This window comes from Sylvia atricapilla, chromosome 1 (genome assembly GCF_009819655.1).
Source record: "Sylvia atricapilla isolate bSylAtr1 chromosome 1, bSylAtr1.pri, whole genome shotgun sequence".
NCBI classification, from domain to species: domain Eukaryota; kingdom Metazoa; phylum Chordata; class Aves; order Passeriformes; family Sylviidae; genus Sylvia; species Sylvia atricapilla.
Genome location: NC_089140.1, coordinates 138,824,108 through 138,896,196, shown reverse-complemented (window position 1 = coordinate 138,896,196; position 72,089 = coordinate 138,824,108). Strand labels below are relative to the sequence as shown.

Here is a 72,089-nt window from a genome sequence, read left to right as displayed (position 1 = left end):
CAAAATACAGTAATTTCACTTAGCAGCAGGTTTTAAGAAGATTAAACGTGCTAGGAAAATTGTTTTAGAATAACAGTGTAACAGGATATTGTAAATTATTTTGCAGTAGGCTGTCATGCTATGTCACCATAATTCTTCAATATTTAATTAAAACCCACAGCAAATTAATATTCAAGTCCTGTCAAGAAAACTAATTGGATACAGCGACCAGCTGCTGGAGAAGTTGGGATGTCAGCTTCAGATGGTAATGTGAATGGTTCACACTGACTTGTGGGTACAAGTTTAAAACATTCATCATAGAATCATAGAATTATAGAAACATGGTTACAATGGTTTGGGTTTGGAGGGACATCAAAATCACGTAGTTGTAATCCTCTTGCCATGAGCAGGAGCACCTTCCACTAGACCAGGTTACTCAAAGCTCCATCCAGCTTGGCTTGTACGCTTAAAGGGATGGAGCATCCACAGATTCTCTGGACAACCTGTGCCAGTACCTCATAGTGAAGATCACCGTGGACTTATGGACAAGACTGGTTTTTGTTTATAACAAAGTCTTAGCTTTTTAGGAAGAAATATTTATCTTTAATGATAAAATACAGTCCAAATATGATAAAATATAAACTAAATCCTATTTAGTTTAGAGATTTGAGGGTTTTTTTAAAGCAATTCTTCGATGATGCTCTGTGATAGAAAGTTCTCTTCTGGAAAAGGCGACAGCCACTAGTGTCCATGGTTTTAGGCACCTCTGCTTCTGCACTCCCAATAGACCTTCAGTTTCTTCCTCTATCTCTGAGATTAAACTCTTTCAAGGCAAGGATGGATACTTCAAATCATTCTTCCCCTTTTCAGCATTGTAATCCTTGCACTGGTCTGAGCCACCATTCAATCAGGCTACAGAATTATGCTGGAGTGACTATGGGAACTGTAGTACCCATTGGAATGGGGTCAGCCACACTGACCAGGTTTCATGCTAAATAATGAAAGCCTTGATATTAAATACATCACAATGAATCACACTCCAATTCAAGGTGATATTTTTTAGCTCTGCAGTCTCAGAACTGTGTATTTTTTTAAAAAATAAGTTTTAAATTACTAGGGCTTTCTACAGCTCATGTGTACATTCACAAGTACAGAGTATTGCAATGTATCTGTATTTCAGTGTTTATCACCTAGAGCAGTGTTTGCAAATTGCTCAGGAATAGGGGAAAAAAACCTATGAAAACTGGCATAAATGGAATTTGTAAATATTGTGTTAGCATGGGCTATGTAATTCTTCTACTCTTGCAGCACTGTACAATACCCACAAAACTCTTTTCTAGTAAATTGTTGTGATTTCTTTACGTCATTGATTTATGCTGAAGTGCTGAACTCCAACACTTTTGTTGCTGTCTAGCAATTAAGATGAAAGCACTGTCCTTTCTGAGTATGTCATTCATTCATGTAATACAGAGACCTGACACAGTTTTGTTCTTTTACTCAGCAGTTGTTTGCAAAACAATAGAAAGGAACTCTATTTCATTGCCTTAAAAATAAAGAGAAAAAAAAGAAAAAAAAACAAAGAAAGAAAAAAGGCAGTAAAAATTTAGCTTACAAAGAGATGAGAAACGGGGTTTGCAGGGAGCCAATGTCATGCTGTGTGGAAGCTAATATAACAAATTCAGAGTAAATGGAAATGTATTATGTTAGGCAAATTAGAGATGGTTGAATTAATCTTGAGTAAGTGACCAACATCGTGCTGCTTCTGTCTGGGTTCTCCACTTGATGCTGATTTCTGGTTATGCTCTTGTTGCTATTTAAGCAGATTCTTCTATGGGTTAATCCTGTGAGTACCTGAACTCACCAGACATCAAGAATTCTCTTAACATAGTGATGAAATGCCAGTCCCAAGTGGGTCAGTGCTGAACTCCAGCAGAAGTCCTTGCCCTGGGACTTGCTCCCAGCTCCTCTGAGACTGTCAAGGACCTCAGCCTAAGCCTTGATGGCCTGAATCTGGCCCCAGGGAGCTCTGCATGCCCTGCTGAGCCTTGTGCTCAAGTTTCAAGGTGCTGGTCTCATGGCCATCAACCAGTGGCTGGGACACAAAAACACCCATGCAATGGAAGAATTCCAGATGGGCAGAAACAATGTCACTTGCCTGGCTGAGAGCTCTTTATTACCCTCATCTAGAGACTGATGCTGGGTGAGCTGCAACACCAAGTGAGTGACACACTCAGTCCTGCTTCTTTCCTTTTTTCTGTCTTGGTAGTGCTTGGTAAGGGTCTCTGTGCAGTGGCACAACTGCTGTGGAGGCAGACAGAGCAGCTGCCCTTGTACCCTGTGATGCACAATAAGCATCCATGAGACAGACAGTAAGTGTCCTCTGAGCTTCTGTCCCATACTAAATTCATCAGAGGAAGACCAACTTCTTTCTAGGCTTTGGTACAACATCAAGTAGTAAACATCTCCTCTTGTAAAGCTTGTTCTGCCATAGAGAGCAGTGTTACTCTGCATTGTATTAGTGTATGCCTTCCACATGCAATTCCTGCTAATTTAATTAATTATTTAGCCCTGCCATGCTCACAGGCTCATGCCAACCCGGTAATGGAATTCTGTACCGGCTACGGGTATAGCCAGATGTTCACAATTTTTCTCCCTCTTTCTGCACAGATTTTATGTAAATTGCAGGAAGAACAGCACTGCCATCACCACCTTCTCCATTAATAAATCCTGTAACAGGCTCCATGCCTGTACAACTCAACCCACGAGGAACAAGCTGCTGGGTGTGATCCCTACCCTTTGTAGGGAAGTGTTGTCAGGAGAGAACCAGGCCCGGCAAACTCAGGAGGAATTAGATAAGCAAAAAGTTAAAGAGTGATCAGAAGGTGATGACAGAAGCACAGTAGGAAATCCAGAGCTTTAGGGTGTGATGGTTTTGCAGAAACCTTTTTCCTTTTTTTGCCTAGGGACTGTTTTTCCAGTGTTGGCATAATTTTACTGAGTACCTACAGAGAGAAGAGTTGGCCTCACTCTCTCCCTGTTTTCCACTATTCAGTCCCCTCTTCAGAGGATTTACTTGTGATTTACACTTGCAGAAGTGAGAAGAGATTCAAGCTGTGCTCACGCAATTATACCAAATGGGGGAGAGAGGCCAGCAGAACTGAATTTGGTGGATTTTGGGGCTGGGGCTATTTTTGCACAGCTGTGCTCCCTGCTCAGTCATTCGAACCACTCCATAGTGAGACAAAGCAGATGCAGCCATTCTGAAGTCCAAGCAGTTTCAGTCCAGGGCTGCTTTTCAGCTCATAATAACATCCATGTTGCAAAAGTATTTAAATATGAGCTTTACTTTTATCAACTTCATTGCAGTAGTTAAGCTTCAGCGTGTGTTTAAATGTTTTTCTGAAGTGGGTCCTCAGTTTGATAGCATTTTATTCATGACATCAAAGTTAATAAGCATCAGGCCCACTACTCAAGAGTCTGAGAGTTACCCATTTACAGAGATCTAGAAATGTCATTTATAATTCAAGTCTTTCAAGGGAAGGACAATTGTCTGATTTTGCACTGCTGCATGGGAGAAAACAAAAGTGGGCTTCATGTTCGTGTGCATTTTGTGCATTGTGCTTTTTGGGTTTATTTTGCTTTATAAGTTGCTTCATATTTTGGGGCATTGAAATCTACCTGATGCAGTAAAATGCTTCCTATAAAGCAAAATCTTGCACCTTGCCACAGCTGTGGGATTTTATGGGAGTGTTACACTTGTTCCAGACTCTGTCTGTGGTCTTGCTCACCCCAAGTGCCCAATAATTACATGTTAACTTCACACCCTGACACAGGGATGATGATGGATGATCTCTGGCCAGAGTGATCCCTGCTCTCTGGTCACTTGAGTTGCCTTGCCAATGAGGCTGCATTTCTGTTTACTCAGTTAATAAGTATCAGCATTACAAAATGCATGGCAGGGATTCAGTATACATTACCAGTTAATAGACATAATTGAGTGGAAGGAAAACTAGTTTCTGATGTCACAAAATGTCTCTTGTGATAAAGCATTTAGAATATAATGGCTAACATTTCATTTAGCACTGACGAAGATTTGTGTACTGGTTAATATGTATTGTTTGTGAAATCATAATGACATAATAATTGCTAGCAGATACATTCCAATCATACTTGGTAAAGACTTCCTCTCCATTTTTCTTGTCTTTCCAGTCTTACTAATTCTGCAAACATGCCATCAGACATCTGGTGCCAGGATTTGAGTATCTGTTTTTCTGTCTCCACATCTAGACTCCTGAAAAGATAGCCAAATCTTTCTTGTTTTGTTTTGTGGTTGGTTTTCTTTTTCACAGAAACCTAAACACTGAGATCAGCGGGAGTTGAAGACTGACTAATATTTCAAATTGGGCAACTTAACTATGCTATAGCACATATGTTTGTAGCAGATCAATAGACAAGTGCCAGGAAAGGACACTCAGAGCATGTAGGATAATTTTTAGGCTTGGTAGGACCACTAAAACTTTGGGTTATTCATGGTACAGACTTTTTTGGCACTTAGTGACACTTCTCTTTGGCGCCATTAAGAATCTTTGCTATGAACTAGGAAAACAGCTAGCAAACACTCTTTACCTGGTTGTTGATCATCCATCTTCTGATTTGACAAGTATTTATTAATATGTATTTAATTTTGAAAAAAATAAGACTCAACTGAGACAGTATTTTACCTTTTTTTTTTTTTTTTCAGTAAGTCTTCATATCAGTTTCAACTAAAAAGATATGTTTAACTCACAGATATATTTGCTTTTCCAGCAGGAAAAACCTTGAGAATAAAAAGAAAACAGGAATACATTGGGGGACATAAACAGTAGTTTTCTCTCTGTATAGAAATAAATAACATCTAAAAATCTTTTTGCCTCCTACTTTAGTAGACTAAAATCCTAAAAGCTTCTTGTATGTGATGGCTGACTAAAAATAAAGAGCGTTTATCACATTATCATTCATACAAAAACTGCCTGCACAGGCTATGTAGTCCCCAAGCTGTTGGAAGCAGGAAGGATATTTCATGTCAGTACCAGTTTATGTGGTGGAGTTCTTCCCTTTCTTTTTCTCCGAAATAGGATATTAGACAACACAGGTTTTCAGGATGATGTGTTACAACCAACATTAGCTTCTTAAGCTTGAAAATGCAAGTTGCTAGTCAAAATACTGGCAATTGTTTTAGTACTGGTAGTGGTTTTATAAATATTAATCAGAATAAACAAGAAAGGAGATACCAGAAAATAGAGCAGTTAAACCTGAGGCTTTGCAAGCTGCATGGGCTGAACTTTGCCTCATCCTCTGCAGTGGCAGGTTACTGCTCTCCATGGACTTGTCTTAGAAGCCAAGCACTGTGTTACTGAAAGCACCTCTGTGAGTCTCCAGGCTGCTGACGTGCACTAATTTGGCTAAGGAGGGACTACAGGGGCCTCTGGATGCAAAGAAGAAGGTGATTTGTACTGCCATATAGAAAAATTATCAGGAAGTAGTTTTCTGGTGAGGAAGGATCCAGGGTATGGGCTTGGGAACTCTTTGGAAGCCACCCTTTGTACAGCCCAAGCCAAGACATCCTGTGAGCTGGACTTTCTGAGATCACATCTGATTTCTTGAGGTATGGCTGGAAGATGTGAGGAGTTCTTGAGGTGATGCAAGTGAGGCTTTGCCTCAGATGTTCCCGCTACCACTCTGAGGAAGCTGACTTCTCCAAAATCACTTGGACAGAAAGGTGACTGGGAACAGGAACAATTTACAGTAAAGGAGTAAGAGATCCACCATGCTCTGCTCTTTGTGCTGGTACTGTGTCCTTTTTCAGGGCAAAGTGGCACCACCACAAACCAGAGCAACACCCAGTTGCATCCAGCACATTAGCAATAGGTCTCAGACCACAGATGACAGTCAGGTAGAATAACCTGAGAAGCATCTGGAGGGAGATGCCAGGGGTGGTCAGGACTGCAGCACCACCCTGAAGCATCCAGCATGGCTATCTGTAAGTTGTCCAGCCTTTGCTGACACTACCTGCTTATGAGGAACTTGCAGAAATGTAAGAGATGAAAACAAGCCCACCATGAAAAGATAACTGTGTAAAACCTCTGTTCTAATATTCACATGAATTTTAAAGCATTGGATCTCCATTCATTTGAGAAGACTTCTCTGAGTCTCTCTGGTAACTTAGTGCATCATCACTCCTCTTAATATTTTAGTCTGAGTGCAGATGGTTAATACCAGAAAAAATAGATGGACATATAATTAGTTTTCTCTGCCTAAAATCCTCAAAGGCTTCCTTCTCACTTGACATATGAAAATTACCCTGTAAGACCAGCCCATGCTGTCATGGTCAGGCTTGCCATACCTTGGGGAACATTAACCTAAATATACTTCTTGAAATATGTGAGAGTGGCTCAGGGGAAATCTCCATCTCAGACAAATTTCCAGACAGGGTTAATGCCTTTATTTCCCTTTGTTCCAACTTGTAAGTTTTGTCAAACCTGGAGACTACTAACAGTCCAGGGATGAGGAAGGCGATCAGAGTGCAAAGCTGAAAAGTGAAAAGAAAAAACTAGGGTAAAAACCCCAAGAAGTAGGAAGGAAGCTACTGGTTGTGAGATCCAACCCATGCTGTGGCTCATTATTATTACTTGCAACAGCAAATGTTGATGAAGTGCTGCAGAGTGCCAGTAATTAGTAGGCATGGCTCTCCAACTGCTGCAGCATGTGGTCAATGAGTTCCTGCCTCCAAGAGATGTACTGCACTGTAAGAAGAGAGATTTATGTTACTGATAAACATAAAGAGAGACTGAAATACAGCCTATATGCCACATTAGGAATGAGATTTCTCCTACATTACACATCCGCAGAAACTATCTTAGACTGGAGAGCTGGTGGAAGGTGAGGCTCAGCAACTAGGGTGCAAATCAGAATATAAATCTTTCTGTTTTCTTCTCTTCAGACTCCCACCAATCTGTTCAGCAGTATCTAGGAAAAAGAAATCAAACCCACACAGCATGGAATACTGTTGGGTGGCTTAGTGACAATCAGTTATGCATATCCAACAGCATTGGCATTATGGCTGATGCCTTCCACAGTTTCCATGTCTGTGCTGTATAAAATTCTCTTAATTATATTTCTAGTCAAACTCTTTCTGCTACTTGTAGGCTATACATATTTTACAGGCCTGGTAAATCGGGTAGGAGCAAAGAAACCAGTTAAGTTCAAGAAAGAGGACAGAACACTGTGCTCACTAATGGCAATTAACAGGAGTTGATATGGTGCCAGGTTAAGTGGGAGCAGTGATGGGCCTACAATCACCACTTTCAAGTAGTGTGTGCATTGTGTGCCACTTGGTGTGGTGTGTAGGGACAGGGGCCTAAATTCCCCTTTGTTCTTGGGTAGATCCTAATCCTCCTTCAGTGCTGAATGTGGCTTTGCATTGCAGACCTATCCTTTGGCACATTGTTTGTTCAATATAGTGTACAGCTCAGCCTCAGGTTTCAAGCCTCTGAACTGCTGAATGAAGCCCTTTAAACCTCATGAGGATGAAGAACATCTTGGGTGGCAAAGTCTAAGTTCTTCTAGTCATATACTGCTGTGTCAAACTTTCCTGGCAATCTTTCATTAAGCTAGATCTTAACATGAGTTTGTCATTTACTCCCACTTGTGCTAAAATGCAGATCTAGGAATTAGCTCCTCTGTTCACTAGGTAGCTTCTTTCAACTTCTGTTCTAATTTTAGAAGATTGACTTACAACTGTGAGCTTTCAGGCTGTCAATATTCTCTACATTTAAACAGTTCTTCTGCCTTGCTCAACCTTGCCCGGATATTTTTATAGATAATGACCATATTCTCTCCCAGCCTTCACTTTGATAAGCTAAAAAAGACAACCTTTTCTAGTGTCCTCTCAAAAAATAAATGTTAAAATTCCAGAACATCCTACAAGGCCTGCTCTACCCCATTCCAGGTTGAATTCTTCTTTGTTACCACATGGGAGGAGAACTGAGTTTGAGACTTCAGGTACAGTCTTAACAAAGTCTTTCTCAGCTTAAGGCACTAAGCGTGCTTTGTGCGTGCAGGAACTACCTTGCCTGTACACTGTCTGGGGAGGATGTGGAACTACATGAATTTAATTGTCCTCCAGCTTTCAAATCCATAAATAGTTCCACATTTGCCTCTAGTTCTGCTCTTAGGAGGGGCACCTCTTTTTTCTCCTATAGAAAGAACCAGAATCTGGATTAAGAACAGACTGGCAAATATTTTAATAAAATACATTCTGCTGTTTTGTTTGACACTGGGAATGAGCAGCTTATAGATCAGAGAGCTTTTTACATATTTGTCTGGGCTTGGCTTCCTATGAGCCCATGCTTCTCCAAGCACGCGCTGCACGTGTGTGCATGTATGGATGTGTATGTGTTACTAATAAGTTTTCAACTCCTTGACTAATTTCAAACATATTTGACAATCTTGGTGGAACTGTATCCCAGTATTAAAGATTTAATGAAAATCAGCAGCCAAGTGGAGGAAAGGGTTGTGCTGTCATCTCCACTGAAGGAAAGGTTGCAGACAAGCTTTGCCTAACCCTTTCTTAGGTGCTAGGAAATCCTGTCAGGTTCCCAGACACGGGAAACAGTAACTTGGAGCTCACAGGTTGTAATATATTCTATAGTCAAGACAGGACACAAATCCATAGGAAACCAGATTGCATTAGTTCTGCTGCTCTTAGCTATTTGCTGTATTTGCGTATTTTCCCTTGCTTAAAGAATTGGATATCTCTGAAAATGCATATCCACCCTTGCTTTTTTTATGGTCTTGTAATATGTATGGAAACTGTGTATCTGCAGACATATATTTGAATGCATCTAATGAATGAATTTGTCTTTCATTCACACCCACTCCCTGCTGTATCTCTACTTCTGTGTATATTCCAGCTGTTTGGAAGGCCCATATTTATTTCTTAATCTATAGATTTTATTGACAATCATACATTGCCACCATCCATATCTTCTCTCTGCTCACCCCTAGATGTTGGACCTATAGGTAGAATGGCTGTGGCTGTTTACAGGATGAAAAAACAATAACATGAATTAAAGATAATAAGATTTCTGTGGAAGGGGGTACAGCCGTGGCACTGCACAGTTTATAGCTACCCCAGAGGTTTTGACTAGAATCCAGATTTGGCCCCAACTCAAGCAATAGATCAATAGTTATGCTGTTAGCAATATATATCTCTTAACAAAGCATTGGTCCAAGTTACTTAGTCCAGTACTGCATGTGGTGCTAGGAAACTGTTCCAAGGGCTTTTAAAGAGAAAATAACAGTCCTTCTTGGGTGCTCTGTGTTTTCACAATAAACAACCATAAATAAGATGCTGCTAGTAGACTCCATTTTCTCTGATTACACAGCTACCTGCCTTTCTGTCTATCAGCCACACAGTAAATATCTCTCCCTCTATGAAGTATCTTACATTGTGCAAAATCAATATGCTGTCAGAGTACTTTGCTACCTGACTGGCGACACCTGCATGGCTTGTCCCCTGGGGAGCCTAACTTTGTGTGGGAGAAAAAAAATTCACCCTGTCATAGGGCTGGATTTAGAAGGGGTCTGAGAAGTCAGATGCCATGGGGGACTTTGGCATTTTTTTGGTTCCAGCTTTTTTTGGCTTCATTTAGTGTTTTGGATCTCTGCACCTGGCCCCTTTGGCTTACAACCCCTGGGGGCCTCCAACATCCCATGCCTCAGCAAACTTGGCCGGACCGCAGCCACAGCAGCAGCACAGTGAGCTTCTGCCAGCTCCCAGCTCAGCATTATCAGTGTTAAAATATTTACTGCATGTGCAATTCTCAACAGCTCTTAACTCTGGCAAATGAAAACCAATTTTAACCGGAACACTCCAAAACACTTCTCTGCAATGAGGGCTATCTATCTGTCTGACAAATTCGGGATTGCTTCCCCCAGCTGTTTTGGCATTAGAGCTGTTTAAAAAAAAATAAAAAATGAGTTGCAACAATTTTCTGCTTTATAGATGTTGAAAAAAAAAAATCATTCTCTTTATATTAAAAGCTGGCGATATCTTCATGCCAACAAATCAAATGAGATTACAATTGCAGGAGCAAATAGAAAAAATTCTGCCTGATCGATAGACATTCAAAGTGTTATCAGGAATTAGCCAGAGGGAGGTGGGATGGAAATGCCTAGTGATGTCAGCTGCTATATGTAATGTCCTGTCTCAGGGCAGTCTGAACCCCTCAGGGCTGTGGATTGATCTAGATTTTAGGGCACAGAACCATGTATTCCTGTGATCTGCCAAGTCACTTGCGTGTGACGCCAGGCATGTGGCTGAACCCTACTCCTTCCTACTGAGCACACAGGCACTCACTCAACCCACAGCTGGGACATCTGATGGGCTCTTTGAGGGCCCCAGTCAGCCTAACATCTGTAAAATTCAGCTTTGGTTTTGCTTCCCACTTAGTTAACTTCACTGCTGCATTTGCAGGTTCAATGTGAGTATGACCAAGCTATGAAAACAGCAACCAAACAAAATGATACCCTAAGGTCTGATCAGCAGCTCTCTGAGATTTACTTCTTTCAGGCTATCAGCCTCAATTTTAAATTGAAGCAGGGAGCACAGCATGGTCATTTTATTGATTGGATTAGAGAAAAATTGAGCTGGCTGATCTGTATGATGACATTATTGAGTTGTGTTTGCAGCTATGACAGAAACAAAGAGTTTTTATTGGATTACTGGAGCACAGGGAGGAAAGGGGAGAGAAAAGGCAATGTAGAGGTGAGCAGGTATTATGCTTGGTGCCTTTGTGCTCAGTCTCTCCAGAAAGGGCTCTCTTCTTTTTTCCTACCCTGTTTACCCAGCTCATTGCTTGGCTGGCTGCTGCTGCCTTTCCAAACGTAACCAACAATGTATCCAAAGAGACAGGAATTAGCTGCAGTCCCTCATTAGTGGATGCTCACATTACACTTGCTCATCACCCAGATAGGAATATTTGTGACTTAAAAAAAAAAACTAACAAAAGCCATTTGGAGATGATATCCCTCTTTAACGGATATTTTTGTGCAAGCCAGGTGTTTAAAAACTGTGGTGTTGCATGACACCTACTGACAAGCAAGGCATACCACAGTTCAATGTGTAGGCAGCTGAGTTGTTTAGTTTATTTTTACTGGTGATTTATTTTTACATTTGTTAAAAGTATATGATTGGAAAGGAAGAAATTGGTATTTTATACCATGTGAATATGTGGCAGTGAGTGACTGACATATATACGTGCGTGTGTGTGTGTGTGTGTATAAATGTACCCTGCCCTATATTTTATGTACCTCTTTTGCATGTTTAGTTTATAGACTGGTGTTAAAACTACCATGCTCAACAGCTTTGTTGATTCATTTTATTGGTGGCTGAGAAAGAATGTCAGTGCAAATGTTGTACTCAGCACAAGAGAGCAACCTACAGGTTATGTTTTTGAAATGATCATATATTTTATTTATATGGTGCCTGTCAGTCACAGAAGCCTCCTGTGAAATATTACTGAAATGAAACGCAGCTAAGACAGCATATTAAAATGACACAGTCTTATTCTCCACTGCCTTGCATGCTGTGCCCTTAAACTGCTGAAATTAAACCACGTGGAGAAGAAAACTATACAGGTATGAAGTGGTCTTACAAAATAAGAACATTTTTCAATTGCTTTGCTCTGGTATGTTTTGTCCTACTAAATGATCAAGAAGAATTCAGAGCCATGACTTTGCTGAGTTCCTATCGGGGTTTTATTCCCAGACCAAAACATTCATTATCTTGTCAGTTCTCCTATGGCACAGATAAGAGGTCTGAGGGACAGATGACCAGGTGTCAGATCAGAGCCCCACCAAAGGCCACCAGCCTCCTGCCTTGCCACAGCCTGAGCCAGGATTTCACCCACAGCTGTTCAAACAGAAGAGTTCCTGCATCACAGCCCAGCCCAATTCAGCACTGATATGCCGACTGAAGACACAGAAGGAAATGGATCTTGTGAGGCTCATCAGCACAATTCAAACCTTAAATGAAACCAACAAGCAAACAAATGAGCTGTAATTTTATCAGGTAGAAATAGAAATCAGAGGAGCTATAAGTTTGCAGCAGCTGAAACTCCACTCTTTAAATAAGTTGCACAAAGCCACTGCTGCGACTGGAGTGTTTGTCACCTCAGAAGGCAGCAAGTGGGCCTCATGCCCAAGGAAAAGATATTGACAATGTACATTTTTGGAGACAACTTTTCCATGCTGAGAAATTGCCCACGTGCTAGACTTTTATAGATTTCAATGGGAAAGCTCACCATGAAACTACATGGCATCCAGCCCATGCAGAGCTTTGAAGAAGATACTAGAGATAATGCCAAAATTGCCATGAAAATGGGACCAATGGCTAACAGTAAAGCCAAAATTGGCCCCATAATTTGTTTAAAATGCTGTCAAAATAAGTCTAGGGCTGAAACAATTTCAACAAGCATCATTATCAGCTGCACTTTTCCTCTAAGAATCAAATACAACGGGAAAAATTTGTCTTTGTGGATAATCCAGTGCTTCAAGGTAAAAGGACTGCAAAAAAATTGCTCCATTAGGATTTAGAAGTTGACACATCAGGCTACAAAATTCCATACAAACCACACAAGTCTCATTTAAAAAGCACCAAATTTTACACAGGGATGTCATATTCTGTGACGCTCCCCAAACAGCTCTGTTTTCCCTAGTGCTTGACACATGTATGTATATCCCTACCCCTGTCTGATTTTCACAGAAATAGGTGCACTGAACACATTTGCTTCCTCAGCCTTGCTGAAAAACAGGCCCTCACTGCTGCCCAGGAAGACCCTAAATCAGAAGTTCTTGGAAATAGGCACACCAGCTTCCTGCTGGAGGATGAGACCTCATACCTACCTAAGATGAGAGAACAGGAGCAGGATGCCCAGAGCAGTAACCAGGCTGTAGTAACTGGGAGTAAACCCACAGCTCCAGTGGGCACCTGACCCACCTTTGAGGACACTGAAATGATGTGAGCAGTTCCTTACTTAAAGGATGCCAGTGGTGGAACCTGTGAGCAGCAGTAGCATAAAATTTAACAAGAAAAATGAAAAGGCCAGTAAAGCTTTGGCATTGGTGAGGTCTAATTGAACATGGCACAATCCTGTCAGATATTTCTTTTCAGTCCCTGGAAGAGGTCAGAAAAAAAACACCAAAAAAGACTTCTACAAAGAAGAGTTCTGCATTGGCAAGGCATCCTGCTCTGCTGTGCTTCTTCCTTACACTGGTAAGATCAGTTTCCTCAGGAGATGTTTACCTACTTAATTTTAAGTTTAAAAAAAAAGTTTTAAAGCTCAGGGAAGGCTTAACAGCTTAAATATTAATTTTTAAAATTCAGTGGTTATGTTTTTAAACATATTGAACTGATTCTTTAAAGTTATTTGAATGCCCATGGGGAAATATGGTAGTGTTATGTTTACACCAGAGACACTGAGAACACAGCTCCCCTGTAATTTACTCAGTAGGACTCCACAGGCTTCAAACAGGTCATAGAGGAAACAAAGGAGAGCAGAAGTTAACCCTGCAGATGTCTGTCTTGCTGGACTCGATTAGTTTATCTGCTGGTGCTCAGCTGGCGCATGGTTTGGATTAGGAGGAGCATTCCTCTGGGCAGGGACAGTTGCAGCAGTGGCAAGGGATGTGTTTGCTGGAGACACTTGTCTTAGGACACAGGCCTAAACAGTATTTCAGTATGCGGTGGTGGCTCTCCCCGCCCCCCCCCCCGAGGTAGTTTCACATATACATGGAGTTTGTGTGTGACAGTTAATTTAACTAACATGTTTATTTACAGGCTCTCTGTCCTTTTGTGTTTGGAAAAGATGACTCATCTGCTACTTGATCCTGCCAATGTTTATTCTGCTGGTGGGCTCTCTCTTTACTGAGCAATGAGAGTGATCCCACTCATATCAGGCCTATTAGCGAGCATTCCTTCAGGAGACCAGGTCACAGCCTGGCTGTAAATAAAAATATCCACCTCCTCACCCCCAGCTTGGGTAGAATTTCAGGGATGCTCATGTTATCATGGCCTGTTATAAGGTCTCAAAAGCGCCACCTTAGCTATGCCCAGTTTTTCTAGGGATAACATTTTAAAGAGCTCAACATGCAAGGAGGGATTTTGATGTTGCTCAGCTGAGCACACAACAGTGAATCTCTCACAGGAGTTTGTGCCTCATGCTTGTTGGTGTTCAGGTTCATCCAGAGCCTGGAAGCAAATAAATGTCTAAGACTGGCTGGCCAGTAAAGCAGGGAGTTGTCTGTGGTTCAGAGAAATAGAGAGAAAGCAGCTGCATGCACAAAACATTCAAGGTTCCTGGGGCCAGGATGAGGGTGCAACAGCAAACCCACCACACCCCAGCCTTGCAGCTGGGGCACCTGATGAAGGCAGATTAAAGGCCTCTTATTCCAGCACTGCTGCTCCCTGCCAAGGGCTGTATAGACAGCCCATCACTCTCTCTGTGCTGAGCAGCTACAGAATGCCAGGGGACATCAAGGGAAACTGTAATTCTGTCATAGGTGCTTTTTATTCTTGGAAACCTTTTGGGCTTGCGGCACCTCTGCATCACAGAATGGTTTGACTTGGAAGGGATCTCAAAGGTCATCTAGCTCCAACCCCTCTGCTGTGGGCAGGGATGTTAACCACTAGATCAGGTTGCTCAGGGCCTCATCCAACCTGGCCTTGAACAATTCTTAGGCTGCCCAAGAACATATAGCCACAACCTGGGAGCAGGAATGGTCAGGGTCTCCCAGAGGAGGCAGTTTACATGCGCTTCCCTGCCTTTGCAAGCTTTCATGCTGGCTGGCCTTTGTGACAGCATGCCTCTGTTTATGTTTAATATACTGGACAGCTGCAATCTCTGACCACTCTTATTGTGGGTTCCACACCAGGGAGAACTAAAAAGTAGGTGTTCTGGTTGTTGCAGTGTCTCACCTGTAATCACAGGAGTCTGGCTCTTAATTGCCAATTACATGAACATCTCTGGAAACTTGCTGCCCTTGAGGATCCATCTGGGCCTTGGCTTTTTGATTACACAGATATCAAGCATCAAAGAACCAAAATAGATATTTAATACTTGCAGATAACATCATAGATTTTGTTGAAAAAAAGCTGATAAAGATTTAGTAAACACCAGTGTTGTGCACTTTGGTGCTTTTTGAACTTGAACTTGGCATCATGCATTTACCAAGGTATCCTTGCAAACGTTAGCTTTCCAGTGGAGTCAGATTTGGAATGAGTTTTGGTGTCTACAAAGATATCTAAGTCCACCCTGAGACCCTACGTCCACCCAAGATCCCCCAGCTCATGTACTAGGTAACCTCCATTCTCCACAAGTCAGACTACTTGTGAGCCATGGGGTGGCTGGAAGGACTGGCAAAGTCCAAAGACCAGCCATGCTCTTTGTAGCTGGAGCACCAATCACCTGAGCACCATGGAGGAGAGGAGAGAAAAGGATGCAGAGCACCAAAACAAGCAAGAACTCAGAATAAGTTTCCAAGTTGTTCTGAGTGCAGCAGAGCAATGTCTCTCCTATTTCATAGGTTCATAGATTTGTAGATTCACAGAATGGTTTGTGTTGGAAAGGAGATTAAATATCTTCTTGATCCAACCTCCCTTCCATGGGCATGGACAACTTACACTAGATTAGGTCACATGGACAGTATTTTTTGCTCCTTTGTAGAACCAGGTTTCAAAAGATGTTCTTCAGCTGTAGATGGTGCTGGTCTCCAACCCTCAGTCTGCTCAGGCAGTCCCAGCTCTTGCCTCACTTTACCCACTGTACCCCCCCCTTCAGTTTTTTAATCACATTCTACTTGCCCCAGAGAAGCCAGCTTTAACTGTGTGGCCCTTGTGCACAAAGCTACATGTTTTCCTTTCTTTCCTTACACCAGGATAGTACAGCACACAATATAATGGGATAATGTGCTAAAATGAGATGCCAGGGCTGTCTCTTCAGAGTGCTAGGCTGCCAAACATTACACCCACTGGATGTTAAATGAAGGCGATGACTAAGTGTTCACACAGTGGCTTGCTTTTGCTGAAGAGTTTGGCAGACTGACGTAAATTGAAAGCCTGCTGCGGGCAGATTTCCTCCTACTATTTTTGATATCATGCAAATAAGAGTTGCAGGACGCCAGGCAATTTCTACCTGTGACTGACATATTTAGTGTTGACAGTCCCACACTGTTTTTATATCTAGAAGTGTGGATTTAATGATGCATGCAGGGCAGTTGCACTTTGCAATATCTCATCACAGACCCATCTCCAGTTCCTCTCCCTGCCCTGTTCCCAGCAGGCTGAATCCAGCCCCATGGCAAGGCTTCCTTGGACACATGAATGTCTATAAAGTGTTGCAGTCTGCTGCCAAAGTGCCAAAGAAAACACAACAGTGCAATATTTTCTGCTAACAAGCCTTTGTCCTGTGTTTTTCACTCCCTGGTTCTGCTAGATAAAAGCTTCCTGTTAAAGGATTAAGGGGTAGCTCAGTCAAACAAAAATTCTCCATCTTCCAACTGATCCATGCAAGGAAGCATCTACTACTCAAAAGCATTTAAGCTAAACTGAAAAAGTCTAGGAGGGAGGCTCAGCAGGTGCAGGGCTTCTGGGAAAGGAACAGAGACATCTGCTTTTGGGGTGATGGGGAGACAGTAGGAAGCAGCTGCACAGGGGAGCAGCAAGCCCCACAAGAGTGGAAACTGAAATGTGTTGCTAGAGTCTGAAGCACCAGGTGCAAGTGCAGCTTTGCTTTCTCAGCTCTGGGTTGCTCCTGTGTGCCACAAAAGCTGCTGGGTAGGGATGGCAGTAACACCCTGGGTATGAAGATCCCAGACACCTGAAAGCAGCACTGCTGCTTCCCAAGGCCAGGGGCCGTGCCTGGAGACAGGGGCTGGCTGCAGATACATTTGGAAAAGCTCACTAAGCTCACTTCTGGATAAATAATCTGTGAGCTCTTTTATGCTTGTCCCTCCCAGCCCAGAAATTTTCCTCTATATTTTAGTGTACTATCCACCCACCATGAAATGTGGAGGTTTCACAGCATGTTTTCCCCACAGTGTCCAGTCATAAATAAAATCTCAAGGAGGAAAGGAGACTAGGGAGTCAAGATGGTGACTGTCACTAAACAAGTGACAGAGGTTATGTTTTAATTTCCATCACTCTCTCATTCAGACCAGGACCTTCCACTGCAGCAACTGCCCCTTTGAAAGCATGTACCCTCTCCTTGCAGGGATTCTGAAACAGATGCTTGTCTTTCCCTACCATGTTTTAAACAAGGCTTAGGCTGTGCCTCCCTGCCTACAGGCATTTGCAACAAGCTATACACACAACTTGGCCAGTGGCACAGTGCAGCCCAAAATTCATGGGTTGTCCTGGAGGCAACTGGAAATTCATGTATCTAGAATACAGCCTCAGTCTCCACCAGGAGAGGACTTAATACATAATAATTTTTGGTGGGTTTCCTCCTTGAGTGTTTGAACTGATGTGAGACTGTTTCCCACAGTGACATTTTGCCTTGAAGTGGAGAAGGGAAGCTTCAGGATTTTCTGGGATAGTGACAACTAATGGACAGATCCAAACTTGGGGAGTCTTGTCCATAATACCTGTGGAAAAGTGTCTGTGAATGAACTATCCTTAGACAGTTATTTAGTAGTGCACAAATGTCTGTGGGAACCTTGAAAGGGATCTGAGGGCCATAGTTCCTAGCAGTATGAGGCATCCTGGGTACCTCAACTCTTACTCCATAATTCACACAGGCTCCTGAGACATCTCATCCTTACAGGAGCAGAAAAGCAAGTGCCAAATCAGGCTGAAGGTGTCTTTATCAATGTGCCTCAGAAATTGCCTCAGCTCTAACTTTGTGGCTGGCACAATGTCCCATGATGCTGTATTCACATCAATATGTTCACAAGACCACCTTTTTCCTTGAGCATTCAAGCTCTACTGAGAGAGAACAAGTGGAACAAAAATGAGAAAACTCAGGAGTTGAGATTAAGATAGTTTCATAGGTGAGGGAAAGAGAAAAAAAACCAAGTGAGATTACTCACCCTGTCTCACAGGCAGACCAGCTGAGCAATGACCACCCTGGAAGACAAAATTCCATTGGTCAGTTCCTCTACCCATTTTTATTCCTGAGCACATCAATCACTATACAGTATGGAATATCCCTTTGGCCAGTTTGGGTCAGCTGTGGCTCCCAGCTCCAATGGAAAGCTGAATCTGACAAGTGCCAGCTGGTTCTAAGTACTGGAATTCAGATAATGAACACAGGATTTTCAGTGCTCACACTCAATGTGCAAAAGAGACACACAAAACAGCTAATGGTCAAACTACCTACATCTGGAGGGGGCTAAAATGTCTTATGGTTACATATTTCATAGGAGAGTTCTTTCCTGTATGTTTGAGTTGTTAAACCTAAAACAATGAGTCAGGGCTACAATACTGGGACCAAAGACCTCAGTAAATGTTTGTGTTTACAGTCCAACTTCTATTTACATTTTTCCCGTCAGCAGCTGGCATCAAAGTGGGAAAAAAAAAGTGGGTGGCCTGTCTCAGGGCTGGTACTAATAAAATTGCAATTAGGAAGCTTCATAAGAATACACCCAACATTCAAACAGAGCATCCAGTGTTTTGTAACTTTGCTACACTACTTAAGTGTGAGTGTTAATTTAACACTTAAAAAAAGTTGAACTGCTTTTTTGTCACAAATGTCCAGTTTGTTTAAAACTGTATGGATTTCCAAGAGCTGATTAACCAAAAAACCCTGCACTGAATCCATCATCTTCATTATTTCTTCTGATCTACCAAGTTAAAGTTTATTTGAGAAAACAGAACATCATTTGAGCCCATTGCATGCACCCCACCAGTGAGAAAACAGCTGCATCCTACCACTATGTCTCTGCCTATCTGTGCAGACTGTCTCTCTATTGACATTCAAAGCATTGACAGGAATCAGCCCACCTTGCCTCAGCTATGCCCACTAGCTCATAAACTCCATTGTTTTGTATCTCTCCTAAAGCCTGCTGCTTATTTTCCATGCTCCTTGCATCCACACACATATACACAGTGCATTAATATTCTTCATTTTCTCTTGTTGAGCTACTCCAGCTCCAGTGTTATCTGTAGGCTGGAAGTACATGTCAGATTATTTGAGTAAGGTGAAAATTTCTCCTCTTTTCTTCACACTGAGTTTTATAGCTATCCAATAAACTTGCAAGGTTTTGAAACTGGGCGTTTGGTACCCTTTTCTGGCAAAGTAACATTAACTACAAATTGGTTGTATCTAAAAATAATGCATGATAATTTTGTCCTCTCTCAGAAACTGGAACACTGCATTCTCTAAACAGAGATGAATGAAAAAGTGAAAACATTTGCAGAACAGTTGCTTGTCTATAACAAGTCAATATAAAATCAAAATACTTTATCTCTTCATAAACACTTATGGAGCTATGTTTCAAATATCATTCAGCATGAACCTTCTGGAGGCTCAAGAATGAAGTACTTGATCTTTCTAGAGCTTTCTATTCAGAAGGAAATAACACACTTGAATGTTCATCTTCTGGGCAGCAAGCACAGATTCTAAACTCTTGCAGAATTTCTTTGTGGAGTGAGGAAATTGTGATCGTCTTTCATTTTGCTCTCAATTTCCTGAGAAACAACTGGCCATAGCAACACTTAGCAATTTCCTACAAAGAGTCCTAAACGTTAATTAAATCTCCTAGGAGTCATCTCTCCCAGTCTGAAACAAGAGACACACATTTGCCAAATTACATCATTTCACCATGAGCAACTTCTCTAAGTCTCACCTGTGTCAGCCATGTGACAAAAGTTGTGGTCATGCCCTGATCATTTCTCTTCAAGACTACTAGAGCCTCCTCTTAATTTTCACCTTTTTCCTTTGCAACCTATTTCAAATGTCCCAGTAAATCATCTGCCTCAACAGCGGCACCTCTGTATTCTTCCATCATCTTCCTTTGGCCTCCTGCATTAAATTTCAGCTACTTGTGCTTCCCTTCAAGGATCCCCAGAACACTGCCCTGACTTATAGCACCAACTTCAATATTTCCTGACCTCATTTCCACTCAGCCAGTACATCACACCTTGGTGATGCCTTTATCGTCTCCTCCATGACGCCGTCCTCAAAAACTGAATTCTTCTTTTATATATTTTAGAAAGGAATGCATGTCTGTTTTCATTCATCCTTTCTCAAAGCACATCTTCCTCTGTGGATATGTGCTCCTCCAGCCCTTCCTACTCCCTTAAGATAGTCAGACAAGGCCAAATATTGCCCAAACTATCACACTCTGGCCACTAATGAGCACTAGGCTTGTGTTTACAATTCATTGGGTAAAAGCCTCCAGTGGCAGCAGCATTTTTCAAGCCCTGTACAGTATCCACCTACTTCTAGACATCAATAACTGTTAAAACTAAGAGGTCTGGAATAAAGTTCTAGTTTTCTTCTTGTTCTACAGATGGAGTCCTGTTACATTTTTAAAATAAAGTCCCTTCCAAGGTACAAAAAGAGTCAAAGTGAAGATCAGGGTTTCCTGAGAAATCCTCTATCCTTAACTGGCTGGCTGAGGCTATGCCCTGGACACTTTTGTTCTCCTGCCATAAGATGTCTTTCATATTTGGTCCTAGTTGAATCCTTATTTAGAGAACTAGAAGACAAGAGACACTGCAGGCTCATGGTTCCAGCAAGTGGTGGAGGATGTCACCTGAGTATTGGAGTCCCATCAAACCTAGTGGCTTAGCCATTGGAAAAGGATGTTTTTTCTAGCCATAAAAAATATGAGTAACATGAGGCTGGGTTTGTGATTATATATGTCCACCTGCGCTTAAAATCATGACACTGTGTTTGTAGTGAGAAGAGTTATAGGACTCTTTTTTTTCTTACGCACCATTAAGAAGTGTGTGAAGAGAGCATAAGAAATAGGATGTGTTGTATATTCTCTACAGTGGAGTATCATCTGGTAATTTTGCAAGGATTCACTGAGAAAGTGTTGCAATTGTATCTCACACTTAAGCCAATAACTGCAAATTCACTGGCATCACAGTGTTGGACTGATGCAAATACTACCTCTTTTTCCTTCGGCCTTAGCTACTGTAGCTAAAGGGAGTACTTGCTTGTTCTCTTTCTGAAATTTTGGGTTGACCCTGCCTGGATGCCAGGTACCCTCCAAAGCCACTCACTCTATCACTCCTCTCCTCAGCTGGACAGGAGAGAGAAAATATAACAAAAGGCTCATGGGTTGAGATAAGGATGGGGAGAGATCACTCACCAGTTCTTGTCATGGGCAAAACAGACTCAACTTGGGAAAATCAGTTTATCAGAGTAAATTATCAGAGTAAAAATCAGAGTAAAGTAATGATTAAAAAAAATCTTGAATCACTTTCCCCCCACTCCTCCCTTGTTCCCAGGCTCTACTTTACATTTAAATTCTCTCAATCTTCCCCCCAGCAGTAGAGGGGACAAGGAATGGGGGCTGTTGTCAGTTCATCACACCTTGTCTCAGCTACTCCTTCCTCCTCATTGGGAGAACTCCTCACATTCCTGCCCTGCTCCAGGGTGGGCCTCTTCCATAGGGTGCAGTCAGGAATGGACTGCTCCAATGGGAGTCCCTTGCAGGGTCACAGGTCCTGCCAGGAAACCTGCTCCAGCCTGGGCTTCTCTCTCCAGGAATCCACAGGTCCCTGCCAGGACCCTGATCCAGAACAGGCTTCCCACAGAGTCATTGTGTCCTTTGGACACTCACCTGGTCCAGGCATCAGGTCCTGCAGGGGCTGGAGATGGATCTCTGGACCTCCGTGGACCTCCATGGGCTCAGGGGCACAGCTGCCTCACCATATTCTGCTCCACAGCTTGCAGTGAAATCTCTGCTACAGCACCTAGAGCACCTCCTGCCCCTCCTTCCTCACTGACCCTGGGGACTACAGCACCGGTTCTCTCACATTTTCTCGCTCCTCCAAGCAGTTTTTTCTCCTTCTTGAATACATTTTCCCAAAGGTGCTACCACAGGCTGTCTCAGCCTTGGTCAGCAGCAGGTCTGTCTTGGAGCCAGCAGGCGTGGTCCTGTCAGACATGAGGGAAGATTCCAGCAGCTTCTCACAGAAGCCACCCCAGTTGCCACCCACTACTGAAACTCTGCCACAAACCCCCAACACAGCAGTATTTTCTACTTTTCTTTTTTCTAGATCAGCTATTTGATTTGCACTCAGAAGCTGTATCTTCCAACAAATATAAATTGTGCACATAGTCTGTGTTCTCTGTTTTCATGAAATACATGTTTGCATTCTCTCTCTGCAGTGAGGCTCCTATGTATGCAAAAAAAAGAGACTTGCATATGGAGAACACCTTCCAGGCACCAAGCTGGCTCCTTTCAAGCATGACTCACTCTGCTGCACCCCTCTTCACCTCAGTCTGAGCCTGATGTGCTCCTAAAGATCGAAGACCTGAGTTTGGGTCTTTTGAGGAAGTGCTTTAAATGCCAGTGGGATGGGTGTTGCATCTCATTGTGTAGTCTCTTGTGCCTCACTTACAAAACGCCTACTAGCGCCAGTTCCCGAGAGTGAGAGGCGATGAAAGGGTCAGTATGGGACTTCTGCCAACACTTAGATCCTATCTAGGGATCACAGCAGCTCAGTTACATCAAGGCTTAGCAAGCTTGTGAGTTCCTGTAAGCAAAACCTAGGCTTCAGTGTTATAGTGACATAGACATCTACAGGTTGAAATGGGATTTGATCACAAGATTTGCAACAAGTATTACTGTCACTAATGGACACCACACTCGAAGCAGCCATATAGCTTTTGAAGCACTCAAGTCCCAAGCATCCAACACTTAAAAAACAAAGTAATTGAACACATAAATGGCCAGAATTAGGTAGGTTTCATTACTTGCTGTGTTATGTACTGATGCAATACATCACAGTTACTGTATTTTACAAATTGGTCTCTTCACAGTTGCTCCAGAGATGTAGGCTAATGAAGCAACGTTCTGTCATGGACTCAAGAGGCAGAAACTTCTCTGTAGATATTTTAAAAAGACCCTTGTTTGAAGAATTAATGTTGATAGAATAGAATGAAGCTCGGAATAGGCTCTCTAGTCAAGCAATTCTTCCTGTTAGAGCTATCCTTTACAAATAACATGTATGTTCCTAAAGCTGTGCTTTCTGGAAATTTTGAGGAAATTTATGGGCCTTAAAAGTCAATGTTCTTAGACATCATTGCACACAGAAAAGAGGCAAAATACAGAACAGAATACTCTCTCAATTAAATGCTTAAAGTGTTCCAGTAACAAACTCCCCCACATTAAACTAGATGACAGCTAACTGAGGCATTTCTGATGTGCTCAGCTGCTTTGGTGCTACACAAGCAGAGATCGTCTCTAAAATGTAAAAGACCCAGCCTACAAAGGCCACTTTGTGCACTGTTTCTCTGCAACAATTTTTATAGCAATTACTTGGAAATTACGTTCTACTGCATTTGCCATTAGCTTCAGTGGAACCAGGCTTTCATCCATTCCATATCAGCTTTAGGGTTGGTTTTTTTCTGTTTTCCTATTTCTGGCATGATCCAGTTCAAAGAGTAGCTGCAATCTGTCATCTGTTGGTGGATACTGAATGTATGTTGAGGGGAGGCAGGGGAATTAAAAAAACTCAACCTGCCAAGTCTCTCAGCTTTCAACCTTTGGTGCAGTATAAGGTTTACAAGATGATTTAAAATCTGCATGTGTAGGAAATAAGGAAGACGGGCTAACTCTACCCAGAAAATGGGTTTGGGACAGACACAGATTGATGGCTTTGTGACAATGACACTAAAGTTAATAGCTGATACAGGCAGACAACAGAGTCTATTTTAAATTTCAAATTGAACTCTGTGTCGCACACAGCATCATACTGACCATTCATTGCTAGTCCTAATTTTTTTCTGGTAATGACTACAAGAAGCAGAATGGATAATGATGTGCCTGCAGAACACTTGGGAAATGGCATTAACGTATTTCCTTCCCCCACACACACACCCCGGCCTTGTTTTAAAAACAACTATTTAATTATTACTAGGGGTGGCTATCCTTGAACACTCCTGAAGGGTAAAAATTAGTCACTCCTCTGGGAACATCTCTGTTGCCTTTCCTTTCGTCTTTGGAGACAGAAGGGGTGTAAATTGTGCTTGCAACAGACTGGGAAGGCTGACACTGCTAAAATATAAGACCTTGACAAAAACCCTGGAGATGATATATCACCAGTCTCCTGGGCAGTTACACTCCACATGCACATTTGCACACTGCAGATAATTCCTGCCTCTCAAAAGCCTGAACTCAAACTTTAAATGCAAATTGTCTTGGAGCTGTAAATGGAAACCTGCATGCACTGAAACAGTTATTCACGTATTTAAATAAAAAGCTGACAAACAAAAACCAAACCCTTCAGTCCTGGGGGACTGATTTGCTGTCTGTTTCTGTCATTGCCTCTGAAATCCAGGTTAGATAAACAGGAGGGATTAGAGATACCCACTGTTTTTGTACATCTCCACCTGTACAGAGATCTTCATTGGTATATGGTTGATCACCAGAGACGACTTTATTACATGTCAGTGAAAGGCCTTTAAAAAAGCACACAAACCATGATAAATACAAGGGGCTTCTGAAATTTTATATGCATGGCACACGGATGCAACTGACTTTGGGAATAAATATTTGTGCCTCAGACCTGAATGCAGCCAGCACACTTGTGTTGATGGCCTTATGTTGCAAGTCTGGGCTCTGCCAGTTAAACCACTTTTCTTGGTAGGTGCTGTGTTAACATGTGGCAAAGTGGTAGTAGTACATTGCATAATTTGCTTGAGAACTATATTTCAGAGTATCAGCAGGCTGCAATTTCCACCTGTTTTCTTTACTCCTGTCTGTGACATGTTTGCACATCTGAAGGATTTGCTGTTTCTCTGCCTAACCTTTTATTCAACAGGAAAAGTAGCCGAATTGTTCACATCAAGTTCAAAAGCTCTAATATGAAAGCCACTTACTTTTTGCTTGAATTAATTCCAACTCCACTCTGGCTTTGTAAAACTAATTTAAATTATAGCTGTCTCTGCAACTTCTGGTATAATAAATAACTTCATGCTAAAATAAATAAATCTAATTGTATGTGGCTTTACTACTATGGATCTGCTTATTACTTTCCAAATGGTATGGTGGGTCACGTAGTTTTGAAAAAATCTAACCTAGCAAATGATTTTGATGAGAAATTTGGACAATGGCAATCATAAATACATATGTAAAAACCCATTTTCTTTCCTGTGAGGAAAAGCAATGCCTATGTTCTATTTCCATCCCTTACTTGTCTTCTGTGAGTGCTGGAGGGTATTTTAGATGCGATTGCTCAGACTATTCAAGATCTTTAAAAAAATTTCTTGTCCTTATAAAGTAATTGAAAACTCCCACATCAAACAAAAATATGTGTAATGCGTGTAAATGCTATAAAAGTAACATGTGGTTTACATAACAATTTTATAATGCTACTTCATATCTGAGGCAAAATATGATCAGGTATTTTACATGCTTAGATCACCCCTCTGTGTCTGTGCTCCCTTGGTGCAGACTGTCACACCAGCTCACACTGCAAGGCATGCAAGCACTACAGCTGGTTTTGTTATAAGATGGAGATGGGTGGATAAATAGCAACATGTCCCATTGGTAAAAGGCTTTCTAAGTTTTTTATTGAGTCAACAGACAGGAATCAGGTATCAGCAACTTCACTAAGAAATGCATCAAAACTAGGAGTGGGAGGCTTGGGATATGAGGTGGGGAAGCAAAGGAGTGAGAAACAAGGTTAATTTCTTTGTTCCAATTTGATTCCTCTAATAGAAATTCCATGGGGGTGTGTTAACCTAAAGAGGAATTTCAGCAGCAAATCATCACAAAGAAGATACGAAGGTCTATTTAATACTTGCAGGTGGCATCCAGACCAGGTGCTCTCAAGAGCTGACAGTCATCTGATAAACATGCTTTACAACTGTGCAGTCTAAAGGTGGAAAAACCAGTCAGGTCAGCTCAGTCCAGCTCTTGCTCTGCCAATCCAAGACAGGATTTTTTTTCCCCTTTCCAACACATTTGTTTAGCCTTTTTGTGCTGTTTAGTTTTAAAATTTCCTGGTAAGCCAAGAGATATCTTCTAAACTGCTAGAGAAATTAGTATTTCATATCTTGATGCTGAGAGTTTTCCCTCTACACTGTTGTTTGGTGAAATAAGTTCTTGTTTACCTTCATTCACAGTTCTATAGTACAACCACCCCAAGTCACTCTAATTACCTCCCCTTTGCATCTACCGAAAGATTTCTATATTTAAGCCTTGTCTTTGCTTTCACAAGTTATTCTAATGATTATTCATATGGGACCACATCAGTATTCTTCTCTTCTACTGTGTTAGTATCATGCTGACCCCAAAACTAATTCAGTATTTCATGCAGAATTACAGTATCAGAATCATTGGTTTCAGAGCAAGAGCTCTCACACTCCCTGCTATGCAATATTTGGATATGCATCCCAAAACTGCAGTGGCTTTTTTTCTCTCCTGTATCCAAATGTATCTCTTTAATGCAGGTTTAAAATGTGCTTTCCCAAATCCCTTTTCATTGCATCTATTTTATGGCCAGGGTGTACTCACCCAAGTTTTGATTGTTGCTGTTGTATTTCTTTGTATTTTGCCCTTATTGTTTGAAATGCTTCCCACTCCCAACAATGTATTTCAGTAACAGACTGTCTTAATGAACTTCCTCCCCCTCTCTGGGATTGTAAATACCACTAAACCCTCTATATGGCTATCAAAACAACTGCATTACTATCCATTGCTACTCAGACAACTTTAAAATCACGAATCTTCCTTCCTATTTAGGCAAATCTGAATTAATTTTTCAAGCAAGATTTCATGATAAGCACAAAGAGGCGTAGGAGAAAATTTTAGCACAGACATGTATGTAGTTCATTCCATTCATCCACTCAATTTCAACTCCATTCTGGAACATTGCTCTGTAGCTTTGTAGTAGGTCCAGTCAGCTGAAAGTGAGAGCCCAAGGGGCCAAGGAGGGCCTAAGCCCATCAGGTCTCTTAGAGGATTAGGCAGAAAAATCATAGTTTCTACAACTTCAGCAGTGATTATCAGATATCATCAGCTGCTAGGAACATGTGCAGAAGCAGAACTCCAAGCAACAAGAAGACAGCTTGCAAGTTGAACAAGGAGGCATTCAATGAGATGTGATGCTCCCAGAGTTAAGGAAACACATGGAAACTTACCTCTGCTTATTTACCTCAAACACATTGATGGCCTATACTGGGCCTAGTCTGGTGAGAAGTGCTAGAAAACACAGATTCTCCTTCTGACTAAATTCAATCAATACAAACACTGTTGCAAATGATTCTTCATAGTGTTATTTATTCTGTAGGGTTGCAACAGATGCCAGAATGTGTCCCTTATACAATATGAGAAAAAAAAAATCCTTAACATTTACACAGAAGTTAGACTTTACAAAAGTTTCACTATATTGTATTTATTTAGCTCTTACATTCCACTTATCCATTACATTTTGTTAAATAAAAACTGGCATTGGTACATATTTTCAGTCACTTTAATTAATATCCTGCAATACGTATCTGTCAGCTTGTTCTTTTTATGTATGGAATAACCTTCCAAGTCAGGAAAGCCCCCTTTCCTTTTAAAACTCTGATGCTCTACCACATCAGTCTTCATTACTGTAACATAAGGGGAATGAGAAAACTACTGACTTCCTTCCCCAAATATTTTTGCCCTGATGTATTTGTAAGTTTCTTTATAATCCATTTCCTCTGCTAGCATGAAGCAATTAAACTAATCCATCCTCTGTCAATCCCAGCTGACTCATAGTGTCTTTGGGCGTCATTGCACTTTTTTTTTTTTTAAGGTTTTTTCCAGTTTCAGGTCTTCAAACCTACATCTGGAGCTTACTGTTTTCCACAGGAGTAGACAGCTACCTTTCAGCTGAAGTGTTTTTGGCTTGCGTAGCCATCCTGCACACTGGTGAAATCTTGATTCCTATGACCAGAATCCTTATTCTCCTCCCTCTAAATCCATTCATTAGTGGTTAATTTGAGTAGCATTTGTGCACAAGTTCCAGCTTCTCCATCACTAAGAAGTACTACAATCAGAGCAGTTTTACTTCGTGGGACAGGAACAGTCATGGATTTGCTGCCTTGCTGTCTCTAAGGAAGACAAGAGGAAAGCTAAGCTCCTCGCACCTTTCCTGAGCAAGGCATAAATCTGCTCTGTGTAGTCAGGGAGCCCTAAAATAGTGGGAAGCCGGACAAGAGCAACGCAGGTCAAGCCAATATGGTTAGCATAACGTTCTCCAGTTATTCTCTCTCAAATGGCAGGGGGTTATATACTCTTCAGCACAGTTTACACTGACAGGTCATAAAAAGAATGCAAACAAACATTGTTTAGCTTATTCTTAAGGTGGCTAAAATGCTCACACTACAAAACTATATCTATCAACACCTAGAAACCCACTATCCCATGTGTACACCTTAAAATAATCTCTAGCTGCACCACAGGCCTGCATTTGGGGCCCAGGCTAGGGCAGCTCACCCTCAATCCAAATATAAATCATGTCCTCGCTCTCTACGAAATTCTGCAATAGCTCTGAACTTTTGTCTTTTTATGTAAGAAAAACCTTGGACCTTTAGATACTGCCCAGCAGGCATCTTCTCTGCTGTGACACTGAACCCACATTCAATATCCATTATTTTGTCTACAAAGGTGTTGGATTAATGGTTGTATTTTGAGAGTGTGCGTTAACTTGAACTATTCCCACAAATTTTGAAGTTTCTACATCATAGCTCTACTCTCCCAAGTCCTATCTGGGCAAAACAAAGTCCCAAGAATTCCAAACCCCTCAAATATTTTTATATTCCAAAAATATAATGATTCTATATTCTGGTATTTGTTTCTGGAAGTGTCAGCATGTTTATCCAGCTTCTGCCTTATCAAATACATAAAAATTGTCACAGAATCATAGAATATTTTAAGTTCGAAAAGACTTTAATGATAATTGAGTTCAACCATTAGTAAGCAGCTATACTTATTACCAGTCACATGAAAATGATGCTCAGAGGGAAGAGGGGGCACTTCCAGACCCAGTCAGAGCTCTGTGTGTTCAGGAGGGACAGCAAGTCCAGCACTGCTGCAGGCAGAAATTCTGAGAGCCACCAGCCTGATGAGGAAAGTAGGGGAACGCCAGAAGCATAAAGATAATTTCAATGATATATATAATGATATAACAGTCAATGATACATAAACCAAGCACTGAAACATCTGTGTTTGTATTGCTTTACTGGTATTTGTAAATACTTCATCCGGTGCCACTTCATTAACCAGCAGTTAAAGTTCAGTTAGCATTAATAAAATACTAAATTTCAGTACATGTTGATGTCCAGTAATTCATTCAAGTGTTTCACAGCTGAGGATTCACTTTTCTTAAAACTGTCATCTTCTTGGCCAAATCCTATACTTATTCACGGATCTGACAGCATTTGAATTATGTTTACTACCCTTACTTTCATCTGTGTAAGTCAAAGTGTATGGTTTTGGTCCAACACCTTGCACAGTCCTGCTTTGACAGTATTTACTGTGATAATTTACAATTCTGTCTATTTCTGCACTTTGCAATTTAGCTACTGCCCATCTATTCTGGTAGTAGTTTGAAGTGTTTCTCCTCTCTCTCAGATGAAAAACTGTAGTACAGACCTTGGCTACTGCTAGCAGCTGCAGAGAGAAAGCTGAATATTTTATCACCCAGACATCTACTTGCAATAGCTGCACTCTTAATCCGCATTTTGGGTTTACTTCTGTACTTTTTGTAATAAAAAAGTTACCAAACTTTGAACACATTTGATAAGAAGACCTAGATGTTATACGAGCAGTACAGTGAAGTTTAGACTAATCTCCATTTTCCACAATTGTTCTAAAAATAAAACAAAAATATGAAGAACTGAGAATTTTACACTCATAATTAAGATGATGATGCCATTTCAAAACCCACTTCAAATACTTCTTCTAGGCTGCTTGCATGCTTACGCATGCACTAAACAAAAAGCTGCCACTACAGCTTGCAAATAGAAAAATGCATTTGCATTTTAAAGAAAAAACAAAGTAAAATCTCTACTTGCAGTCATCTCTTTTTCAAAAGCTTTGCATATGGAATAGTTATGACTCTCACAGCTGCAGAAAAACGTATTTTTACTGGCCAGAAAATCTGCCACAGTGGTGAATCTAAAAAGGGAACAAACAATTCTGCTGTGGCCTTTGCCACAGAGTACCTACGCTTGCATTTGCAACATGGGAGAAAAGAGACAGGTCTTATTTGTAAGTTGTTTTGACATCTGCTCACATCTAGGTATTGTCATACATACAGACCACTTTCAATACTGGCTAAATAATCAAAATCAAAATTTTCTAACACTTTGTTTTCAACTGTAATACTGGACATCCATTCATCTGTTAATATTTACAACCTTTAAAATGAGAAACAAAACACAACTATATTGTACCTATTTTCAGGGAAAAGTCACAGATTGTTAACCAGTTGTGATCGCACCTGTTACCAGTGATTTTTACCTCAAGGAGTAGACAAATGTGTTGATATTATTAAAAAAAAAAATTAAAGAGACTGATAGAACAACAAAACACCTGTGAGGGTGGTGAGACACAGGCAACAGGCTGCCCAGTGAAGCTGCAGATTTCCCATTGCAACGCTGTCCATGCCAGAGGTGCTGGAACAAGATGATCTTCAGGGTCCTTTCCAAAACAAACCATTCTATGACTATGAAAGTCAGTGTAACATTTCAAAATCCATGATTCTTAAATCAGTAAGCATTCAGTATCAAACCATCAGACTACAAAAGGAGTAAGAGTTAAAAGTGATACACAAGAAGCAAATCCTGAGGATAATTAGTTTCAACCTGACAGATACTAAGAGGAAAGTGCCCTATGGATTTATACCGCAACTGTTGTTTTACATATTTTTTCATCTGGACAGACACTGGCATCATCTGTGAATAACAAAAATTGTCAAGACTATTTTCAGGGCAAACAAAAATTGGGAGGAATAGCAAAGTTAGAACAAAGAAAGATGAAGATTTATGATTAACTCAAAATAATGAATTGCATTAATACTCCAAAGTTTACCAGGATTGATAGTCATAGGGAAAAGATTAATGAGGTCTTTATTCAGTGAATTCTGGTAAACAAAACCAAAGTATTCCAAAGTATTCCATAATGTTACAGAAATACACCACTAGTCACAGTTGTTCAGAGCCAGCATGGCTTCATGAGGGGGAAGTCCTGCTTGTTGAACCTGATTTCCTTCTACAACAGGGTAACCCACCTAGCCAACCTAGGAAAGCCAGCAGATGGAATCTTTTCAGACTTCACCAAAGCTTTTGGATACTTTCTCTCACAGAAGCCTTCTGGACAAAATGTCCAGCACACAGCTGGGTAACTGAGTTACATGATAGGTGAGCAACTGGCTGATGGGTTGGGCACAAAGTGTTACAGTGAATGGGGCACATCAGACTGGTGACTGTCACTAGTGGGGTTCTGCAGGGCTCCATCCTTGGCCCTGTGCTCTTCAATGCAGGACTGGAAGGAATACTAAGTTTGTTGATGACACTTAAGTGGGAAGGAGCTGTTGACTCCCTTGGGGTCAGAAAGGCCCTGCAGAGAGACCTCCACAAATTGAAAGACTGGGTAATCTCCAACTTTGTGAAGTTTAACAAGGGGAAGTGCTGGATTCTGCACCTGGGATGGGGCAGCCCTGGCTGTGTATAGACTGGGGAATGAGAGGCTGGAGAGCAGTGCCATAGAAAGGGACCTGGGAGTCCTGGTGAGTGGCAAGTTGAACATGAGTCAGCAGTGCCCTGGCAGCCAGGAGGGCCAACCCTGTCCTGGGGGCATCAGGCTCAGCATTGCCAGCCAGGCAAAGGAGGGGATTGTCCTGCTCTGCTCTGCACTGCAGATAATATATAAAATACTGCAGACTGAACTGTAGTATCTGATTGCTGATTTCAGCCCCCTAGCTTACTGAAGCAACTTTCCTGTCTTGCAACTCTTCCTCTTGGGAAAGGCTATTTGCACTGTAGAATTGCATAAAAACGTATGGTTTAATATTTTTTATTGTATTATAAAGAAAATCCAGAAACACTTTATTTATAAAACCCCCAATCTGCATAGCAATCGAAACTACTACTGTAAATTGCCAAGGCTGTACAGCAGAATCACACAAGTAAAACGTACAGGATGAATCTTCTATAAAAATGAACCCAATACCATTTACATTACTGGAAAATGACCCACAATTTTAATCTTGAAGACTTTTCGAACATTACTGAAACATAATTGTGGAAAAAGCATGTTACTTCTTAGAAGGAAGTGAAGTATATCCAAACAGATTTGTATCTTCTTCAGTTACAAAGTCTGATTTTCTTTGTTCAGTTTCTCATTGCCAACATGGCATTTATGTCCCAAATAAGATTTCGTAACTGATCCATGATCTGCTTCAGCTGCTGATTTTTCTGTTTCAGTTTCTGTGGGAAGAGTTTATTAGAAGTTTTTTTGTGATTAGTTCAAATAGCACACTCAAAAATGCAACAAAAGTTACAGTGTTATTGAAATGCTATATGAATATTTTTCTCAGTTGTCAGTGAGCACTATTAGTGGGATAATACACTTTTAAAGCACATTCTAAAAATACAAGAAAGCCTCAAAAGTTAAGGACCATTTCTAGAGGGGGAATACTGTTTCATTTCACAGCAGCCTTTTATCAGAACACCTGACACCTTCAAAAGCTGAAGGCTTGCAGGGATAAGTCCTCACTTTGAAAAGTCTAAAAGAGAGCATCCTAAGATGGAAGAAAGAATTTGGGGAGCAGGTAAGTTTATGTGAATATGTGTTTTATAAATTTGGTTTAGAGAAAAATGAGGCATTAACAGTACAAGTTTGAACAAAGCACATGGTATAGGTGAAACAAGCTTTTGCAACTCTTCTGTGATGTAGGTCAACTGTGATGCGTTAAGAGTCCTGTCTTGAAAAAAGGTTTTCCCAAGCATGCTGAGTTCTTTAAAATTATATACTTGTTTTTGCAAATTGCAGAAGTATTTGGAGGAACAGGAGAACAAACTAGCTTTTATCTGGTTGCATAGCCAAAACTTAAAAATTTTGTCTCTACAGAAGAAAGATCAGGGTATCAAGACATCACACAATTTCCCTAACCTTTCATGTTTCACAATAATATTCATATTTATTGTCTCATTTATTAATTTTCCTGCTCAAATCAAAGCTGTAGAGAAGTTAGGCTGCTGTCAACAGTACACAGTTTGTCCTTCGTTTCATTCTGATTTGATGTCAGCCTTCCGACATTAGAGATCAAACTACTTATTCATTAGGGAAGTCTGGAGTTCCAAGTAAAATGAAAGCACAGGAAAGACTTGCTTCCATCAAAACAGCACAGAACATTTCAGGTTTGATGTAACTTTGTTATTTGCACTACACAAAAAACAATACATGAAAAGCATGACTCAAATCAGTAATACAACTGAAGTTACTTGAACAGGGAGAAAATTAAGCAATATCCTGAAAATTAGTTTCCTGATTTTTGATGCTGTCAACACAACAGTATTTTTAAATTGCCTCCTGGTCAGCTGGGAAAGAAGTCCAGAGAAAAAGAAAGGAAGTCAATTCACTTCAGACCTGTAAAAAGAGTCTGAAGTAATATGGTAATTAAGCTTAGATTGCGTGGGGAACATAGTAAGGGAAATACTCCTGAATACAGACTTCTGTGGGACACTGGAAGAGACAACACTTAGATCTAGACTCCCAAGAATGATACAAAAACATATGTAGGATAGTTCATGTGCACTAACATGGAATTCCTAACCAAGCATCTGACTAAAGGCTAAAAAGTGGTTTAAAGGTAAATCTGTGCATTTATCTAATGCTTCTTTCTTTTCCATCTGCTGATCCAAGACTTCTCAACATACAGCAGAGATTCAGCTCCTAACTAAAGACAAGAGACAAAGCTAAGAAGCATGTAGTTACCACAGCACTGAAATGACAGAATTGCAAGGGTCTTCCTACCAAAGGTCATACATACAAGATCTTGATGCTTGAGAAAGCACAAGAGGGAAGAAATAAACAAGCATGTTCCTGCCTGTGGTATTTTTAAACATAATTCTGTTTGCCATCCTCAACACTCAGCCCCAGAGAAATCAGCGACCATTACATCCAAATTACTAGTTCAATGCAAGCTGTAACTTCCTCATACTGAGACCACGTCATTTCAAGGTATTTCAAAATCCTCATCAATGGAAATGAAGGCTGAATAGTTGGTGATGGCAAAGTCACAGACAGAAGTAAGAACCACTGACCTCTGAGCAGACTGTTTTATCTCTCCATCCATGTCTAACTGTACTGTTAAACACTGTTACTCACATGAACTTTGTGTAAGTTATGCATGAAAGACTCACTCTCTAATACTGTTTTCCTTTCTTGTGAAATTATTATTACACTAAAAATTGTTTGATATTTATTTGATGCTAGACAGGGGAACCTTCCGACTGGATTTCATTTGTTTTCAAAGCATCTGTAAGGACAAGAAGTATAAATTTCTTTATTTATCTGAAGATAATTTTAGATCCTCATCTTTAGTGAAGAGCTAATTTCTTAGCTCTTCTACTTTTTCTGGAGCCAGAAAAAAAACATCTAAGATGAAGCACCATCCCTGGGTTGCTAGGCTGTTGAAAGAATAAAAAGAGGAGAAAAAAATTCACTTCAGAGAGCTCAGTCTCCTAATTGAAATGCATACACTGATCTTTGTTACTGATCTTTGACAGGCAGCGGTCCACAGCACAAAGTACTACATAATTAATATGTTCTGCACCACTGGAAGTGCTGGCCTCTGCTTAAGACTTTGCTGAGCCAGTAAGAACACCTCAACTCAAGTCTAACCTTGAAAAGATAGGTAAAATGGCCTTCTTGGGAAATGGGCGAAATCTTTAAGCAGCTTCTGCAGCAGTGACAGATTTTCATTTGAACAGATTGCTTGCAAGTTGTTTCCCACTCTTTCCTCCTTCTGTTGAAATGACTTAGTTGAACTCTAGACTGCTTCTCAGGATTAACAAGATTTTGTATGAAACAAGAAAAAGTACTTCATCCTACATAGATGCTACAGCTTCTGACTTTATCTCTTTCAAGATAGCACAGGGAAATTCTATGAGGCAGTTTATAATGAGTACAAGAGACCCAAATTCAAATTACCTCTGTCAGGCCTACTTCTGTTAGTCCCTCTTTGTCAGAGAAGTGATCTGACTGAAAACTTACCCAAGGGGGTCTTCTTTTGTGATATTAATTTTCAGTGGGGCCGACTTTGACTTGCAAGTATTATGGCCATTGTGATGGAGTTGGAAAGACTGCACCTTCCAGTAACCAACGAGTCCTTAGTTGGCTTAGGTCAGGTAGGTGATTCATGAAAACATTTACTGAAGCACAAAACCCACTTAAATGAATCAAAGTGGGAGAATGCTAACATACATCCAGAAAATGAAAAGGAAGAAAAGCTGCCATAAGGAATCCACCAGGTTTCATACAGATTTGAATTTAGTAGGACACAGTAATTTCAACTTTGACTGAAACAAATTTTTTACCAGAAGCCATTCTTGCTTCACTTGCATTTCATTAGAAATCAGTGCTGCTAGACCACAACTTACAATCAGAGATGTATCAGAACCCTCCTTTGCACAGTGCTCTTATCTCTCTCCTTATTATAAGTTTATGTATCCTTGAAATTTTATAACTAAAACATCACTGTGAGTCATTATACTGCACTCAATCTATTTGCTAGAAATCCCTTCTTCAGGCAAAGAAAACAATGTAAACCTGTGGAAGAGTAAGATCATATTCCAAGTGGTGCTTGGAAAAAACATCAACGGTAGTTTTCTAAGTTGTACAGGTTCTTCTTCTGTTTAAGGAAAAAAACAAGCAAAGATCTGTTTCCATCTTGAAAATCTTATATTGAAGACCATTCTCCTGAATGCTGTGTCACCTGTGGTTTTTACCTGCTCTGTTCAAGATCTACAACAGTACAGGCCAGCAGGATGTCTCAGTGTAACATTAAATATTAATAACCATAGTACCTTTACTTACATGAATCTTAGCAAAATTTAAAAAAATTATGTGTACTTTGTTGATTAAGACACTACTACAGAGAACTTGCTTCATGTTCTTTCCCAGGAGTACAGAAGCATGGAACAGTCTCTGTTGGAAGGGACCTTTAAAGGTCACCTAGTCCAACCCTGCAATGAGCAGGGACATCTTCAAAGAAATCAGGTTGCTCAGAGCCTGGTCCAGCCTGACTTTGAATGTTCCCAGAGATGGGGCATCTACCACCTCTCAGGACAAGTGTTTTATCACTCTCAGCCTAAAAAATGTCTTCCTTATATTTCATCTAAATTGGCCTTCTTTTAGTTTAAAGCCATTGCCCCTTACCTGATCACAACAGGCCTTGCTAAAAAGTTTGTTCCCATCTTTCTTATAAAACTCCCTCTGAGTACTGAAAGGCTGTAGTAAGATCTCCTTGGTGTCTTTTCTCCTTCAGACTGAACAGCCTCAACTCTCAGCCTTTCCTCACAGAAGTGTTCCATCCTGCTGATAATTTTTGTAGCCCTCCTCTGAACCCTTCCAACACGTCCATGTCTTTCCTGTGCTGAGGAGCCTGGAAGTGGACATAATACTCATGTTACTCCTTCTGACCACTGAACTGCTATGGGAAGTGATTCTAGAAAGCCTCACAAAGGTGACGGTGGCCTCTGTGTAAGGTAAGTCAAGCCCAAGAAATTTCTACAGAAACATGATGTTTGTAATAGGAAGGTGACATTTATACTGTTCTTTTTTAAAATGAATCCTTCAAAATGAAATCTCTGAAGTATGAAGGTGGAAAAACCTGCTCTTTTCTTTTTTCCTTTGGTAGTCAAGAGACTATTAAAATGTTATATGCATATACCATATGTTATATGCATATAGTTGGAAAAAAATATGATGGAAAAAGTGTCCTCAATACTTTGCTCAAACTCTCTTAAAGCTGCCAAGTGGTGTCTTAACTTACAGCTGCTCAACTGATACCAAGACTCATTTTCCATCACAATAAATTAATTTATCAATCTATTTATATGGGGTTTTTTCCCAAAGGGATAAAAAATATTCCTCACTAATACAGTAACTGTTGTACAACTAAACATTATGACACTCACTGTCCAGTATCTACAGCTTTTCCTGATGTCATCCACAAGCATTGACTGTTCTACACTTAGCAGAAATGAGAGACTGAGTTTTCTGCCTTGCACCTCATCTGACAGCTGAAAGGGAAGCTGCTCCTTCTGCATGTGTAACCTGTGTTCCTGAAACAGAAGCATCAGTGACAGCCTGTGCCCTGCTGCAAGCTCAATACTTTTCACCTGCTGACCCAGACAGGATTGTATTTATCCACTGATCTGTTGTTCTGAGAGGAATAAGGACCTTCATTCAAATAGATGGATGTTTGCTTCATACCAATTATTTATCATTCAACAATGAGGTCCAAGGTCTTATTTACTGAATACCATCTAAGCTCTGTAGCTTGTAATGGAATTATTCATTCCCCAAGGAGCTTCTCCACCACACTTCTCAGTGTTACATCCCCATTCTTAATATGAAAATCCCACAGATCTATGATCCTCAGTTACAGATGGCAAACTCAGTCACACGAACACTACACATAAAACTGCAGTGCTGCCAACTTTGTCCAAAGACATTTAAGATTCATGTTCATCTCTCAACTTTGTATTTTAACAGCTTCCCACATATTCAAAGCTACCATGAGCCATAAGGGGAAGAATGAAAAACTACCACAGATAATTTGTGGCAAAGAAAAAAAATTCAGCTCCCAAGAGCTGCTTTAGTTAATTACTCACTACACACGATAAATCCTTCCTTCTCATTCCCAAATTCCCTGCTTACTCAATAGTCTAATGCCAGTTATGCAATACACAAACCAGGATTTTTATAATCTTATTTACTACAATACTGATTCAATCTAAATAGTGCCTAGTCTGCCACAAAAGCAGAACAGCTCAAAGAACTCCTCCAGAATAGAAAGTGGGAAGGCAGGAAGGGGAACCAAATGTGATAATACATTAAAGGTTGCATAATACACATCTATATGAGGACAAAAGAGGACAATTGGGATTTTACAGGCAACTTTATGCTCACTTTTTCCTAACCTTTTTCAACTTTGCAAGTGTGACATGGTTTTGATACAGGATGCAATGTGAAAAATTTTGTGTGCAACATTTCTTACAAAACTGAAAAGGAAATAATTAATTATCTGGAATAAAAATGCATCTCAGTGCTGAGAAAGCTGGTTTATGACATAACAAGACCACTCTACCTAACTTTCTATTGGAGAGGGGGATATGCTCCTGACGAAAAAGGAAACATTTTAACTAATTTGCAAGAAAGACAAGGTGGGGGGATCCAGAAAACTACAGGCTACTCAGCCTAACTCCTGACTCCAGAAAGACTGTGCAGCAAATCCTTCTGTAAGTCATATCCAGACACATAAAGATGAGGTAACTGGGAAAAGTCATACTGGATTTCCTAAAGATGCCTTGTTGTGCTGACCAACATGATAGCCTTCTACTGAGAAATGACTGGCTGCATGGCAAGGGGAGAGCAGGAAATTTTCTTCACTTTCATGAAGTGAAATCATTCATTAGTCAGGCTTTTGACACCTATCCAAATTTGCCTTTGAGCAAATTGGAGAGATGTGTTTTGGATAGGTGAATTACTGGGTTGATGGAAAACTGGCTGGACTATCGAATTCTAAATGCTGGGATCATCAGTATTAAGACCAAGTGCTAGTTGGTCACCACTGAAGTTTCTCAGGATTGATACTAAGGTGAATACTCTTAATAGTCTCATTATTGACTAATCCACACTTATGACCTAACCACAATATCAAAATTATCAAATTGGTGGACAATGCCAAACTGGGGAAAGTGAAAAATATTCTCAGTGGTGGGATGTTGGATTCGGAGGTACCCCAACAGGTGGGAAAGGCAGGCCAACACCTATCTCAGGAACTTTACTAAAAGCAACATCCTACATCTGCACACAGAATAAATTCATACAACAGCACAGGCAGAGGGCTGACAGAATAGAAATGAAATTTGCAGAAAAGGATCAGAGGTCCTTTTTGATACTTTCTAACAAGTGTAACCTGAGTTATCAGCAGATCTTTTTTGCAACATGGAAGACAAACTGCACTTGGCCCCTATATTAGCAAGGCTGTACCTCTCAGGGTCAGGTGAGTACCTCTGATACTCTCCTCTGTTTGGTCCAGGAGAATGACTGTCCAGTTTGGGGATCAATACAAAGCTCTATCACACTGGATAATGCCTAGTGGAAGGCCACCACGATTAAAGCTGTGTTTGTAAAACCTCAAGCAGAGAAGGCCGTAGGGCAGGAGCACAGTGCTGTCTTCAGCCACCTAATGAAGCTCACAGAAAAGACAAAGTCAGACCCTTCTTGAGTACACACAGCAAAAGGATGAGGGGCAGTGAATATACAACTTATGACAAAGAAAATTCCAATGTAACATTAGGAAAATTTTCACAGTAGAAGTCAACCCTTAAGAAGGGTCCAGAAAAGACAGAATTTCAATCATTACAGATATTTGAAATGCTGGTGCATGGACATGAGCTGGAGCACCTGGATCTAACTTTGCTGGATGACCCTGTCTTGGGCTGGGGGCTGAACCAGATAATCTCTAGACGTCCCACTGAGCCTAAATTCCTCCGATTCTACCATTGCAGAGAGTGAGTTTGGGTACTCCAGTCTCCAGTACAGATTAATCTGCCCAGAAGGTGTCCCAGTAACAAATTCCTCCCCTCTTGCCAAAGCGTTCCTTGGTGCACACTCGTATTTTGGGTGAAAAAGGACTCTACACATATAAAATCAATTAAAATACACGCAAATAGTGTGAAAGGTATTTTAAAAGGAATTTAGGTTTTCTACATAGTCCTAAGCAGCATCAGCTGCAAGGCACAATGTTTGTGCTATTGAAAAAAGCCCAGAGCTAAATTTGTTACAGCTTAACTTAAAAGTCTGTCATGAAGATTGTCTTTTTCTCTCTCAGCAAGATCACTGCTAAATACTTAACAAACATTAGTTAGAAACATCAAATATGATTGTTTTCTAAAGAGCCACCTGGAATATCCAAATGCTATTTTGCTTTGTTTTGACACAAATACTTACACTACTAATTATGTGATGGTTTTCCTAAGTGCTTTATTCAAACCAGACCTACAGCACAAATGAAACCTAAGCTGTACTTGCTCCACTTCTAAAAGTGAGCAGTAAAGAAAACCATCGCTAGGGCAGCAAAACAGACTAAACCATCCTCAATTTTTGCTATGGTATTTCTGTTTCAAGTCCTGTCAAATGTACTACAAGACCACAGACTGAAGGTGAGCCTGACATCTTGAAAATAATACTGATGATTCTATACTTAAAAGGTAAAAAACTTAATAGACAGAACATTAAACACTTGAAAAACATAAACAGAAGAGAGGAAATCTTGGTAACATCTTCCACTTCTGCAAATAGATCAATTTCAATGAAAACTGGATCAAGATGTGTACTAGAAGACCAATTCAAATATTAAACAGATTCTGGAACAGTAATTTATTCCAAAAGAAAGTTAACCACCTCAACAATTTAGAAGCCCAGAAAGCATACACAGATAAAAACCAATCAGCTACATTTTTGGGAACTGCAGGAGAGAATTGTTTAAGACAAGAGATAGAGGTAGTCAGTGCTCAAGAAATGGTTTGTTTTGTACTAATGGTCCAAGCTTCTTATTGTTGGCAAAACTCCCTTGTGTTAGAAAGCTTAGTAGGTTTTATTTACATCTACAGTTGCTAATTATTTCTGAATTGGTAGGACAGAAATTCGTTGCCTTGTAAACTAATCTATATTTTAAATTAACAGACACGTACTCACATAGCCAAGGTCAGCACATTCAACTTTCTGACCTAAAAGGTAATTCTGATACAGCAGAATAACTAAGTAAGACCAAAAGGTGTCACAGTAAACCAACAGTTTACTGCAGATTTTAGGAACTCTGATACATCAACAGGCTCTCCTGGCCCATGATGGGATGTCTGAGTACAGGAACCACCTGATGCTCTGCTCCTCCTCCACGAGGATGCTCCCTTCTTGGACACCTGCAGTAGCAAAGCAAAGCTGCTATTTTTCAAGTCAGTGGTTCATACAATGAGGGCATTTTTGTGTGAGAATATATGATCCACAAGGTTTATAAGAGCTACTACTAGTTTTAGCAGAGCTCCACACTGTGGGGCAGTTAGTGTCTTTGATATACATCCCAGAGCCACTAAAGAAATCACTGGCTGGGATAGCACAGCAAAAAGAGCAAAATTAAGAGATCCATGGCATATCTAAGAACTAATTCAAATATTACAATAGTGTCAAAGTCTTAGGTTATTGCAATAGTGATTTTTTGGTACCTACAACATTCAAGACTGAAAAAATAATGCCTATCACAGCAAATAGGATTAGGTGAGAAAAGGACAAGGAGCTGAAGGAAGAAAAGATTGGGTCAAGAATATAAAAAGCTTCTTTAATTATCATGTTGGTTTCCCTGTGACAGTATTTTCATCAACATTTTGTATTACTGAAATTTTCCTAAAATTAATTACAAATTGAGTTGGAGGTGGACATTACACTAGAGAGGACTGAAAAGCTGTCAGGTATGCCAGCTAAGAACCTGAGCAAGCCCTCCTTGAACCCAGAAGCTGGTGCTGGAAATTACACCAATTATCTGATTGTAATGATTTTTCTTTGCAAAAAAAAAAAAAGAATACATATTTCCAGTCAAAAAAGCATTTCCTAGTCTGTAATGTATTAAAAATTGAATGTTGAAAATGGTAGTAGATGTGCTTTTACAACTGAAGAGAGACAAAAGAAAAAAACAATGAACTTTCAAAGAACAAGAAGTTTAACTTTCTTTTGCTGCAGTTACTAAGTATTTGTCCACAAGAATACTAGAGAAAGTTCAACTATCTTGTGAAGACTTACTGTGGGAAATCTGGAAATTAGGTCTAGGCATTTAAGTATAAATACAGGATTTCAGCCTACATTTATGTGAAGATTTCAATGCATTCTTAATTACCAGTTTGCTACCAATGGTCCTGTAGCACCATCAACCTTTTTAAGGTTCAGAACTCTTCATAAAAATTTATGAAATTATTTTCACAAGATCACACCAAGGAGGTTTAAAACGATATTAACATAAAAGTACAACAACAAGGGCAAAACCATGTCATAGAACTATTAAAACCACCACAAATATGGACACTTAAGCTTATTAATACTTAAAGATTGTAAATAAATGTGCATAAATTCACATACAACATTACATACAATATAATATATACAGTGCTGCTACATCAGCACTGAAGAGAAAGATTACAACAAGGAGAGCTGACAACTGCATTTCTCTAAATTCACGTAGTCCTCATTTTCTCCTGTACAATACACATGCATTTTTCTAAATAAATGGCTTATGAAAAATTCAATACATCATGATTGTGGAAGACAAATTAAAACATAGGAAGTATTTTTAAAGCTGAAAATCCATCAATTACTCATTCCATAAATAAAATTCTTATTCATTTATTTCTTTTGTTCTGTTATTTTTGTAGATTGCAACTCCTTTTTACTGAGCACTTGCAGATATTACAGCTATAGAAATATTTACTTAATCCTATCTTTGTACTTTACAGATTGAAGAAACAATGTTCAAAATTGTGGTCTGGTAAAACTGTGTATTTTTAATCTCCATATTACATTAGTTTTTACTATAGAATAATTATTTTTAGATTTGAATCCCTCTTCAGTCATTGTACCCAGTTGCACAATGAGACTCAAACTGAAAATTTAACGTTTTAACTCATTTTACATTTAAAATTCATAACACTTATTCTTTCTGAATGTGCCAAGATTAAATAAATGTTCCCCTTTACAAAAGGAACAGTCTTCCTCCAACTGTCAAAATACAGAAGGTAGCCCTGAAAATTCTTTATCAACTTTACCAACTCACGTAATTGTAATAATGTTTACACATCTGGTGTTCAATATATCACTTACCTTACCTAAGGTAAGTTCTGAAGATAAATAAGTTCAACAAGCACCTTAGTTCAGTTTGTACTCTTAATATCTAGTGGGTTACACATAAACATAACACATTGTATTCATAAGAATATATGTCTGCTTTAAAAGAGAAACAAGTTAAAATTGTTAGGAAACTTAAACAACTTAAACAACTCTATTGCCAGACGTACAGCTAAAAAATAGTTGTTTAACTAAAAGGTCAATACTGAAATATTTATAAATAAATATTATCTATCTCCAGTTTTGATGGCAGTCATCACATGTTCTGTATTTACAGCAATCTAGAAATTTAGGCCTTGTAATGTGAAAATTACATTTCTCAGTTTATGCAAATTAATTTCAACTTTTGTTACCTTATTTACTTCCATGATTTCCCTTCTCTCTTCACTAGCAAAACGAAGCTGACTTGCAGCACCACGATCATCATGCTTGGAACCATCTTCTTCAACATATGGAATAAGTTGCTGTGAAGACAAGAAACATCAGCTTTAGAGAAAAAAAAAAAAAAAGGAACAAAGAAAAAAAAATTAAAAATCAAATCCAGGGAATATCTACGATACTACCATTTTCTCCAGGTTCTAACTTCCCAAGAAAAAGTGGAGAGAAACCTGTTTTGTCACCTCAAACCTAAAGGCCCTGCAATGACCTCAGTTGGTTCTCCAGGAAAACAATGTGCTTCAAAAAGACACAATCCCACACATTACCAAATCTAGACCAAAAAAATTTTGTAACTGCAGGCAGAAGCCAGTCTTTCTGTTTTAAGATGTTTATCATAGACAATCCTTGTAGTTTTGAATTCTGCAGATTGGGATTCTACAATTTACTATTCCACACTAAGAAATAAAATCACAAACATGAAGTTATTTATCATTATGATAAAGGATTTTAGTGATACACTGAACACAAATATGACTGGCTTTACATCAGTAAAGCTACCTGGTGAATACCCTAGTTATGACTTGCTATTTTAATGAGCATCTGTTTGGCTACTGTTAAGACCAGGACCACAGTTACCTAAAATGAGTTTTTATGTAAGAATTTCTCACCATGATCTCCTCAGACAAACAGAATCATAGTTTGGTTTAGGCTAGAAAAGACCATAGTGCACCGTCTTTTTTTGTAAGCTTCGACAATGCCAAAATTCCTTGATGCAAAATTTCTAAATGAATACTACAAAATGCTTCCTTCCTAAAGAATAAGTCAAAAAGAAACATCATAGATACAAAACAAATACTTGCTTCTGTGTCAGAACACTCCCAAGGTACTAACATTTTCTTAAAGGATAATACATCCACCAAGTCCATAGCCTGACATTGCTTCTTCTGTCCTGAACTGTACAAAATTACATACACACTACAGACAAATGGAAGACTAATATTGACAAAAGTGAGCAAGACATAAGTTTAAAAGCCTGAGAGCAAGTTGCTCATCAAGTGCATATTAACTTCTTACTTAGGTTGGGGTGTAATACCACAAAACATTCGGTGCCTTCAGCACTGATGGAAAACTTACTTTGATTTAGCCCACTAAAAATTCGATTTTCTTCTAAACAAAAAATTTTGCTGCCATTCTTAATAAGCTTAGCAAAATGGACAAAAGCTACCACACTAAACTCTGTCGTGAAAAAGTACTAAATGCTGACCACTTACTACATTTGCAGACCATAAAGAACACGTAGTGGGGGCTGCTATATGCTCTTGGAAAAAACTCTCTCTAATGGAAAAATAAAGTAGCACTCAAAGGAGAACACTTTCTTCAAAAACCTCCCTACCTTTCAGAAAGCTGATAGAAAAACAAAACAAAACAAAAAAAAGCAAAAAAAAAAACAACCACACCAATCCTACAAAGAAAAGCAGAACTATACCTAATACACAATAGAAGCAGGAAATTTAATCTTTTTAGGCAGGTCTGCTTCACTTGCTATGTTGTTTAACAGAAAGTTAATAATACCTATTACACATCAGTACACATTAACAAAAAGTATTAAAACATTTCTATCAATAATAACGGAATAAACAATACTAGCAGATATGGTCTTCTCTTGACTGTGCAAAAAAAAAGTGTTTTGTTGATATTCTGTAGAGACATGGTTAGAATATTGGCCATTAAATAATACAGTTGAGACTATTACTGAACTACTGGAAGAAGAATTAAAGAAAAATTAATCCAGTGGAATGGTGTGCCACTGTCACTAATCAATAAAAACATGAGGAGGCAGGCATCTACTAAGTTCAGAGAGGAAAAGACTAGAAAATTTTTTTTTTAAAAATACCCCAACCATCAAGCAAAAACTCTGCTGTGACTAAGTTATCAGTGAACCCTTGCATTAGAAAAGCCTGAAGTGGCTTCTTATTTTCTCTATGGAGATTCCTTCCCATCCTGATAACAGGAAAAAAATATAAAAAGTTACAGAAAAAAACCAACCCAACCCCATATCATTCCATTGATATGGGAAAAAAAGACACATGTAAAGCTTTTAAAGAGGATACAAGTATTTGGTTATTGCACACAAGTATTCGATAATTTCAGCACACTGTGAAAATAGGTTTTATTTTCTTAAATGGGAAAATTATTCCCTTGCTTGCTGTCAGGTTTCCAGATACATTTCTCTGAAACCCTTGTCAAAAGTCAGCAACTGTTAACTGAAATAGCAGTGTAGAATTGACTTAATGGACTTCTTCATTTCTTTACTTCTATTCAGTTAAGAGACTCGCACTTCAAATATAATGCCTACATGACTGAAATTCAATGGACAATCAAAAGTCTGTTAATAAAGTTGCCTCAGAATCCAGAGGTCAGTAATTAAAAAACTTCAAAGTTCTGCTTAATACAGAGCAAGAGCAACTCAAATTGTAACAAAACCCAGGGTTTAAGAGTATTAGTAGAAATCAGAAACAACCTATGAGGAAGATGATATTTAAGATTTTAGGAATAACAGCGGTATTACTAGGAAAAACTTTGGCCAATCCTCCTCCTTGGAAGTTTTATGTTGTAACTTTTACATCACCAGTGCACATTTAGGTTTGGTTCATACTGGCCAGCAGGTTAGGAATAGCTGAGGGAAATAAGGAGGCACAAACTATTGGCCAGAGAAAGTAAATGATACTTATTACTCAGGAGCCAGGTTGAAAGTGAGAGCTTGAAGCAGGCTTTTCCCCACTTTTTCCCATTTCCTGTAAAAAGTTTACCCCGATCCTCTTTTTTTTTCCTAGGGGAAACAAATTGGCAAAGGTACCAAGAAGCCAGAGGAAAAAAAGTAAAGTTTTAAATTAAGTTTGCTTTCACAGAATCACAGAATCAATTAGGCTGGAAAAGACCTCTGAGATCAAGACCAACTTATGACAGAACACCGTGTCAACTAGACACTATGACTCACAATCTTTCAACAAGCTCTAATTAATAAACAGAATTCAGTTCACTGAATAATTCCAGTATCATTAAAAGTTGTTATGAATCTCCTGCAATTGAGGAAGATGGATGGTTTGCTACCCAGAGTGGTTATTCTGATTTGCAATTTATACATAAATAAAGATACTTACTTCTATAGGAACAGGATCGAGCCCAGCACAGTTTTCATTACATTTGTCATAGACTAATCTCAGTTTCCTGAAGAGTATTGATAGCTGGCGGAGATGTTCCTGCAGCTTTGCCAGTCTGTCTTGATATGTTGCAGTATGATAAGTAACACCATTTGGTAACTTAGAGAACCAAAACATTAAAAATATTACAGCAAAGTTTCTGTCACATGAAATAAAGATATCAGACAGGTTTTTGTATATTTTAAAATAAGACAATCACACTTTCCTCATAGCAATCACAGAAATTTTTATTTTCTTTACTAGCAAAATTACGTATTTTATGTGCTCAATCACTGCTGTCAAACACCCTCATATATTCTATGCATTGGTCACTGTCAATCCCTCTGACTTTTCAGTGAGTGTTTTCCCAATGCTTAAAAATGATGCCGTTATGACTGGGGTTGAGATACAAAATCTCATGACAATAAAGGAGTGGGAGTGATTATTTATCTTGTACTCACCACAGAGAAAACACAAGAGAAGTTTGTATGTTTTCTCAGTAAGTAGACACAAACAAGGATTATGTTGTTTTTCCTAACAAAAAAAAGTTTTAGGGGGAAAATGTTTACAGAAAAAGATCAATGAAAAATCCTCTAAATTTACTCCTTATATGTTAACATAAACAGAGAAACATAACTGACATGTGAATAGGCTTCATTATACATAAAAGAAAACACAGCTACTAAGCGTAAGGTTTTTTTATTGTGGGGGCAATGACAATTCAGCATTTCTGAATTTCACTTAATGTACAGGACTAAACAAATATATTAACAGTGGTACTCACTTCATCAACCAATCCTCCTTTTCAGAGCAGTCTGATCAAGTTTTCTTAACGTCCTAAGACACCTCCTGAGTCTATATATACTGGCAGTCGCTGATAAAAGCATGGCAAGTTGACTGTATAAAAATAAATACTTGTTTCTCACCTGCATGTTCCTCAGTAACTGGAAGATTTCCATGGTTCGAAACACGATGTCCTGCACGGTCTCCTGGCCGATGCGGCAGAGGGAAGCCGTGTTCACCTCCCGGGCAGCCTGAGCCTGCGTCCCGGAGAAAGCGCCCGGCGGCATCCCCGCCCCGGCCAGAGGGGGTGTCGACATCTCCTGCCGATGGCCGAACACTCTAGGGCGAGCTGCACGGAGAAGTGACGACGGAACGACTAAATACTTGTTTGACGCTATCCCAGCAAACTTCTATGGCTATCCCGCTCCTTTTCCTCATACGTGGCTCTGTCCAACAGATGAGGTCGGCTCAGCGCAGCGCCCCTCGGTCGGGACACCGCTCCCGGCCCCGCCGCAGCTCTGCCGGGCGGTGGGACTGGGGGTACCCCTCACACACCTCCCTGCCCTCACCGCGGTCACTGGGCGCGCCCCTGCCCCGACCCGTCCCAAGGGAAACACGACAGGTTCTCGCCCAGCTCCAGCAGGCAGAATCGCAGTCCCGGACTCCGGGACCGGTACCTGCCCCACCACTCCTCTCTCCGCTGACCCACCCGCTCCCGGGGCGAAGCGGTGCCCCGGCCCCGCAGCCTCCCAGACCCCGCGCTCCCGCCCGGCCCCGGCCCCGCTCCGCGCTGCGGCCCCCGGACGCGCCGGCCCCGCGGAGCCCGCGGGCCTGGCCGCACTCACGGGGCCCGCCACACTCACGGGACCCGCCACACCCACGGGGCACCCACGGGACCCGCCACACCCACGGGGCACTCACGGGACCCGCCACACCCACGGGGCACCCACGGGGCACCCACGGGGCACCCACGGGGCACCCACGGGGCACTCACGGGACCCGCCACACCCACGGGGCACTCACGGGGCACTCACGGGACCCGCCACACCCACGGGGCACCCACGGGGCACCCACGGGGCACTCACGGGGCACCCACGGGACCCGCCACACGCACGGGGCACTCACGGGGCACCCACGGGACCCGCCACACTGACGGGGCACCCACGGGGCACTCACGGGGCACTCACGGGGCACCCACGGGACCCGCCACACGCACGGGGCACCCACGGGGCACTCACGGGACCCGCCACACTGACGGGGCCCCGGCCACGCGCGGGCGGAAGCACTTCCCGGCGCCCGGCGCCGTCACAGCCGGCGGGGCGGGAGCGGCGGGCGGGGCCGGGCTTTGGGGCCGCCCCTGTACAGCCGCTCTCCGCTGGGCGTCTCGCTCGGCGTCCGGGCGTTTTCGTGGCTTGCTGAGGCCGGTGCGGGTTTGCGGGCAGGTCAGCCAGCATGCGGGCTCTTGAGGTTGAAAAGTTTGGTCAGAATCCGCGGGCATATTCACGCATTCCCACCACCGCTCTGGCAGATCATAGAACCATTGAACAGTTTGGGTTGAAAGTGACCTTAAAGATCATTTAATTCCAGCCCCCCCTGCCACGGGCAGGGACACCTTCCACTAGACCAGGTTGCTCAGAGCTCCATCCAGCCTGGCCTTGAACACTGACAGGGATGGGGCAGCCTCAGCTTCTGGAGGCAACCTGGTTCCAGTGTACCACCACCCTCACAGTAAAGGATTTCTTCCTAACACTTAAACCTACAGTTTTTTCAGCCTGAAGCCATTCACTTTCTTATCACTATAGCTCAGGATGAAGAGTCCCTCTCCACCTTCCCTGTAGGCCCCTTCACACACTGGAAGGCTGCTATGCGGTCTCTCCTCTAAGCTGAACAGCCCCAACTCTCTCAGCCTTTGTAGGAGAGATGCTCTAGTCCCAGTCACACTGATAAATGGCTGATTATCTGTTTTGTGGGATAAGTGTGTATTGTCAGTATACACCTTAAATCCTTTGCTAATTTTATAGCTTTATGGGTGTACTGCTATTCCTTCCTGCGTAGATATATTATTGCTACTACAGAAAGGCCTTAACACTTGATCTTCCTTGGTCACAAGGTCACAGAGTCACGGTATTTGCATGGATATAAAACTGCTCTGAGTGCTTGTACCACACTAATACAATTGAGGCATTTTTGAAGGACAGACAAGGTGTCCTATGTGAGGGAGAGGGAACACCTCAAAAAGAAACCAGGCAGGTTCTGTGAGGCCTGGCAGATATGAGCTGTTTCTACAGTAGCTGATGCTTGCTGTCTGCCTAAAAAAAAAACAAACAAAAAAAAAAAACAAAAACAAAAAAAAAAAAAAAAAAAAAAAAAAAAAACAAAACAAAACAAAAAAACCCACAAAACTCTTCATGTGCAAAGATCAATAAGTACCAAAGTTTCTCTGTGTTTTCCAGTTGACATCATATCTAGGACTCTAGTTGAGTGATTGTGGCAGTAAGTGTCTAAATAGGCAGAGGAGGACATTTATATACCTGCAACTTCTAATGAATTCTTAGTACAGTGAAGGTAGTTGTGCTGTATTAAAACGAATGTTACAGATGATCTTTTGTATTAAATGTTTTGCATTTGTAATGCTGTAAAAATAAATCAGAAGTTTGATGTGTGGTATACACAGCCTTTGTTAAAGAAAGACGAAAGCAGTCAAGGAACATTCAAGAACAGAACCATATAAACTTACTGTCAGAGGCATTTTCTTCTTAAAACATTTTTTACCTCACAGTCTGCTGAGGGGAAAGTGAATCCCCTGTCCTAAACATGAACTTTTCACTGCCTGACTAAGTTCTCCCTAGCAGTCTGCTTTACTCAAGGTGCAATGGAAATAACTATATTTTAGCAAAGATCTTAGCATAAAGGATACAAAAGTGGTTTCTTAAGCAGAGAGGAAAACATAGTTTATAAAAATAAAAGGAGGATATTTTCAGAAAGCAAAAGAACATCCCATGGTGTCTAGCTAGACAATGCTTGGAAAGAGCAGCCTCTGGAGAACTTTGAAAGGCTTTTTTAAAAGCCTTTTGAAGTTCTCCAGGGAATGTTTGCTTCTCATTTGACTGTACACTAAGAAAATAATACAAGAACTGTTCAAGTGTTGAGCAAAAAGGATAATGTTTTCATATTCTGATTGTGTGCTCAAGAGCTCTGTTCACAATGCTCAACTCATTGCCTCAAATCCAATGCATTAGAGTAATGAGGGATTCAGACCACCTACTGTTCAGGGCTGCCACACAGACTCCATGTACAGTCGTATCCTGCAGTATGGGGCTGCCATATACAGTAGGCAGTTGAAATACAGAGCCAAGTCTGCATGTGGAGAGTGCTGGAGGATGTTGCTAGGAGGCCTAATATTCTTCATTGCCAGTCTGTGCAACTGTCTGGATCTGGAATATAATTCCCAGACAAAGGAATCTTCTTTTAGATAAGAATGTTTTCCTGGTCGAAAGAGATAAAGATGAATTTGCTTTTAAAAGCGATCTATTAAATAACTACTCTCTTACTTCAATTTGGGCCAAGTACTTTCATCTGGAAGGTGTCCAAATCAGAGATCATCTTTCACATCCATTTCAGTTTCTGTGGCATCAGTTCAAACCAGTGTCTTAGGATTCTGTGGCCTTTGTTTTTGGGTTGTAGAGAAGCTACCAAAAACCTAACAAAGAGCCTATGTCTGCATGTAGTATTCTAGTCCAATCAACTTTAAGCTAAATTTGAAATTAGGACTCTTTAAAAAGTAACTACTTCAGTGGTTATAATTTTCACCATAATGATGGCTTATGTTTTTTTTTTTTAAATTTGCATTGTTCTCACTCATATACCCTGAGCAACTCCAAAGATGGCTTTGCTGTGCTCTGTAAGGAGAGTAAAAATCCTCAGAAGTGAGGGAAGATGATAATTGTTGCTTTTGTTCAAATAATTTTCTCTAAATCGGTTGATATGCTTTCAAGCCAGTATGAATCATTCTGTTTAAAAATAAAAACTCCAATAAAGAAGAGTTTACTCCCTCACATGTCTCCTCACACTATTCCTTAAGCAGTAGTGCTTTGTTACTGCTCTGAAGGTGACAGGTGGGCTTAGGGGAAATGTGTTAACCACTGAAGGACTTTTCATTCTCCACCCTGCCCCATTCAGAGTTCACGTGTTCATTCAAGGAGAAATAATGGGACTTTATGGAACCTTTGCCAACAATAAACAGACACAGCAGAGTTTCACTGTTACTAAGATGTGGTAGATAACAGTATGGTACATAACTTTTAGTATGTGGCCAACACTTAAGTTAGGTGGAGTTTAATTCAGCAGAGATTATATTTATAGAGCAGAGGAAACAGTTAATGGCTGTGATTAGGTGAGGAGGACTGGGTGCTTGGGGAGTGGTTTTGTGTTACTGGGAGAGTTTTGCAATGGTGTTTTCCACATCCGGGCAGGTATTTTCATGAATTATGAAAACATCCATTTAAAGGGAAGCAGGGCCATCTGTGGTAGTGCTGTATAAGATGGGAGAAATTAGACAGGACCAGAGCCCAAAGCGTCAGAGCAGAGAGCAATACTCCATGCCCTTGCTTGGTAGGCAGTGAACACAGCTGTTTTGTGGACCAAGAGGAAGCTGGAGTTGAGCAGTGAAGACTTCTCTGCCTTTACAGGTTTCTCTTGGACAGCCTTTTGGTGCTGCAGGTGATAAAATGAGAGCAAGGAGAGCAAGATGGAAGGGCCTCAGCCTTGCTGCTTGCCTCTTGCTTCTGTCATTTGTGTATCCATAAATAAACTTGTCTGTATGTTATATGTGTTTATGGCACAGTCTGCTGGGGTGCAGAGAGGCAGGGTCATGCCTACTGGGTTTCATACAGATAGTAACCAACTTCAGTGATTTGCCACGGCCCAGCCTTGGAATGTTCACAGAGTGGTCAGAAAAAAATGATCAGGAAACTACCAATTTCAAAATGGTGTGCTGGGGTGGCTACCAGGTGCCCACCACATCACTCCACCACCACACTCCCTCCCTCTCCTTCTTCAGCAGTACAGGGGGAGAAAATAGGATGAAAGCTCGTGGGTTGAGATCTGCCTGTGGAAGCACAGTCCTCCTGCAGACTGATCCAAATGGCACAGTTGGGACTCACATTGCCTAAACAAGCCAGGGTCAGTGTGGGTCTTACTATAATTGCCATGTGGGTTTACTATTTCCCATAGGATAAAACCAAGAATTAACAGAATATGGGGAAGTCAGGTGCAGCGTGATAGTCCAGCCTACATGTGGGGTGTTTAAAACATGATGAGACTTTTTGGTTCTCACTGTGCAGTGGGTCCCACGCATAATTTCTTGATCTCGACAGGCATTTTATATCATCAGTTCTCTACTTCTCAGAAGTTTCCTTCTTGACATTCAGCTCAGGAATGTTGCCCTTGGCCCATTTCATATTCCTTTAAACACCAAAGAATTAGTTTTGTAGTCAGTTGTTTCTGGCATGAAGATTGTTATCCTTGCACATGTTTTATTTGATGGGCTGTTATGCCCGGCAGCTGGTACTCTCCCTGTAAATGTGACAGAAGAAAAAGGAGTAGCAGGACTTATTCCAGGTATCAAAATGCAGAAATATCATCCTGATAAGTTTTCTGCTTTTGCTGTTGCTCAGTTGCTTGTCTCCAAAGAGACATCTGGAAGTCTCAGCATAATCCTGACATTGTGACTTCAGACCCAAACCCAGAAGCAGATGTATCATGTCTCCTTTGGTCTCTCACTCCCCAGCACCTCTTCTGCAGCCTTCAGTTGTATTGGTACTCCAAATGCTGACACTGAAAATTACATAAACAGAACAGTACCAAGTTTCCCTCCTTGCCCCAAAATAGCTGTGGGCAATCTGTGTCTTCTTGTACTGGGCTTTCAGACACTTCCACTGGTTCTATTTTTCCTGAGGAAATAATGCCATATGGGACTAGCTGTTTGGAAGAAGAGGCATTCCAAATCGAAGTTTATATGAACTCTGTGTCTTCATCAGCCAAATGTGCATTTCTGATGCCTGTGGATAAATTTTCAGCATGTTTGTTTGATGACTTCTCTTGGGGCTTGCTGGAAAATGGCTTGGAAATGGAACATTTGCAAAGAAGCGGATGCTGGCAAAAGAAAGCATTACAATGAGATGTAAAATATGTGCACTGTCATTTATACAGGCAACTAGCTTCTGGAAAACTTGACCTCTGGCCAGCAGAGGACAGAAACATATCCAAAGAGACCACTGAAGCAGTGACTGGTACCCAGTGGGATAGAGATGGAGGGACTAATTATATTTTCACAGCTGTTACACCAATGCTGAAAGTATGTTGGTGACAAATGACTTTTTGGTGGACTTCACAGTAGTTAATACAGGAGAAAAAGCTAGTCTGCCCTGTGGTTTGACTGCTTATGTGCTATTAGCATTATAATCAGGAGTGCAAGGGTGGTTTTTCCCTTCAGGCAGGGAAGTATGCAGTTGCCAGTATGCAGTTTCCCATTGTTGCTCCACAGTTGGAGGCATAGTTCTCATTAAGGTGTTGACAGATGATATTCTTGTGACTCACTGCATAGTAGGATAGATAGAGAGGTCCTGTGTTTGTTTCCTTCCTAAAACATGTCCTAGTATGTGAGGGGATCCTTGCTGTGCTCTGTGGTACATGGCTTTTTGTCTTAGACCCTGAAAGGTACAGCAGCCCAGGGTTTCTCTCTTCATCTGCCTCTACTGATGTTTTATTTCTCTCTCTGACTGTAAACCTCTAGCAGTAGGTGAAAACTTTCTCTGTGATTTTACAGAAACAAACCCACCTTACCCACTGTCATTTGGAGCACTGAGCACCCATCAGCTGATTGCAAAGAACATTTGTATTCTCAAATACAAATGAGTCTTGTAAGGCTCATTTTTGTTTCTTATGGCACAAGATGTTTTCTTTCACCTTAACTTCCTTCTTATGAGAAAAATTGTGCTTTATTCAGTGTCCATCAAGCTAGATTCTCTAGCCTCATTTCTTATTCACAGGTTCCACAACGCTTTCTGCATGTGAATCAGATATTGCATGTAAACATGGATGGCATGTAAAATAGGTATTAACAAGATCAATTGTTCTGGTGCTATAAATCTGGTCCTGGGGATTTTTGTATTCTGGCCAGTAGCTCCCCTATGTGTGAGACCATTCATGGACTCATTCTGTGTCCTTTTCTACCTCACTGGACATTCATGCACATAATCTATTTGTCCCAAGATACATTTTGCTCTTCTTGTTTTCTTAGTATATTTAGAATGATTTAAACAAACACAGACATACATTATGTGATTGTGTGAAATGCATTATGGTAGCACCAGAGGACTTTAGGTAAGAGTATAACCTCATTCTGCTGTGTGAGCACAGAAGAAAACAGTCCTTTGTCCTCCATGATTTATGAATCAGAGATTGTATATTCACAGCAAAGAAGTAGATAGATTAAAAAATTATCTAATAGTTCCTGGATAAGGAGGTTGGAGTGTCCTAATTTACCATGAAAGTCATCAACAGTGTAGACGGCAATGCAGAAAAAATTATAAAGGCATGAAAGATGTATAGTGCAGGTCGTGTCCACAAAAGCCATCATCACTCGATGTAAGTCAAATGCCACTTGTGTCTTCCCAGTGATATAAGATTATGTGAAATAGGGAATGGAATAATAGATAGGAAAAAAGCATAGCTGGAGGCAGATGTTTGAACACAAATCATCCTTCTAGGCTGATGCATTATTACGGAGTTCCTGGATTGACTCACTGACATTATTTATGCAAAACTTCTGGCCACATTCCCTCTGTGCCATATTACAAGCAATATATTACAGAATGGAGGATATCTTCTATTTCCCCAGAGTTTTCCATCCTGTTCCTATATAACCTTCCAGATGTATATCACAATTACTAGAAGCAGTATATTTCTCATTATAATCTGAATCTATGTACAACATCTGGACATTTTTACTGACCACATTCCCATCTAGCGTGGGCTTGGATGATGGCAAAACTCATCATCTTACTGGATCTGTACTAATTGCACATTAGCTTTTAGACTTTTTTCTTGAATATCATGTATCCTAATTTTATTACGGCATGCTGGAAAGTTTTTTGTAGCTTGTAGGGTATGGTATGTTGTGAAGCAGATGTTCAATAGACTCTATATGGCTGCAACTGTACTAATAATTAAATCCTCATCAGGCTGTTCTCTGGGTGCAAGGCCAGTTGGCGTTGAACAGTCTATATGAATAATATTTGACTCCATTAAACTTTGGAAAAGTGGAGCAACACACAGACTGCCTACTGGAAAGGATTGCTGTCTCCTGGTACCTCCCAGATGGTTGGTGGTAGAGTGCTACTGATCAGGGTAGTTTAGTTTTCTTTTTGCAATGCAATCTTACCAGTGTGTACACCATAACAAATGCATTTTTAAATTTGCTTTAAAGACCAGTAACTTTGAAATGCAAAATGGGATGGAGGAAAAGTAAGCTACTAAAGAAGAAACTTCCCAATCTTGTAATCCATTTGATTTTTAATATGATAATGGACTTTGGTGAACTTGTTTGTTTTTTTAATTGTTATAGGGGTTTTTTAAACGTGAAATCTGACACAAACAAGTGCTTTCTCCATGAACTTTGTGAAGTGAGTGAGAAGTCTGGTGCTATTTCAGTTTCACAAGTTTGCCTGTATCTGGAGCAAGGCTTTTCCTGGAATGAAGATGATAATTAGCGATCTGAGATCTAAGTGTGTTCTGAGGTTACAACTCAAAAAGGCTTATTAGCAGAGTGAACATACTGTCAGATGCCATGTGACAGCATGAGGATCTCCAAACATGGAAATGCTTGGAGAATTTAGAGAATTCCTGCTTTGGATAGCTTACTTCCAGTCATCTGTAAGCAGAGGCTCAACCATAGCTAGTAGCAATACTTTTACTGAGAATAATGTTAACAAGAGGAAGAAAGGAGTGTCAACCCCACAGAGTTCACGTATCAGTCTCTGCTGCTGTGTCAGGCTGTTACAGATGAGAAGTAGAGTGATGTTCCTTGAAAGGAGCTCCCAGACTTGCCAGGTAATGGTGCTTTGACAGACACAGCAGAGGAGCTGCCTCAAACCGAAGAAAACTCTCATGGCTGCATCTGTCCTTACAGATATGTGGAAAGCAAGAGTGCAGGCAGACAAACTGTAAGGGTAGAGAGGCAGAATACATTAAAATTACATGGTGCTGTAGTAAAGGATTCTGAGAAAATCCAACTGTTTTAAAACAATGCAATGAATTGTCAAAGAAAAGGAGAAACAGAAAAGCACAACTCTCCTCTCATGTAAAGCCTTACTGTTGAATTCTTCAAATGAGTCTTCAGCTCCTCTGCAGAACTCCCTGAAATCTTGCTGCATTAGCAGGTGGCATGACATGGTTTTTATTCGCACTTGCAGTGCTGACAAATCACCTTGGCTTCATCACTGTATACTGTGACTGTTGCAGCAGGGTGCTACCCTCCTGTGCCTCCTTCATCAAACTGAAAACAACCATTATGGGGCTCTTCAGCTGCAGTTACCGGCTTCCTGTAATATGGGGAAGTTTGATCTGGATTTTAATAGACCTCATAAAAAACCCCAAAACATTGAAACAATTACTAGGCCCTAATTGTAGGCTGTAAAAACAAAAAAAGAGGAATTATGCCTTTAAAAAGAGGAAAAGTCAATTAAGATGTTTTAATCAAGTATTTTCAGTCTTTAGAGAGAACTGCACATGTGGTGATAAAATTTGATAAAAAGCCATATTTTCCTCATTTGTAGCTCCTTCCACCTGATTACTCCAGTAAAATGGTTAAAATTATTTTTGTGTGTTTCTCAATGATTTTTTTTTTTACTTCTGGAATGTGCTAGAGGGAGGTTTCTTTTTGAAAGTGCTCATCTTTTAATATAAAATATGAGGAGTAGCTACAGATGTTTTCATTTAACTGAATAGAAGTTTTTCATTAAATGAACATTTTTGACAGAAAATTTCTGGCCAGCACTATCTGAATGACATATCACATAGCTCTGTGATAACAGTAAGAGAAAAAACCTGAAGTTAAACAGACCAGACAGTAGTAACCTGAAAATGGGAACATGACTAATTAATTGGTTTGTTTGTTCAAGCAAAGAAACCACAACAAAACAAGATAACCAAATCACCCCTCAAGCTTCATATTTACTGTTTGACTGAAAATCTGAAAAATCTTCCATTTTAATGCTATAAGAGAATGAATGGGAAGAGTATTGCAGCTTTGGGGGTAAGAAATAGGACTTTTAAATAATGTTATTTTAACCTATACTAGCCTTTTAGAAAATGTCTTTTTAGAAAGCACTAGGAAATATCATCCCTGTGTTAGCAGCAGAAGAAGGACTCAGTATGCTCTCCTGGTGTGAGGCTGGTAACAATAATAACAATCCATTTATCACTGTAAAACAGAAAATATGAAAATAATGTTACTGTAGACTTTGTAGACTTCTTTTCCTATTTTTAATTTCTAGAGGTATTATCCTTAGCTCTCATTGTTTGGGTTGAGGATCTTCAGACCCAAATGTCCTTATTTTTCATGTACAAGTCCCAAATTACTGTATAGAAAGAAGGATTACATAATGCAGAAAGGATTATATTTTTTTAAATTCAGAAAAATCAATGAAATTATTTTTGCAGCCCTTAGAGAATGAAAGCCTGTGTCTACAAAGAATGCTTACAGATAAAATCTGTGCCCTGATGCTACTTCTGCAGCTGAGGTTAAGGAATTTTTATTTTTATGTAGAAAGATTGTAATTTACCAGCATGTGTTCCACACCCTATAGGACACTCCTTCCCTTGGACCCATAAATATATATCTTTCAGATACTGTTTTTTCTTCTGTTAGCCTGTGCACATCTTCCTACTGGAGATGCAACACTGCCATCCTTTCTTCTTAGTTTTAATATTTAATGATAAAAATGTATTTAGGCATTCTGCTTCCATTAGTATCAGAAGTGACAGAACAAACATACATATTGAGGGCGTGGGAAGAGGTCCTTCAGCAGCTGGTATCTGCTGAGTAATAGCTGCAGGCATGAGAATTAAAAGCTTATACTCAAGCATGAAAAAAAGAAAACTACAGTGCAAAGGTCAATTCAGTGCTTTATCATTTGTCATTTGAGTTGAACTAGTTTTTCAAATCCATATCCTCTGATAGGATGAAATGTGAAGTTTTCTAGGTGACTTATCTTTTGTCTGTATGGCATTCTATGACAGAAGTGGCAGCATCTAGTGATTCATGTCTTCAGGGAAGCGGGTAACAGGAGGGAAAAAATGAATATTGGGTTGATGGCAATTGTCATGGTTCCACTGACGTCAAAGAGACAGCTATCAAGTGGCAGGAGTTGAGAAAATTTACATGAGTTGAGCATCTGTGCCATCCTGTATTTTATTAACTGACAATCCTGACTGAAAATTAATGAGGGAAAAACTTAAAAAGATTTGATTCACATAGACTCAAAATGTGAACAGCAGAATTTAAGGCTTAGTGTGGAAGATTTTGGAATGTGGGATTGATGAACTTGGTCTAGTTCCAGTAAATACAGGGCCATTTCTAAGAGGCATATGTTTGCTGGGATAACTATTTGAAACCCAGATCGTGAGCATGTTCTTCCTTTATTATCCAGCTAACACAAAGTTAGTGGGAGAGTCATTCTTTACATGACACCTAGCCACTGGTGGGATCCTAATAAAGCATGGCAAAGAAAAGTCTTTCTCTGATTTTATATCCTTTTATTTTAAAATACTTTTGTTTATGGTTAAAATTGTTCAGAATTAATTAACCTTATCGTTCAGCCTTCCATGACCAATAGAGTTTAAAAGTTGTAGTATTTCAGCTAAATTAATTAACACTAACCAAAGTAATACATTTCAGATGTTAATCACATCAAATCCTCAGGCTAAATGGGAAAAAAAAAAACCCATTAGGGACAGAACTGCCACTACTGAAGTAAAGGAAAGGGCTGCATTAAATCATTAATGGCCTAAACATCAGGTCTGCAATAACAGCACTTCTCAGACTCATAATCCCACAGCAACCAACAATCTTTCATTCTTATAGAGTAAATATAATAGGAGTCAGTAATTTGCTATGCCTCAGATTTTAGCCTTCGAATTTAAATATCAAGAAGTTGTGTTTCATATGAACAGATCTTATGGGAAGAGAATATTTTAGTTCATCCAATTTACCATAATTTTCACCATTTGTTTGATCTGCATATCCCTAACTCTGGGCTTCTCGATGTTGCAGTAAATTTACTGCAGGAAGTAAACAGGAAGAACATGGAAGCTCTCAGGGCAAAGCAGGAGTCCAGACTAAGGGCAGTGCTGGCAGCTATTGTACTAAAAACACTGAAATAATGCTGCATGCAATCAGAAAATTAACGTGTTAAACCAGTTTAGAGAACATAATTGATCATTTTTCACCATGTGTTTACAAAATTGTTTATATTGACTAATGGATGGTACTGTTGCATCACTCAGCTGCACATCTGCAGTGGGTTTTTGTTTTTTGAGGCTTGGTTTCTGTAAACATTCTAATGTTTTTGCAGTCCCTTGATATGGACATAAGTAGTGGAAACACATATGCAGTCCCCAAAACTGCAAGACTGGATCTGAATCTCCCAGCTTGGCCCCTTCCCCATCGTTAGGGCCATATTAAGGTCAGCAGAAAACAGTGACAGTCTTACATCTGGTCTAACAGAACAGACAGAACAGAGACAGGTTGTTACTGGCATGCCTTTAGCAGATCTTTCTCCTGACCTCAGCTTCCTGTCATGTTCAACAGGAACAGTTATTAGTGTCTCTTCTCTTTGTTAGTGTCCAGTCTCTCTATGTAATCTACTTAAAAATGTTCAGTGATCATTTCCATGCTAACGATTCATGAGTCTACCTTTATAGAATCCCCCATCTCAGCTGGATTTGTTGGCTCTGATCCAGGCAAGTACTTAAGCGTCTACTTAGCTTTGAGTTTATTTGCATTCCAAACTCAGACTAACATCACGCTTTGGAGAGCTGTAAAAATAGTAACTTATTTTATTATTGGAATTGCTATGTTTTGTACTGCAAGTTTGATACAAAATTTTGATTAGTATTGATCTACTAAATAAGGTACATTATAAAGTCATTCAGCACAGAAGTGATCTCTGAAGAAACTTGAAGAAAGAGACAACATAAGTTTAAAATTAGTTATATGTATTTTAATGCCATATTTTAATAATATATACAATACACAATTCTACATTTAGGAGAAGATGTTTATAAAAGCATATGAACCATATAAGCTAATATTTCATATTCTTGTATAGCATGTTAAATGTGTATATGTGTGTATCTGTGTCTGTTTGTATGTAACAGTATCCATATGAAATGTATATATCTGCCCAGTTATTTGTGTGTTGTAAACCATTTTATAAAAAACGTAGATGAAATAAATAATGCTTTCTGACACCTCATGTATTTCAATTGCTTGACTGAAATTCTGAGAATTGTCCATCTGTCCTCACACTAGGAGAATGATAGCAGCTCTTGTCTTGTCTGGTGGTTATTTAGTAAATGCCAGAATGATAATTGGCCTATAGGAATTGTGCTACTGCTGGTATTGCCCGTGCCGTGATGTGTGTACCATGAAAAGTTGCCAGTGCATACTGGTTGTGTTCATGAAAGGGAAAACACTTCCAGAATGAATTTAAGTGTTTCTTAGCTAAAGAAGAAAGGAAGAGTAGAAAATAGCTTCAGACGAAATGTTCCTTAGGCACAGACAGAATTCTTATTTGACCATATAAGGATAGACCTAAATTTGAGCACAGCCTTCATATGAGCCAGGAACAGATTGTCTTCCTGGCGAAAAGTGAGTGCATTGCTTCAGCAGCCTCTCCTTGTTATGTTGTTCCTGATGCCATAAACTTTGTTACAGAGATAATTGCTTTTTTCTGGATTCCTGAGTCTTCTCAAGGCTGGACCAAAAGTGGAGATCAGCTCAGGCCAAACTGCCCGAGGTTGCTGATCCTTGTCACATTAACAGGTCAAAAGATCTGAACTATGCTACCCTACCTCCTTACTCACTGATTTAAAGGGTGAATCAGAAGCTAGTGGGAAATTCTAAGCTATGGTGGATAAATCCAAAGCATTTTGGACCTGTTCTTTGGAACTAAACCTTGCATAACTTAATAATGTATTGTGTGGGCATTTATGAATTTTGTGGATATGAGTTTTATTTTTAACCTAAATTTTCATAATCATTGGAATTAAAAACTTAATTATAAGTGTCTTTGAACATTCAGAGCTTTGTGGATTTCTTCTGCTCAAGATCTTAATGTCAAGATCAGGAAATACGAGGTTAGAAGGTGAGAGTGGTGAGAGGGACAGCTGAGCATAGCAGGCCAAACAGTTCTGTATTTGGAATGCTGAATCCCTGCTGTGATACTAATAAATTTAGCAAATATGAAAGATCTGCAGAATAGAAGCTGAATATAGCCAAATGAAAAGAACATTGAATATCATTCTCAAGTAACCTTCCTACAGGCTAACAGAAGAAAGCTGGATGGATCTGGCTAACTGCTGGCAGAGCTCTTCACCTGCCTTTTTGGAGGGTGGATATGTTTGGCCTGATGTTTAACAGGACTTACAGTGGTGCTACAAACTTTCCTGCAGTGGAAGCATGCATAGTCCTTCTTTTATCTAACTGGGCACTCTCTGAACACAGAATATGAGAGTTACAGCGTTATGTATCCTGAACAGGGGTGGCTGGTAAAAGGTGGAAGAAGGTCAAGGTTTTTTATTACCATAGTAGAGATCTGGGGTGGAGAGCAGGTAGGGATAGCATTTCTTTGTAAATATTTGCCATCTGAAAGCCGTGGTGTGGAGGCTGACCCTGTTGTCACGACTCTCCCACTTTTCAAAGGAGAGCGAAAGGTCCCTTACAGCCAATGATGTCCCTAAGACTGCTGGTCATGGGTCTGTCTTGACTGTAGAGAAGAGCTTAGACTAAAGAGTGGAGTCAGAAAAGGCAAGCCGCATTCCCAGTGCCAGAGGCAAACCTCCTGAAGATGGCTGTGTCATAGTTAAATATTGAAAGCAGGCATTCGGAATCCTGTGTCTTGTGTGCAATTATATTCTTTATGTTTAAAGATGAATGTTTGATGACAAAGAAGGATCAAAGTAGAAGATTTCTGCTGAGGAAAAACTGGGGTCATCAGTTAGGTCTGGAGTTTAATCTTGAGAAATCATATCCATTTCAAAGTTTGAAATTAATATGAAGGCTGTATGGAAAGTGAAGAAGAGAAAATGTGGCTGTGAGGCAGAGAAAGTGTGATTAGTTAGCAGACAAGCAGGTTTTAATTGCAGTAGAGAGCTGAATGTGACAAAACAGACAGTCCACCTCATCTTCCAAGGATGTCCTACTGTGCCATATGACAATGACAGATAAGGGAGCGTAATTCGAAAAAATATAAATTGAGAAGTGGTTGCTTTGTGGGTCTGAGTGATGAAGCCACCCAGAAAGTGAGACTTCATCCAAAGAGGATTAGTAATTTAAACATAAGACTTGGTGTCCTTCAAAGGATTGCAAAGGTGAAAGGCTGTCATACCAAAGGAAAAATGGCACTTTGTTACTTAGTCTCTGTACTCAGAATGAACTGTAGGCAGGACAAATGAGAGCAAAGATGTCAAAAAATAAAACTGTCAATAAAAGAGTAATGAAAGGAAAAGAATTGTAAAAGCATTTTAAGTTCATGTGTGATATAATAGAACCTATTTAGAGAAATGTCTACAGCAGCCTTCTTTCATCTGGAAAACCATAAAATCCTGCATGAGCTGAGGTTAATGGGTTTCATACCTGAGTAAGATTTGATTTTTATTCAAGAGAAGTTTCTTTGATATAATTTTATTTGTTTTATGATACTATCTGCCTTGCTATGTCCTTACATTCGATTTTCTGTGGAACAGTTTTTTTCACATGGGGGTTTCCTTTATATCAGTGTCATGACCAGTACCTTGTCCAGCCTGTGTTTCACTTCCCCTATCTTGTATCATAAAATGCTTTGTCTCAAAAATGACTTATGGGGTCTAAGTTTGTGATTTGAACCACTGAAAGTACACCCAGCCTCAAATCTCTTTCAGGATACGTCGTAGCTTTTTGTGTACCAGTGGTTGGAAGTCCTCAAGTCCAGTAATTCTAAAAACAAACACTCAAACTCTGAGAGTCTGATGAGTTTTGAAGTTTGAAACAGGATCCCTGAGTGTAGTTCATACGGTGCTAAACAAAGGACACAGTTTGTGTTTTTTAACGTGTTTTCATTATTTAGCTGTTACACCTGGCCAAAGTCTGCACACTCCTTGCATGTCCTGTCCCTTCCCTCTGTTGGCAATGCACTGTCAGTCCTGGTCATGTAAGGGATTCAGTTTCCATTCCCATGCTCCCTGCATTGACAGATCATTTCAGATGAAAGAGACAAAGCAAAGGCAACAGGAATTCAGACAAGCAACTTGAAACAGCAGGAGATACATATTGCCAAATGCCCAATCTATCACTATCAGCATCACTGAACCCAACATCTTTCTGCACTTTTGAATCATCATGGGCTTTATAAACCACCCCCCTCCCGGTTTCTAAATGTCTTTGTTGTTCTGTATCATTTTTCTTTACAGTGGGTATTATTTTCTTGGGTTTTTCTTTGCTTCCACACATATTTTTATGCAAGTCAGAAAAGATGTTTTGTCACCTGCAGCTAAGCTGCCAACTGAAACTGGCTGGCATATGCACATTAGGCCAAGAATCTGCAAGCGTCGTTGGCTGCTAATAAAGTGGCAGATTGATGTTAATGTTAAGATTGTCTGACTTTTAAGTTCCTATATATAGAGTCAGCCTTTTTAGCCTTACTAATTATTTATATAGTACTAAAGGTATACATAGCGCTTAACTAACAAATTAGCAGGTTAGGGTCCTCCACTGAACATTTACAGTGACCTGTTTGGTTTGCTATGATGTATAAGAAATTACTGGACACATGCAGGTGTAGTGGCAAATTACATGGAAGAGGAACTGAATCACACAAGGCTTCATGGAAGCAGCAAAGATACAGTGCTGTTGGCTTTAAGGACGACCTTTATGGTGACTGTGGGTAGTGTTTGGACTGCAGCCCCAGAGAGCTGGATTTAACAGCTGAGTCCTCAACAGATCTGCTCAAGCCTAAACAGTGCATAGTGTGTATTGCTGTTGTGCTGCAAAACAGGGTCTTAACGATGTGCTTAGCTTTTTGTTTGTTTGTTTGTTTTTGTTTTTGTTTTTGTTTTTGTTTTTGTATCTTGACCTCAATAAACCTGAGGCAGCTTACATCAGCTGAGGATCTGTCCCAAAAAATAGAAACCCACAAATTACCTACCTCAGCTGAGTTCTGAAGAGACATCTGCAAATATCTGTGCTGTTTTGTCTGATGCCACTAGGGTTTATTTTTAAATTATCTAGCAGAAGAAGGTGAAATATGCCTTGCATACCATTTCCAGGGCAGATACATCAGGCATTAAATCACTGTTAACATACTTTGTTTCTTTTGGTCTTAATGTGCATTTTCTGCTGCTATTGTACAAGACATATAAATTATTTCAAATCTTTATTTTTCTCTTGTTGACAAAGCAGTGAGCCGGTTCTAACGCTGATCTCTAAGGTATGCAGGCATTCTTTTCAGTAGGCAAAGGATTTGTTTATGACAACCTGTTATTCTTATCCCATTGTTCCACTTTCTGCCTTATCTGTTGATGCTTCTTTCTTCACATTAGACATTTGTTGCTGGTGGGCTGTGTTATCAAGTGCACTAGGACATTTTAGCTAAGGGCTGCATCTCTCATGAGCAGCATGTCAGAGAGATCTTCAAAGAAGTCTTAACAAAGGATGCATTTGAAGCAAGAGAAGTCTGGCTATTTTAACTATTCTTCCTTTTGATCTCCAAAAGTAGATTATGAATGTGACTGCTCTGTATTTTCTTGTCAGGTCCCTTGACTCTTTTCCTAAAAGGTTATGTCAGTTACTTTCTACTCCGAAGGGAGTCTTTCCCATACTAAATGCATTTCTGAAAATGTCAGCCAAACCTCCTCCACCTTCTATTCTTGTTTGTTTTTAATATTCTTAGTTTTCTATAGCTTGAATCTCAGAGCACCATCAATTTTCAGATCTTTCAAACTTTTCAGAGAAGTTTGGTGCTACTGAATGTCTTGTTTGTCCTTACACTTTGCTGACTGACAACAAAAGTGATTCACTTTTGCATTTTAGAATGTGGCTTATCACTTTATTACTGCTGTTACTCCTCCTCTGCAGCTTCTCCTGCCTGTGTGCAACTAACAGGTTTGAAAATCTGTTTGTCAGGCCTTAGTTTTCTTACTGATTATTTCCTTAAATTTTCATACTTTCATTTAAAAGCAATAACAACCTATTACTTCGTTTCAGGGCGAACTGAAATATAACTTACTCTTTAAGACTAAAAAGCAAAATAATTTTCCTTTCAGTTTTAGTGGATTTTTGCCTATAAATTTCCTGATGCTGTTGAATTAGGATAGGTAGAGCTGTACGGGAATTGATTTACCAGGTATTTTATTTCTTCATTCAGAATCAGAATAAAAATAGCAAATTCAAAAAGCTTCCATAAATAAAAATATTTTATTCTCATCCACTAGCACATTTCTTTTCAATGAAATCAGAAATTTAATGTCAGTTTGGACAACCTTAATTTTCCAGAATTTGTTTGAAGATCATGTGATTTAAAAAGTAGAACTAATGTGTTTATTGCCCCAAATGAGAAATGTTTAATTTTTAAATTGTACCCAGGCTTCTTTTTTTCTTAATTGCACCATCTGGTCTAATAAAGTTTGTTATATCTCCTTGAAAACTGATCCTGTGATGGGTATGGGTAACTTATTTAAAAATCTTAGCTGATGTGCTGTTGCTGTGGTTTATGCCCAGATGGAAGTTAAACACCATACAGCCATTTGTTCAACTCCCTCCGCTCTCCTCCCCCACCCTGGTGAAATGAAGAGGAGAGTTGAAGTAAAGTGTGTATGTTAAAACCAGTTTAATAATTGAAAATTAAGTGGAATTCAATAATAATGTTAAATAATAATAAGGAAATATTGAAGTGAAGCACAGTGCAGTTGCTCACCACCCACTGGCCAATGCCTGACCCCCCTTCCCCAGCCCAAATCAGCCACTCTTCTGGGTATGTCCCCCCAGTTCATATCCCAGGTATGATGTTCCGTGCTGTGGAATATCCCTCTGGTCAGTTCAGATCACCTGTCCTGCCTGTGCTCCCTCCCAATTTCTCTTGTGTACCTTCTCACTGGCAGAGCATGAGACAAGGGGGAAAAAAGAATCCTTGACTTGGCATAAACATGATGGAGGAAAACCCAAATCATCAGTGCATTATCAACGCAATTCTCCTTCCAAACGCAAAACACAGTACTGTAACAGCTTCTGGGAAGACATTAACTCTACCCTAGCTGAAACCAGGACAATATCCACCCTTTACTCCATACCATTTATGTCATGCCAACTTTCACATTCCTCAATATCCCATCACCTTTCCTATTTATCTGTTTTGATAGATATACAAACACCATTCTCTTTGTCTGGGGAAAGCCTCTGTCAAATGTTCATAAAATGTAAACACACACACATTAAAGTCTGTTGAATTCATTTAGTCCATGACTTTTGGCCTTTATCATTGGTAACTGTCTTTCAAGCAGGAAAGATGATGTAAGGTGTTAAACTGTTGCATGCTGCACATTTGATTCAGTTGTGATTTCAGTGCAGCTGTGCTTGCTCCGTTTTATCAGAGCTCATTCTTCATTGGTGTGGGTGCAGTGGTCAGAGGCAAGTCAGGCTGGGATCCCCAGAGTGCTTGTGGTTAAGATCAATGCCAAGAGGTGCTCAGTGAGGTAATGCACACATAGCCACCCCTGAAATGGTAATACATGGTGTTGACAATTATTAACATAATGCAATTTAATTAATTTTTGATTTTCACCCATAATTGAATTCCTTTGAGGCACACACCAGACTTCCCTATCCTGCTCTATTAACCACCAAGTGCACCGAAGTTTGTGAGCAAAAGCAATCCCATGGATGGGTTTGCCTTTGCCTGAGCCAGGAGTAATCCAGACTGTTTTGCCCAGTATGTTTTTAATGTGCACCAAGAAACTTTATCTTCTTCTGCAGTACATAAAAATTTAGAAACTTGCTATAGTTTTATCTGTGTGATTATTGGAATGACTAGTGTTAAGAAAGGTGAGAAAGTGAGATGATTTCCTTGAAAGATGCAAGAGTGTTAGTGAAGGAGGGTATACCAGAATGTTGGGACTTTGGAATTAAGACTAAAATGGCTATAGGCATACTGGCAAATGTGCTTGCTTCTCTGAAATTTAGCTACTAATGTAGATTTCTTGTCAAGTCCTTTTATTAATCATTTTCAAGGTGGCTGGTTACTCTATCTGATGAGAAAATCTCTTGGTGGCTCTAATCTGCCATTGGACTGTAGTCAAGTACTTCCCTGGGACTGCTCAATTCTTCCTGCTTCAGACATCAGAGACAACGTATCAGCAAACTACATGGGTGACATGGTTAATGCATCCAGAAGGGAACTGAGAGATGGGAGGAATTTTAATGAAAGATTTAGTGTTCATAATACAAGTAAATGCTTTTCAGTTTTTATTTCATTGCAGCTTTCCAGTCAACATGGAACTGATTCCTAGTCTAGTAAGCTATAGTGGTGATTGGTTTACTAAGGTGAAACTGGAAGGAGACACAAGAAAACCAGTGTGTAGAAGTGAAACATAGTATGAGGCTTAGCATCTTTAACAGGAGGAAGTTTTATTTTGTGCTTCTTCACATGCATATGATTGTAGGGAAAGAAATCATGAAGAGGAACAGAGATATTTCCACTTTGTCATGGGGAGTTTGACATACACCCATAATGACAGCAGAAATGAAAGGTGAACAGATCCAGGCATGATTTCTAGTACTCGTTGTAGCTCCAGATAGTGTAAGCAGAGCACACAGAGCCTGTAGTGACTATATTATGTCAGGTAGCCTGCGGCTTACAACTTGTAAATCAGAGTCTCTACCTCTGTCATATACTTTGCTGTCAATTAGTTAAGAGTTAATTAGTTAATATCTTGAACACATTTAGAAGTACCAGAATTCCCAATGCCTTAAACTAGACACTATTTTGCTATTTGCAACTTCATATTACATCATTTTGTCTCACTCCTATTCAGTCATTTTTAAGGAGAGGACAGTCACAAACAGAAATACTCAACATGAGGTTCATTCCTGGGGTACCATGGAGCAGCTCGCACAGAAGAAGAGGCATCACAGGGCTGGGAAGTTCTCCATAAGGAAAGACACACCTGCTGGATCTCTGTGCTAAAAGAGAAAGCTCCCCAGTAAAAGCAAATTATGACTCTTGATTAATACAAGTCATTAACAATGTGAAAAAACTAGGAAGAATCTCAATTTGGCAGGCTCTACCAAGTTTTAAGAGGAGGTACCCCTTCTCCCACCCTTTTAAATAATACCAAAAACTATCAGTTAATCTTGAATTTCCATCCAATCCAGAAACAACACATTCATATAGTAAAATGAAGACACTTTTACCTCTTTAATCTCAGAAAAATTATCTTGCTATTTCCAAATTTGTCAATATATGAAAAATGTCCACATGTGTGGTGTATAGTAATGTTAGAGTATCTTGTTAATGAGATATGATTATTTTCTTTTTTATTTACAACAGTCTTTTTCCAAACTTGAAAGTCTTGAAGAAACAAACAAAGCCAACCAGCCAAGCATTTGCTTTCACAGATGATCTTAAAAAGAAACATCTTCAAAGAGAAAGGTAGAAACTCTTTACAAGAGGAAGGAGATGCTTCTTTACCCCTATCTCTCTTTTGAATGTCAAATCTAAGGGTGAGAATGGAATGCAATCAAAAGGGGTGATTGCCATTAGTATTGATACACCAGAGTTTGCTTTTCAATCAGTGCCTTTGGATCTGAGGAGAGTTTGTGAAAATGTTATCATACTTTATGCAACCTGCACCATTGGGCAAGATGCTGTTTGAGTTACCTGATTGTAATCTTTATCTCACCTAATTATAGAAAACAGCCCTAGAAGGGGCCCTGACAAGTCTTCCACTCCTTCCTTCACTGCTCTTCATACTGAACCAGTCTCACTTGTTCCTGAAAACCAGCGCCATCACGTCTCCAGAGTCACCTCATACAATAATTTCCAGTGCTTTAATCTCTTTGTTACAGCATTTTTTAAAAACTGTCTAACCTAAATAACCTAAATATCCCTTTATGATACTTTTTCTCCTATTCACAGTGAATGCAAAGGGCCGTGTATCCCTGCAGTGCTTTATAAAAATTTCTTATGTACTTGAAAACTGTGCATCTCTGTGCTTTCTTGTTTAGGGATGTACCTCTAACATTAGGGAAAAAAAAAAAAAAATAACTGTGAGGTCCTATTTGCTGATATGTCCTTGCAAGTTACCTGGCCCATCATCGTGTATTTTACGGCCTCACCCTGAGATAACCACAGAACAGTAGTGTGAATTGGAGCACAAGCGCCGTTTCCCTCCCGGGCAGAGCCGGGCCGGTGGTGCCACCTGCTGCCAGCTCTGCCCGCGTCGGGACGGGCTGGACACCTCGGGACACCGACGGGGTGGCGGGGGGCACCTCACCAAGCAGCCCAAGAGCAGCCTAATGAAAATAAATGCACTAAAACAGCAGGTAGGAAAGAAGGAAAGATCCCATTCCTGTCCAGAAGTCCAGGACTTCGGTATTTAATATAGATAGATAGATAGATAGATAGATAGATAGATAGATAGAAAGGAAGGAAGGAAGGAAGGAAGGAAGGAAGGAAGGAAGGAAGGAGGAAGGAAGGAAGGAAGGAAGGAAGGAAGGAAGGAAGGAAGGAAGGAAGGAAGGAAGGAAGGAAGGAAGGAAGGAAGGAAGGAAGGAAGGAAGGAAGGAAGGAAGGAAGGAAGGAAGGAAGGAAGGAAGGAAGGAAGGAAGGAAGGAAGGAAGGAAGGAAGGAAGGAAGGAAGGAAGGAAGGAAGGAAGGAAGGAAGGAAGGAAGGAAGGAAGGAAGGAAGGAAGGAAGGAAGGAAGGAAGGAAGGAAGGAAGGAAGGAAGGAAGGAAGGAAGGAAGGGAAGGAAGGAAGGAAGGAAGGAAGAAAGGAAGGTAGAAAGAAAGAAAGAAAGAAAGAAAGAAAGAAAGAAAGAAAGAAAGAAAGAAAGAAAGAAAGAAAGAAAGAAAGAAAGAAAAAAGAAAGAAAAAAAAGAAAGAGAAAGAAAGAAAGAAAGAAAGAAAGAAAGAAAGAAAGAAAGAAAGAAAGAAAGAAAGAAAGAAATGTATTTATATTTATATATATATTTTAGATCTATATTTATAATTTTTTTTTTTTTTTTTTTTGTAGCAGCAGCTGCTTCTTCCAGACCAAAGCTATGGAAAGCTTTTTAGACTTAAACATTTTCCTAATTTGAAGTCAGGATGAGACACGGGCATACAAGCCGCAAAACAAGGAAAATCTCTCCGTATAATCTCTGTCTCCCACTCTCCGATGTCAAGATCTTATCTTAAACAAAGTTGACTTGACACCAATTAGCAAGCAAACAGCTGAGGAAAATAAGAATAGTTCTGAACTTTGTGATCTTCCTCAAGTACAGCAGAAAACTTCCGAGAGGTTTGATTTGGCCTGGAGAATTGCAGAACATCCATGCTGTCCAGCTTGCGCTGGTGGGGTCGTGGTGTTAACAAGGCTTAACACCTGGTATTCAGGTTCTGGTGCAGTCTCTAAAAGAGAATAAATTACTGTTGCTTTGACAACACTCCTACAGGGTAATGTTAAATATAAGTAGATGTGGCAAACAGTTTCTATTAGAAAGTGTTCATTTTAGGAAATAAAAATGCTAATTAGATGTATTAGTTACTAGATTATTTAATGAAAAAATACTGAAACATCATGTTCTGGCAGAGTAAAAATATTTTACATTAAGCTCATCAAAATGTGTATTTTCTATATGGGTACATATTATGAAAAGTTAAGAAAAAGGTGCAAAAACTTCAACAATATTGAGTTAATTGACTGACAAATCTTCTTAGTAATTTTTCTTTCTACATTTCTAAAACTTGCATGGCACAATGAGATCAAGAAATGTACTCCAAATTTTTAACATCTTTATCTATAAATCCATATTCTCTATGGTAGAAAACTGCGGAAGTGGGAATGGCAATTGTT

General features: G+C 40.0%; 1 protein-coding gene across 2 annotated transcripts; it reads right to left on the bottom strand.

Moving 5' to 3' along the window:
- Window positions 1-32,411: 32,411 nt before the first annotated feature.
- MED30 (mediator complex subunit 30) lies at window positions 32,412-48,080 on the bottom strand. Of its 2 annotated transcripts, XM_066335092.1 has the most exons (4): window positions 47,867-48,055; window positions 46,902-47,060; window positions 43,716-43,826; window positions 32,412-32,666 (listed from the first exon to the last, which is right to left on the bottom strand). In XM_066335092.1, the coding sequence occupies exons 1-4, from the start codon at window positions 48,038-48,040 to the stop codon at window positions 32,571-32,573; spliced, it is 540 nt and encodes a 179-aa protein (XP_066191189.1). In that variant the 5' UTR covers window positions 48,041-48,055; the 3' UTR covers window positions 32,412-32,570. The 2 variants fall into 2 exon arrangements, with proteins under 2 accessions (XP_066191189.1, XP_066191195.1); XM_066335098.1 differs by lacking the exon at window positions 46,902-47,060 and having other exon boundaries at window positions 47,867-48,080.
- Window positions 48,081-72,089: the final 24,009 nt, after the last annotated feature.

Bases quoted from the DNA above. Each gene is read 5' to 3' on its own strand.
- MED30 (XM_066335092.1), bottom strand. From the start codon at position 48,040: ATGTCGACACCCCCTCTGGCCGGGGCGGGGATGCCGCCGGGCGCTTTC. The intron at 47,061-47,866 runs GTGAGAAACAAG...TGGTTCTCTAAG, and splicing joins AGTTACTGAGGAACATGCAG to TTACCAAATGGTGTTACTTA. The intron at 32,667-43,715 runs GTAACAAAAGTT...CTCTTCCCACAG, and splicing joins AAATCATGGAAGTAAATAAG to AAACTGAAACAGAAAAATCA.